Source organism: Hydra vulgaris, chromosome 10, assembly GCF_038396675.1.
Source record: "Hydra vulgaris chromosome 10, alternate assembly HydraT2T_AEP".
NCBI lineage: Eukaryota > Metazoa > Cnidaria > Hydrozoa > Anthoathecata > Hydridae > Hydra > Hydra vulgaris.
Genome location: NC_088929.1, coordinates 15,968,779 through 16,040,867, shown reverse-complemented (window position 1 = coordinate 16,040,867; position 72,089 = coordinate 15,968,779). Strand labels below are relative to the sequence as shown.

Here is a 72,089-nt window from a genome sequence, read left to right as displayed (position 1 = left end):
TGCTGCTGGTCAACTGTTTTGCACTTCACATACAGTTTTAGGTTTTGACAGAGCTATTGAAAAAGTTCTAAACCAAATTGATAATGAAATGAATATGGATAACCTTTTCAAAGGCTTTCTGTTAGAGATATCTATTAACAAAAGTACGGAAACGTTATCCTTAACCTTTAGACCAACATGAGTATATCACAAATAAACTTGCTTGTTTAGTCCGAGATTCTATGAATTTTGATTACATTATAGTTACTTTAGTCGTAGTAGCAGCTTTTGGAATGCAATTCAATTCACCATTTTTCTGTAAAACTAAAGGTAAAGCCACGCATTCTAAATTGCAAATATTCTTTAGCAAGATGTATGCAAGTTAATCTAATGATGTCATAAATGAACAATTCTTTGAATTTAAAGAGCCATGTTTTCAAAGAGTATCAATGAGACTTTTTGAAAACCTCATTAAAGAAGATTATGGCTTAGAAGTTGTTGATGTAGTTCGAAAATACGCATCAAAGAACTTTAATGATTGCATTATTCTTGCAAATATAGTTCGGCAAAGTTTAGCTATAGTCCTTCAACACCAAAGAGGAAAGCATTATGGGTTTGGAGAAAGAAACAATGATCGATTACCTGATAAGTATTACTTTTTAATCAAGTTGTTGGAGTCGATAAAACGTTTACTAATAATATTGAACTTGAGCGTCAGTGTGGAACTCATAGCAATCGACTTCGAAAAAAACCGTTGCTTTCAACAGTTTCTCGTGGAAATGTTCTTAAATATTCAAACCATTTAAGAAATGAAGATTCAAATAATTTAGAACTCTTTCGGAAAATGGGTCCTATTGTTAGAAAAATTGAAAGTATAGAATACAGTTAAAATCAGCGACAGATTCAACTAAGACAAAGTGGCTTAACTAAAGAAGAACAACAAACTTTACATCAGGCGTCCAGGAGAAATTCTAATTTAACTTGTTTAAAACTACAAGGCGGCCCATTTACTAGTGTATCAGATGTCAGTGAATATTTGAAAAAGAGCAAGATCTGATAAAATGCTAAAAACGATTGAAGAATGAAGTAATTTATTTTAGAGATACAAGTAGGTCATTGCCGCGGAAATCAACTCTATTTAAAATCACGATTTTTGATAAAAAATACAAAAAAGCGCCGTTTTATGTCTATAGAAGAATATGCTACTAATTTGAAGTTTCTACTTGGAAAGTTATCACAGCAATCCACAATCACCTACGATGACTTCCACAAAGTTATTTCGCACTTTCAATAGAGGTCAAAACAAATTATTATTAATATTAGAAATCTTGATGATGTGCAATGTGTAATTTTTTGTGTTATTTATAACTAAGCATAATGATTAAATGTTTTATTAATAAAATGAAAAAAAAATTTACCATGGGTTTTACATCGCTTATATATGAAGATAATAATGATTTCATTTAATTTAACAGTAAATTGTTTTGTCAAAATAATCACTTTTATCAAAATGAATTAGAAGGCTAAATATTAATAATGAAGTAAATGCATTGTGAAATTCGAAATCAGCATAAAAAATTAAGAAAAAGTGGTTAAACTACAAAAAATCTAAAAAAAATTAATTTTATACCTCCCTACTTGTAGGATTGATTTTAAAAGTTAATACACGTCCAAAAAGCAGGAAGTGTTTTTCAATAAGTCCAAAAGCGGAGCATTTAGTATTATAAATCTTTGATACGTTTGATACAAATATGAAGAAAAATACGAGGCGTACAATCGAAAACGGTACAAAGTTTTGGAAACTACTTTAGTAGATAATGAGCAGAAAAGAAAGTGACCTTGTTAAAATTGAAAAACAATACATTTTTTTTGATCCATCTAAATAATAATAATAATAATAATAATAATAATAAGGAGATTATAATCTCCTTATAAATAAAATTTATATAAAAATTTTGTTTTGATTTTATGTGTATTGCCTACTTTCATACGAAAGGTACTAATAATTCAGGGACAATATTATTGTGTTTGTTTACTTATATATTAGTTTAAAAATAAGCGATATAAAATTTAAAGTAATATTAAGCTATTATGCGAATAGTCCATGTGTATCATGGCAAAAACAGAGAGGATCATCTACTGCAAAGTGTGTTGCTAAGTTAATATTCCGCTTTCGGTAAAAACCAATATGAACAATTTTTTCAAGCAAGTTATTCTCCTTTAGTCTCAAAGCAAGAAGCTCTGCTTTCTCTTTAGACAGTGATAGGTCTCTAACAGATCAATTTGTGTTAACAGCTTCTTTGGGTTAACAGCTTTGGCTCAAAATTTCTTTACAATTTAAAATCAGATCTTAAATCACTATCCACTTCATCTTTGATAGAATCGATGCCATCATCAGGAGAAATTGAAATGGGCAATTCTTCACAATGCAACACTGGCCTACGTGCGGAATCCATTTTTTGGATATGCAATATTGTGTTTGTTTTTGGAAGAAAACCATGTCATGTTGACACTACAAAAGAAAGAATCTGCATGATGATCTCTCGGCTCCCTCCATATCATTGGTATGGCTAACAGCATTGAAGATTTCTTTTTGTTCATCCAATCAAGTAATCCGTATGAACAAGCATAGCAGATTTGATGTGGCGCCCATGGTTTATTTTGGTCACTTAATTGGCAATTAAAGCAAAGATTGTACATTTTCTTGATGGGTGTAAAAGTTTCTAGGTGTAAAAGTTTGTCGTTGTAGTCTAGTTGTGAAACTGCCACATACATAACAAAGTTTGTAAGGGGAATTCTTACATTCTCGAGTTATGCTGATTGATTCAAACAATAGGTTTGAAACAAAGTAACAACAGCATTACACTTCACACAACACTAGCCACTGACAGAATGAAGTAAGCTATTCTCAGAGGTTTCAGGTAGCAAATATATGTGTTGCTAGACGTGCGATAATTGCTTGAAATTAAAAAATGAGCAGTTAATCTACGAAATATATAAAACAAATCCAAAAATATGTTAAAAAAAGTAGTACTTTGCCGTATAATAATAGTAAATCTGTGTGTTTACATTTATGCTTTTATCATAAAAACTGTAAATGATACTTCAATTATTATTTTAAGACAATAATGAGATGTGTGTTTTAGATTATTTTACTTAAATTATATTAGTATAAAACTTCGCATAAAGTTAAACCATTTAAACTGGTACAAAGACTGGAAAGATTATGACGGTATTTAAACAAAAAGCCGTATAATAATACAATTTCACTTTTACTAAAAACTATACATGATACAAAAAATTCGATTGCAGTTTTGAAATCTGCGTCAAAAATTGTATCCAGGCAACCCAAAATTATCATTGATAAAAAGTTTATTTAGCAGTTTCTCAAAAAAAAAATTCTGTGGATACTTGCTCTCAGATATCATAGATAGGACATAGAAATTTTAGCATTATTGCATTTTTTTAATTTAAAACTTTTGTTTGAGTTTCGAGATTCTTCTATCTTACAAAATCATATATATGTACAAAAATTTAATTCTCATATTAGTTCTTGCTATTTACAATACTCAATACACAAAATAAATGTGAAGATTACTCGCAATTCCAATCTTGATAACTTTGATAACTTTGGGTTGCCTGGATACAACTTTAGACGTTTATTTCAAAACTGCAATCAAATATTTTGTAGTTTTTGATAAAAGTGAAATTATATTATTATAAGGTTTTTTGTTTATTGGTTACATTATAATTGGGTAAAAATACCGTCATAATCTTTCCAGAAATTTTCATTTTACTATTTGATTGCGTTACTCGCTGACCACCACTTTTGTGAGAACCATTCAGAAATTAAACAACACATTTATTGTCCCCACCATCGACACTTTTGATTTCCTCTATTGGTTTATAAAGCATATTTCTAAAATGTTCATTTGAGTTCTGACGGTTCAGAGTACGACTCATCGTGTAGCAGGACTGCCATTATTTAGAGAATCTTGTAAACATGCTAGATCGAAACATGTTATTCATTAGAAGACATACTGGTGATCCATTTAAAACAAAAATTTCACTGTTCTTTTTGATAACTTTAGTTACCGTTTTGGTACCAGTCAATCATTAGTACGTACGGATTTGTACGTATTGTAAATTTTACAAAGTCGTAAAACGAAGAAACACAACAAGAACTTTTATGATACACGAAGAAGTATTTATAAAATGATGAATTAAAATGATAATAACAACAATGAATTGAAAATGGCTGAAATATTGCGTAGACTTTGAACTGAACGTTTAATTCAGTTTTGAGAAAGACTTTTAAAGAACCGGAAAAAAAGAAAATTAAAAATTGCATAAATTACAATAACGCTATTCTAAGAGTCTATTTATTTACACAAGAATATAATATTAAAAATGTTTAACCTCAAAGTAGAACTACTGAATTCTAAAATGTTGAATATACAAAATGAAAATAAAACTTGAAAATTGTATTGTATTGAAGAGTGCATTAACTGTAAAAAACGATGGAATTTATATCCAAAAAGTATAAAAATCTGACAAAGATTGCATATCTCTATTAATCAAAAAGTAAAACATGAAAAAAAAACATATATTTACTTAAAAACTATGGACATTAACAGTTAAATTTATAATTAAAGTATATGGACATTTACATATATTCACTGGAATCAACTTCTTATAACTTACTAAGAAAAACTCAATGATAAGATTATTACAAGCACCCCAAACACCAAACACCATTACCACCCAAATTAGGCTTATTATTAAAAAAAGTTTAGTTTCAAATCTTAGCGGTTCTCTGCGACAATTCTTTGAGTTTCTGTATTCTTTGTTTTTTATTTTTATTGATATACTCATTTGTATTTTTTTTCTTTTTTATATAATATATGAAGATAAACAATAAATGTAAAATAAGTTTAAAAAATTCTGGGTCGACATGCGTTACGTCAAGAGCAACCCAATTCTAATTCTGTTTAACACTTAATTTTATGTGTTTCCATTTTACGGAATACGGATTAATGGAGTTGCACAATTTACCATTCTTTATTGATGCTCAAACCTTCGCAAAATTTTCTGGTTATTTTGCAAATAAAGTTGCAATGTTCGAGTAAATGGAATTCAAAACTTTGAGAGAAGTTTTTAATCCCATTCACTTATCACTTATATTAACTTGTTGTGCATCATTAATGTATCAGAATTTTTGCATTTTCAATTTTTCAATTCACAAATTCATTAAAAGGTCGGAAGTCTCCCACTAGACGTATCTTTTTGCTTTTTTTTATTTTTGCACAACGCACATGAGTGGAGTCGATACTTTTAATGGTCGTGTCGTTTCGTGGTCGGGTCGCGGTCGGGTCGTGGTTTAATAATGTCAGAGTTAATCCATCTGTTATTTTCTTCCCAGTAATTAGTGCTCTTAGCGCATATTCGTATATTCGCATAGCGCATATTCGCATTTACGTATAGTTTCATTAACTGCGCGCTCTTTTGTCCAGTTCCACAACATTGTCCACGTTTTTCCATCAAAATTTGACGTGAAGCCATGGTGTTTTAACTCGTTTATTTGGTTGTTTTTCATTTTCGTTGTAGTAACAGTTTAACATTTTACCGTAGTGCATGCTAAAATTCGAATTGCTTAGTTTTCATCGATAACAAAATAAAAGGCTTCTTAGAATTTTTTATATAGTGAATGCTCATTCATAATCAAATAATACTGTTCTGTTAAAATTGTAAAAAAAAACGTAATAATTTACAAAATGACACATTACGGGAAAGGCGCTGAGTTTTATAAATATATAATCATATTAAAATGTCAATGCAAGATGGTCCTAACATAATTTAAAAAAAAAACTCATGTGATCTATAAGTGTTAAGTTACAATTAAAGGTAAAAAATGTTCAAATTTTATGAAAAATGATTATAAAATTTATTCTCAAATAACGTAGAATGCTTTAAAGAAAATTTTTTGTTATAAAAAGTGAATGGTTTTTTTAAACTAATTTTCATTTAAAGTACATATTTTTTATGAAGAGATATTTTCTGGGACACACAGATAAAGGATTCGGATTGGTTTCCGCTAAAAATTTAGCGATAAAATTTCGAATCTTCTGAATTTAGTATAGCAGAAAACATTGCATATAATTTCAGGAAAAAATTTAAACGTTTCTGACTATGATATAGAAATCATTTTAATTAAAATAATAATGAAATATAGTATATATAAATAATAAAATATAGTATACTACCAGAAGAGAATAAGTTGAACTTACGTCATTTGCATATAACTGGTGGCGTAATGAAGAATCTCCGATGTCAGGATTACGTAAAAACCAGTTCGTGTTCAATTGTCTTGAAACAATTTCTTTTACAATCAAATTTTCTTATTTTTATTTAAGGATATTTAACATTTGCATAAATAGAGCAAGTATTTTATTTTATGTAGTGAGATCTGGATAAATAGGATCTGCATAAATAGAACTTGTTTTTTAAGTTAAATATGAAAACTGTTAGTTTTCCGAAAGAAATTGTGGATCAAAATTATTGTTTATAACTTTACGTTCAAAAAACGTAAAGTTATAAACAATATGCTCTACACTTATCAGCTTAGGAGACGTTGATGTCAAAACAAAACCTCTTCATCTATAGGGTAATTACTTTTTTTAAATGTACGCGGCTTTAAAATAGCTTTTATGATTACATACTTTATAACTTGTATGCTTTAACATTTAAAGGCAAATCTCTTTGAGCAAAATAATTACTGAATTAATTCTACTTATGCAGTAATATATATTAATACTAACAACAATATATTTCAAACTTGTGAACATTTTTTGTGAATAGCAATATAGATATTATAAACAAAGCTTTAAATAACACATTTTTAAGTGTGTTGTTTAAAGTATTACCTAAACATAATTTTTTTAAACACTATTAAAATAATTGTTTAAAATTGTTTTTAGGTAATGCGATCTAACAAGAATAATGTTTGAAATACAATGGACTTTTATCAAATAAGCTTACAAGAAGTGTTGAAATGACTGAATAAATATGTTCTTTTCACCTTTTGTGTTTATGGAGCCCTCCATAAAAAAGATGCTTTTATCCTCATCACCTAAATAAAAAGGAAAAAAATCTTCCACTTTAAAGGTATCACTAAAATATGTTGTCTTATCAATCTTAAAGCGATACAATGAAATATTCTCAGTAAGTGAAGTGCTGCGTTTAACTCATTTATAACAAGAAAATGCTCTATTTAAATTCGATGAAAGCAACAATCTAGGTACTACAACACAAACACAACGCAAATAAATATATGCGATACCTGCTACTCTTGAGAAAGAATTTGAACCCCGATGAAATTAATGTTTCAAAAGAGATTTTAAACTCTTAGAAGCAACGAGAGTGTAATCGAAGCACTTAATGCAAATCCAATAACATATAGATTAAAAATGATGTTGTTTCAATAGCCACTGCAGTTTTAGACCAATTAAAAATCAATCAGTCACAAACTAAGATAATTTCGGCTGCAATTAAGGAAATCTTTCACCTGAAACAATGTTTAGACAATGTTAAACAATGTTTAGACAATGTTAAACAATGTTTAGACAATGTTAAACAATGTTTAGACAATGTTAAACGATGTTTAGTTTTTTTAATTTTAGTTTTATTTATTCATGGTCAACAAAGTTTATAAGTTACTGACAAAGAGCGGTACCAGGCTACTCTGTGATAAAAATAAAGCTTTTAGATTTCAGCTCAAGTTAAGACGCCAGAGCAAAGAAATTTCGTATTTGAAATTGTTCAGGTTTTTTGAGTCCACCGCATTTTAGGTTAAAGCATTCCATGGTTTGACAACACCTGAGGAAGTTATTTTTTTTTTGCGCAGTTTCGTACAAGTTGTGCTTTCAGTTGTTTTGTGTTACCACGCGCTCGAAAACTGTATTTTAAAGTCTCGGTGTTTGGTTAAAACTTAGGGATTGAGAAGTTAACTTTTCTGATTTTATATTGCTCAATAAAGTCTCCTCTTTCTTGTGATTTGATTACCTTGTCAAGTTAAGTCTTGATAGTCTCTGAATATAGGGCAAGTGTTTTAAGTTGGCAATATATTTTGGGGCTCAGTGTAGAACATGCTCGAGTCTGGCTATGTCTTGGGCTTAAAAAGGTGGCCAGGCTTGTACTTTGATTCTAGATGTGGGCGAACATATAAAATATATACAAGGTGCGCTATAATACTGTATTTCGACCTTGAAAAACTTACTTGAGTCTGCCAAGCATTTGGTTGCCAGCTGATATAACCGTGAAAACTTGTTTTTTACCCTTCAGATCGTTAATCATAACAACGCCTAGGTCTCGTCTAAATTTTTTACATACCAGCTGATGCAGTTGACGTGCCAAGTTATTCATAATGTAAATTGAAGTCAACTTTTTTGGTGTTACTGCACCCAGTGTGCATAACTTTGCACTTATCGACATTAAAAGTATGAGACATGAGTGCGACCACTTCACTGCTTTGTCGGCTTGGAGATGTCATAGTTTGATTTGATAACTCTGAATAATTGACAGTCACATGCATTCGAAAGTGGTGTTGTATTTTTGTCTGGAAGTTAATGTTAATAAGGAAAAGGAAAGGTCCAAGAACCGATCCTTGTGGCACACCGCTAGAGGTTGTTTTCCAATCGGATTTATTGTTACCAATCGTTACACGTTGTAGACAGTTGGTTAGCCAGCTTTTGATCCATTTTTGCAAGTTGTCGATTGACTTCGGTGTGGAACTTTGTGGAAAGCTTTTGCAAAGCATGTGAATATGATATTAGTTGATGATTTTTGGGTTGTCTCTGCTATAGCTGACCAGTTCCTCTTTGTAAGCAAGAACTGCTGATTTAACTGCTTTTTTACTGCTTTGCTTGCATGTTTATGCTGTTCGCGTAGAATTGTCTCGTTTGTTTGACTAGCTGCAATAAATAAACCCCAGAGTTCTCTTTTCAATTTGACAGCGCTTGCTCGTGTATGCAAAGTATGAAAAGAGAGAGAGAGTTGTTGAGAAAGTTGCTAACCTATATCTTAGGGTGCGGTGAATTTATTTTAATAGACGGGTTGCAAATGTTTACAATTTAAGCGCATGCGCAGTAGTTGATAGGCAAAAATATAAAATAAACAAGAACTCTATTTTGAACAACTTAATTAAAGTTCATCTAACCCATGTCTTCTGACTTTAATTCTCTTGCTAGCCCTGACGAAGAATTTTATTTTAGAAGTTGATATTGGAAAATAAAGTTTTGTTTCCCAATTCTTATGGTATCGAGCAGAAATTTTGAAGAAATAATGCTAGTTTGTTTCCTGAAGTCAGTTATATATATAAAAATATATTTTAAATGGAAACTGCAGTTGTGTTGTTGGGTATATTTACTTAAGCAATTGTTTAAATTTTTTTAGTAACATAAAATGGGTATATTTACTTGAGCAATTTTTTTTTTTTTAAAAGCATAAAATTATATTATGATTATTTAGGATTATATTAAGATTATATTATATTAGAATTATATTAGTTAGGATAATTTGTAATGAAAGAAACAATCTTCATCATTTCTCTTTCAATAACTTCTAACTCTAATTAGTGGTTGCTTGCAGCCTTGTTGGAAGCGATGATGTTAAAAAAATAAAAAAAATTGTACAAGAAATTTTATTGACTTTGACTTCAACTTTTTTGAAGTTGAAGTCTTTTGCAGGCTTCAACTTTAAAAAGTAGAGCTGCGATATGACTGCAAGCTGTTCCAAATCTATGACATAATTAATTAAAAACTTAAATTTTAATTATATTAATAGTTAATTATTAATTAAATTAAAATTATTAATAAGTAATTATTAATATAATTAAAATTTAAGTGTTTAATTACTAATGTCTTAGATTTTGATCAGCTTGCTATCATATCACAGCTTTACTTTTTAAAGTTGAGGCTAGCATAAGACTTAAAGTCAATAAAACTTCTTGTACAAGTTCGTTTTTTTTTTCAACATCATTGCTTCCAACAAGGCTACAAGCAACCACTAATTATAGTTAGAAGTTATTGAAAGAGAAAAGATGAAAATTGTAGAGCAAAATAACTATTGACAGACAACTTAAAAGATCGCAAGTTATATGAATCAGGAAAGTAAGATGATGGAAGCGAATTCCAAAAAACTGATGTTCGAGGAAAAAAACTAGACAAATAAGAGTTTTTGGAGCACTTAGGAACAGTCGCAGAAAAAGGATGAGACTTAATTGAATGACGAGTAACAAGAGAATGAATTTCAGTAGATGGCACAAGAAACGCTAGCTCTTTAGAGCAGTGCCCATTATAGTATTTGTAGAAATGAGAAAAAGAAGCAACATTAGGACAATATGATAATAGTTGTAAGTTGGCTGCAAGAGCAGGTTCAACTATGTATACAATGCGTTTTCACACTTTGTCTAAAAGAGAAAGGGCATAACTAGAAGATCCGCCCCAGATATGACAACAGTATTCCATACAAGGTCGGATTTGAGATTTATTGAGATAAAGAAAAGACTCTGGAGTAAAAAAGAGTCGAGCTCGATAAAGAGATGCAACCTTAGCAGATGCTAATTTTGCAATGGATTTCATATATGGTTTCGAAGAAAGATCGGAAGTAAGAGTTAACCCTAGAAGATAAAGGGTAGATGACTCATCATCATCATATGAAGTTTATAAGCCCCATACTGTAGCAAAAGTGACATCTTTTTCAAGCTCAAATGCCCCCTCCAAACAGTTAGAGAGTGTTGGCTTCTTATCATCAGCGAACAATGCCACTTTAGATGTGAGAATATCTGATCGCTCAGATATTCTCACATCTAAATCTCGAATCAGATCGCTCTCCAGAATATTTGAAAATACTTGTTGAATAGTTTTGAAAATATAAACGACAGCTCCGGAGAACACTTTTGGAAGACTATAACAGGTATGTTGTCCGAGCCACAAGCAACTAATAGAATCAAGAGATATTGAAGAAAAGTTCTTAGCAAATAATCCAGCTTTGCCTCTAGGTGAGATGACAAAGTCTGAACCATACAAGAGAGGTGGAATAGCAAATTTTCCCTGGAATCATCGAGATGGAATAAAAGATTCCATGCCAGCCTGAATTCAGAAAGTTATGTAAGAAGTACATTTGTCAGCAGGAAGACGAAAAATTTCTAACCAAGGGCCATCATGAAAGAAATCACGAAAAGAGTCCCAGTCAACTTTAAGGTAGTAATAGGTACAATGATAGGGGGATTCAGATGATGAAGAAGAATGAGATAATAGTTTTAGAAAGATCAGAGCACTAACTGGGATCAGAAACAAGACATAAGTCGAGTAGAGAAGGTAAATGATTCGGGTTTTCTGGAAACCGTCTTTGGAAAGTTGACTGTTTGAGTTAGGGATTGAGAAAGGCAAAAGTTATGGGCTTTAACGCCTGCAGAGTCGCTGACACTAGAGCCAAGCCCTTCAGTGTGATGAGCATTAAAGTCACCGACAACAACAATATTAGTTGATAGATAAAGACAGAGGGCTTGGTCAATGTGATCAGAAATAACATCAAAAAGAGTGCAGTCGTGAGATGAAAGAGAGCAATATAGAACAAAGAGAAAGACGATAGAGTGAAGTGGAGCTAATCAAAAGCACATAAAAGAATAGTCTGTGGATTCAAACCTAGTTTCCCGACAAATTGGTGAATTCTTACAAATGTAAATGCCCAGGCCAAGCATGTGACTATTGGAGTTTTTACGAATTAAAGGAAGATAACCATCAACAATAAGATCGCAAGATGAGACAGCTGAACTCAAATTAGTCTCACAAAAAGCAGTTAGGTCTGGTGAAACTGAATGATAGGTTTAGAGAACTTGTTGATGACGATGGTTTTTTGGGTTTTATAGTTTTTGGTCCTTTATTCATTTTTAAATTTGTTAAAGAACTTGGCTCAAAGCATAGACAGTACTCAGTACACTGTTTATTAGCCCAAGCAATTATCTCATTGCTATTAATAAACCCTAAGCCGTAACAAAAAGCTCCAAATGTGGCCTTGACAATGCACACTAAAAGTAAGAACAGGGACACCATCTATGCGCAACATGGCACTAATAATACTTAGATATTTTTCAGCTGTTGATGGAATCAGCCTCTCTGAGAGCTACCACAGAGTTTAGGAAACCTGACTACCAGCTGGCCTCAGAACTATAAAACTGAGTTTTAGAGCTGTACCCTCATTAGGAGATAATAGAATGAGTTGCCTAGTCATAAAAATAGAGACACAAGCAAAACCAATGCATTGAGTCAAGAAGGTCCAGCATTCAACATCCTTAACTGGAAAAAATGCATTAAAAATACATCTGCGCCAGCTAAGTAGATGAAGAAGGGGTCCAAGGCTGGTCAACAGATAGAATCTGTCTATCCCTTAAGTCTTTGCTTAGGAGGCCTTCTACAAGACAGTAGCCGGATGCATTTAACATCTGCCCAAGATGAGTATTTTCATCGAGATAAAATCTCTAAGTTTACAAACTTAAATTTTTGGTTGTCCTAAAAAAAAAAATTTGATCATTCATAATCAACTATACAAGAATTTTGATGAAAATTTTTATTCGTATATATGCAATACGTTGGTATTTCAAAGTCCAAATGTAACGAACTAAAAGAACCTTATGCAAGGAATTTATAGAGCTGCTTTAAGTAATTGATGAAACAGATTTTTTATTTTCAAGTGAAACTGATACAACAAAAGAAACCGCTTAAATCTAAGAATTTTAATAAACAAAGATAAACAATAATTTAAACTTTACAAAATATGTTACCGAAAAATGTACCCAAAAATCTTTTAACAGATTATCAGAAATAACTTGTGCGCAACGTTTTTCGCAGTGTTTGAAAGAGTATATTTGTGGTAGGATTACTGCCTCCCACTTTTATGAAGCACGTCACTTGTTAAAAAAATGATAAAAGTTTTATTAACAAAATCCTGCAGTTAAATCTTTTAATGGAACAATAGCTGCAATGTATAAAACTGAAAATGAAGGTAAAGATAGTAAATATTTTTTCAAATTATGTCAGAACAAAATAAACATTTTAAAATAACTTTGACAGGATTGCATGTTAATGAAAAATTTTCTGAGATTGATGCAAGTTCTGGTGCGTTTGTAGAATGCTATTGTTATTGGAAACGCCTTGTGGAAATTAAATGCCCTACAAATATGTAAATGGTTGTATATATTTAAAGAAAGATAAAAAAATTCCATTGGATTCTAATCATGTAATCAAAATAAAACACCCTTACTCCTACCATATACAATACAAGGTCAAATATTAATATGTGGTTTACCTTATTGTGATTTATTTATATGGTCCCCTAATGAACTTGACTACCACTGCTTGTTACAGAATGAACCGTTTTGAAAACTACAGAAAAGACAATGTAAGTTTAAGATTTATTTTTAGATTGTATATGATAGTATGTGTCAATATATATTTTCCCCACATAAAATATGTATTTATATAATTTTGTTAAGAAAGAAGTATTCAAATACTAATTTTATATTTTAAATAGAAAACTGTTCAGAAATGTTTGATATTTGCTCAGAAAAAACACTTTTGTATGAATTAACTATTGCCCAAATTGATATTATAATATCATTCAATAAGCCGACAAGCATTATCTACTTGTGTTTCAGTGTATTTATCTTGTTTTATTGTTCTGAACCAAAAAATGTTGTTACAAATGGAATTCGTAAAACCTTAATCAATATCCTTTTTTTCCTAACTAAGCAACCAAAAGCAAAACAGGATACAGGCAGTATGTTTCAAAGTTTTGCTTATTTATTTTTGCCTACTAACTACTGCGCATGCGTTAGTTTACGGCAAAAATGTAAACATTTGCAACTGCTCGGTGTAGTTAAGGCAATTTTAAAATATTACAGCGTCTGTATATTTTGTTGACTACGATATATTTCCGTTAAAAGAGCAGGTCTGTGAATTATGAAAAGACAAAAAAAATGATAAACTTTGCGGTATCATAAAATATAAATGTTTATAGCGAAAAAACCCAGACCGAAAACTCCCTTTTTTTAAAAAAAAATCTTAAAATCAGAATCGCTTGTCCAAATTTTAATAAGGTTTATAATAAATACGTTTTTTAAGGGAAATGAAAATTAGAGTTTAACAATATGATCTGTTCTGATCGTTTATTGGCAATTTTTCATAATTACAAGCTTTTTCTTGGTCGCAATTTTAGTATTTTTTGTGAAAGTTGATAGAAATAAATATATATTTACTGAGGATGTAAATAAAATTAAACAAATCGTAAGTCTTGCTAATACTTCTCTCTGTATATATCTTAAACTATTTTTATGTATTTTTACCTTGTAAACACATTTAAAAAGGGTGTTTAATAAAATAATAATAACTTTTGAGTATTTATAATCTGGGATCAGAATTAACTGTTTGAATAACGGGTAAGAGAAAAATACTTTCGCTCGCCAGTTTCTTCAGAGGACATTAACTACCTAACTGAAAACATTATGTCTAGTAGATGCTCTTTTTCTAATCATTGCTTCATTATCTGAAGATAGCAATACATAAATACTATGCACTATACTATACATTCATATTACTATTATTAAAGAAACTTATTGCAGCAGAGTAGAGTATGTGTGATGTGGTAGAAAACTTGATGCGTCTAAACATGTATATTTATAAAAGAACAACTTATTTTTCATTTATGTATTCATTTAATTAGCAATATAGTTTTCTTGCTGTTCGATTTTCAATTTATTTTTTATCATGTGTGTGATAAAATAACATGAGATTATTTACTATTATGTTATCTTGTATTTTAACATGATTATATTTTTACAAAACATTTTCTGAGAATATTCTAATGTTTTCTTTCAATTTCGAGCCTTTACATTAAAAGTTGAAGGAAACATCCGAAATTCCGGATATATCCGGAAAAAGATAATCGCTGCATGACAAGGTGTCATAAGTTGTGAAAAAGTGTCATAAGGGTGAATTCTTCTCTTAAACCTTATTAACTGTGATTGGTACGTTCAATAAAGGAGTAGAACCTTATGCTTGTTGTTGTTGGTCTGGTACAATTCATTTTTATCATCATAATTAGAGATAATGTTAAAGATTAATCTAATTATATGCGTATAATAAAAATTTATCTAATGATTTCTAAAATTCTAATATTAAAAAAACAAACATAAAAACTAAAAGCAAACAAAAATTTATATAAATTTTATAAGAAAAATTCACAATATCTTTACACTAAAATGTATATTTTGTCGTTAAAAAATAAACATAACCATTTTTAAATGGGAGTAATTTTATAAAAAATATGAAAATAAAATCATTAAAACCACCCTTGAACATTTTCTTTTTTTTAAACGATCAAAGAAAAAAACGCGGGTAAAAGGTGACTAATAATCAGGTCTTTTTCGTTCAACTCGAAGATCGGAAGACAAAACACGAATAAGTGGTTCGACACAATTGCTGGGAATAGACATGCCTATAAAAAAATGACAACGACAATGATCCCAAAACAATTATTTAAGTTACTATAAACATTCAGTAACAAAAGTATTTAGGTAACAGTAAATACATAATGTAAACTTACCATCAATAAAATAACTATAAAGTTTTAAAGAGGAACATCCATTTAAAGTATTTATCTAATATTTGTTATATTTCTTGAATTAGAGACAGTTTCACCCTGTCAAAAAACCTAATGGATTTTTTGGAAAAAAAAAAGTAAACGAAAACCGATTTTTTTTAATTTAAAAACTGAACTAAAATTTTGTATTTGACTTTTTTCTATCAATTTAATGGGTGAAAATCTATCACTTTCTTGGTTCCAAATTCTATTGAACTCATAGGATCTTTATTGTTTGGTAATAAAACTCTCCATAGAAATATGACAAAAATTATTAAAAAAAAAAAATTATATCATTAGTAATTTTTTTATTTGTTTATACATATAAAACATACCAACGAGTTTGACACCATTATCAAGTTTTAGCCTGATTATTTGCATTTTTGAGGCAGATCCAGGCTGACACGATAACAAAGTTTCAACTTTAGACCATACGCTCAATACAGAACCACATAAAATATAACAGGTACGTTTTCGCGTGCCAACCTCACAAGGAAGCCCGACTATTTTTCGTTTGCAGTATCCACGTCTTTAAAAAAAAAAGGTTATTTTTACTGTAAATAAACATAACTTTACTATGCATAAAGTAATAAAAACTGCACGTGTTAAAAAAAATAAAATAATGATTCTCTTAGAGTAACATGTGATGGCTAAAAACCTGAAAAAATTAAAAGTCGTACTTTTTAAACGGAATAATTATTTTATTAAATTATTATAGCATTAAGAGTCTATATAATAAAATTATATTTTTTATTCCATGACGGCGGACGGTTTCCGCAATTGTAAATATTGCGGCAGCTAGTCGATATACACGTTCTCTCTTGAACCAAGACTCTGAATGTGTTCATCGAGACTCTTGTGTATATCTCATTGTGTACATCAAATTATAGGTTTTCAATTTGCAGTTTTTCTCGTGCACCACTTAATACTTTTAGATCTAAAGTTTGTACTATTATAATTAAACTTTTAGTTATCACATAATATTAATAACATGTGATAACTTTTTATTGTTTTTATTTTAATGTTATTAACAACATATGATAACTTTTATCACATGTTAACAGCAAGTCTTACAATTCATGGATGTGAAAAAATGTTATCAAGTGTTATGGTTGAAAGATTTGATATTAATTGACCATTTTCTTTGCTACTTGACTAAATTTTTTTTTAACAAGTTTTCGCTGACTTTAAAGCTAAAAATACTTAATTTAATTAATTTACTTACAAATCAATCATTTTAAATATACTTCCATTTCTTAGTTATACATGTAAAAAATATTAAACGCAAAATCAAAATTAAATATTTATTTCAAAGAAATTTTATGATTATATAAATAAAAAATATAATGATCAAAATTATTTGATGTCGGGATAAAAAATTTTCAACAGAATGGGGATAAATGTTTACAAAACAATTTCAATCACCTAAAACAGTGTTATAATAAAAAGAAACTTACAAAAAGGCGTGAGAGCAATTTTTTTCAGAGTATTCATATTGTTCATTCCATATGACTTCAACATCACTTGGTTCTACCTGTGACAAAAAAAATGTTAAATCAAAATATAGAAATGCAAAATTTAATAAGGACAAAATAGTTGTGTTGTTAATAATCTAATTTGATACTATACCTTTTCATATTTGTTCTGTATATCTTCTAAGGATTCAAACTTTTGAGCAAGTCCAATGTTTGGTCTATATATTGCGTAGAGAAGTTTTCCGTGAGGTTTAAGAACAAGTGCTGCTGTATTTTTACCATTTCTAAGCTGATTTTAATTAAAAAAAGTCATAATATTAAAATGCTATTATTAAAAACTATTTTTAAAATTATACAAAATAATTACAAAAAACAATTATACAAATAATTATAAAAAAAAGGAAATTTGTATAACCATTTTATTATTTTTAATCACAGTTTTTAATCACAACTTAATGTTTATTTCATATTGTATTATTAGAAAACTAGCAAGTTGATTTAAAACATTACAAAAACTTAATTTAAAAAACAAAACTCTTATTTCATATGCAAACTGAAACTAAGATTTAAATGAGCAAAAAAAAGAGAAGCATACTTGTTTTGAAATATAAAATCCTTCATTTGGATCATGGGATTTTGCATTCATTTCAACAGCTTTTGAAAATGACAAACCTCTTTCAACACTAACCTGTTTTTAAACATAAAAGAATTTTTTTAATTTATAGAGTATTTATTTAAAAATTTAAACTAATACTTTTGATAAAAATTTTCTTACAGTTCGAAGTTCAGTTGTTACTTCACCACATGTTGAAGGACAAAAAAATGTCTGAACATCAACTTGAGCGACTGCTTCACCTTGAGAACCAATGTCTAAATGAAAAATTGCTCATAAAAATAATTTGATACTAAATAAATAATGTTGCTCTGCAAAGACGCTAAAAATCATAAGTTTTTTTTATATTTGTTTTAAAAGCCATCTTTTTTAATATTCATAAATGAAAAATACAAATCATTTAGTGGCAGAGAGAAATGATGTTTTAAAAAACAACTACTAAAACAAATAAAGTGAACATTTAATTCTAATAATATTATATATAAGCTTATTAGTAGATATATTAAAATATTTTTGATTGTATCTTGATAAAAGATGCGCCAAACATGATTTTTTTCAAATATGGCTGGATAACAGAATATAATAAAATTTAACTCGTTAGATATACCAGATTTATGAAAATATTTGTAAACTTTGATTATAGAATATAATAGAAATATGTTGGGTGATAATAAAAATATGTTGAGGGAGGTGTGGGTGTTAAAAAGAAAGTGGCAGCGTAAGAGTGCCTCACCTCCAACCACTGTGTTTTTAATATACAGTCTACTTGCTTTGTATACTACTCAATACACATGTATAGAGAAACAAGATTTGTGTATATTGTCAAGAATTTAAAGGTTTGAGTGACGGTTGTAACCACAATAATAATAAAAAAGTAGCTTACTTGACTATTATGTTATAGCTACCACAGCCAAAAGGTTATGGCTACCGTAGTCTTAAGGAGGTAAATACAATAAAATAAAACTTAAAAAAAAGCTGTCAATAAGTTGGACAAGTAAGCAACAAATATTTCACCCAAAACATTAAAGAAATTAATTTCAATATTTGTTATCTTTTTAGTAAATCTTATTATAAAAACTTGAATATCATTTGAAATGGCTGAATCAGAGGTTTGTTTAAAGAAGGTTTTAAGATAATTACAGAGAAAAAGATAATGGATTTTTGACTAATCAACCCTTTAAAAAAAAAATAATAAATTTTTTTATGTTAAAAAATATGCTGGATATTCAAAAAGCAAGATAAAGTTTTTAATTTTTTTTTTAGATTTTAATGCAATATATCCATAGCTCAGTCAGATAACACACAGCTGATATCACTATTACTAAAAAAACCTGCAACAGAAAAGTAAGTTCAATAAATCTAAACAGAAAGCCAATAAAACACTTTGGAATAAAAAAATGAAATTTACAAAATGGCAAATTGCGCCACTATGCAAGTTTTATTATTTCTTTCCAAGTTTAATATTTCTTTCTCCTTTCCCTCCCCATGAAAAATCCCTCTTATCAAGTAGAAAAATGCAAGTAAATGTTATATTAAGTATATCTTTAGGAGACGGACCTATGAAATTACAAAATACTTATAAAGATAAAATTCAAGATGCTTACCAACAATTCCTTCATCCCATCTTCCGCTTCTTTTTGCTTCTTTAATAATTTCTGCTAAAGTGTCGGTAAAGTATTGAAACAAATTGTTCTGTAGAGAAACAGACATTCCAAGTATTCGATTTAAGAAACGACTTATATTTGTACAATCTGAATTTTTAAAAATTCTATTTTTAGAAACATCTTTTTTTTTTTTAAATAAAAAAAAGTATTTAAAATTCAAATCCATACCTTTGTCAGCTAAAGTACAAGAACCTGTTCTCTCATCTTTCTGAATAAGTCCAATACCAACCAAACTAATCTTGACATCTAGAAAGTTAGTACTGTGAATTAAAAACTTACATTAAAAGAATGCAAAAGCATTCATTAACTTCTGGCATTCCTTAACATAATGAGCTGATGATAGTAAAATGACATGGGATGTAATTGTAATAAAATAACTTGGTACTACCTGATGGTAGTATAACGACAACGCTCAAATGAAGGATATCACAATTGCTTACCACTACAGATTTTTGCATCTTTAAAACTAGTTTTTTATTAAGATTTGTTTTGAATTTTAAATTTCTTTAATTTTTTTTTAATTTTCTTTTTCATGATTACTCTACGATTATGTAACAATACTTTTTAAATATAAATACACAAAGTTGGTAAAAAAGCTTTTTAATTTCAAATACAAAAGTTTGAATACGAGATTTTGAATTTTTAATAAAATACGAGAAATACGAGTTTGAATTTTTCTTTTTTTTTTATGTGCATAAAACGCAATTCCACCTAAAAAACATAAAAACAGGTAACCTAATTTTTTTTTAAAGAAAATTTAAATTTTCCAAGAATTTTTTTAAGTCAATGTAAACTAATTTATGTTAGTATAGAGGCAAAGGTGGGTGAAAGTCCAATACTCCTGAGAAAGCCTGAAGATATACATAAAAAATATAATGAACAAATAAAGATAAAAACAAAAGATGAGAAATTATGGTAATGTAACAATAAAAGATCAAACAAATAAATCTGTTAAAGATAAAAAAACTAGTAAACAGCTTCTAAAAAAACTTTATTAAAATCTTCTACAAAAGGTAGAACTTTAGAACATTTAAGAATCTAATTAGTAAAAGAAAAATTTATAAAACCTTCAAAAAAGTTGCCATTGTAGCCAGTTGGACTGGGTACTATTGGTTTCTCTTGACCAATTACTGACTTTAAAACAATATCAAGAGCTTGCCGCCCATACTAAAATTATGACAGATAGATTAATTTAATTGAAAATTCTATGAACTCAAACAACTGTTTAAAATTTTTTTTAAAAAACCAACCTTGGTATCAATGTTGTATTTGCTCAAATCTCTTGACTCAGTTGCTCTTCTGTCTCCATGTGTAAGAGCGCCCTTGTTAAAAAGATAGTAGAAATTTAAATCTCTAATTCAAATTATCTCTAATAATAAACTCTTTGCTTGATCAGATAATTTATATATTGCATTTGCAAAGTGATTTTAATAGCGTTTAGTTATATAGAACAGAAAATTTTATTTTACTAAAAATAAAAATATTTTAAAAATGATAAATAGTAAAAATAGAATAACATACTTTAGAATCAATACATATAAAAATACATATTACACACACACACACACACACACACACACACACACACACACACACACACACACACACCTAATATAACGTGTTTAGATAAGCATATGCTTACTAGCTTTACAACGTGGCTTTTTCAGAAAAAGAAGAAAAAAAGGAAGAACAATAAAAAAATTTATTGCTGTTTCATCCCACTGCCTCCATGTAGCAACACTCTTGCTGCAGCAGAATAATGGTCTTAAGGAAGTTTTTACTGCTGCTATCTTAGATTGTTTTACAATCTTAGAGGAAATGCTTTTCTATAAGTCCTTGTATATTATACTGCTTGTTACTTAAGTACTGTAAGTAAGTGTGATGTTCAATAAGTTTCCTCTGAATCAGGGTTCATCAATAGATGAAACTTTTCATAAGGCTATCATTCCTTGAACCTAGGACCATATAGTTTGCTTTTACCTAGGGCCCTATGTGCAAAAAAAATCGCTTGATAACGAGGGAGATGGTTGAACTTTTATTGGTGCAGAACTTTTTTTCTTCTTGCGATTGTTTTGGAATTGTTTTGGAACACAAAATAAATTTGTTGAAAAATAAATAAATTTTTAATCTAGGTACAATAGCAAGTGGCCCTAGGTACAATAGCAAGTGGCTCTAGGTACAATTTTAAAAAGCTTATTGTACCTAGGGCTACTAATTTTTAAACCCTTCTACATGACAGATTTTTTGTCACATTTTCTGTTTTCACGCCTTTATCACCTCCAGTTCAGATGTTTTGTTTTCATCGCTGTTAACTTAAGCTTCCTGGCAGGCATCAAAATCTAAATCTTTTAATTTTCATTATCAGTGCATAAAAGAGTTGCAGTTTTTTCAATTTTGTAGTAGCTAATTTATTTTCTAGGCAAATTTTCTTTGAACTTTTTTCAACATCAGAGCAAAAATAGGCATTCCGTCAGCTTTTCTTTCATTTCAAGTTTAACTTGTCCCCTAACTCAACTTTCTCTCTTATTTGTTGTACACTAGCTTAGGAAAACTTTAACCTTTCAAATATTTTGCAGTTTAAAAAAATATTTAAATACCAACTAGTCTTTATTTTAGATTTTTTTTTTGTGGTAAAAAATTGCCGTTGTAATCGTAATAAAAATGTTTCTATTAATTATGTAAACACTGCACACAAAATTAACAATTAACTGCTTAAAATAAAACTTAACTGCTTAGAATAAAACTGTATTTAAAAGGTATTACATGCAATACTGAAAAGTATTGTATATAACTCGTGCAAAGCATACAATTATTAAACAATTTTAGTGCATCTAATAATTTGGCCAGGGACTGTTTAAAATAATATATATAACAAAAACATAATATATGAAAAGAAAAGATAAACTTTAAGTAACTTTCTTTATTATTATTATTTTTAAAAACAAAATATTTTTACCAAACTCTCTAGTCGTTTTGCAACAATTGAAGCAAATCTTTGTTCACCAGCAAGTTCAGATATCAAAAAAAGATACTCTGGAGCTGAAACCTGGTTAGACCGATGACTTCGACCTGATTAAAAATGAAAAATAATTACTTAGAGGACTTTTTAACACAAACCAAAATTGTAATAAGAGATTATTATTTTTGGCTTATTTAACATAATATTGACTTATTGTTAAAGTAGCAGGAAGCATAATTAAAATGGAGAAGCCCAGAGCTCATAAAATCTTATTACCAAATATATTTGCAAAATTAAAATTTTGAGAAAACACATTTCAAAGTCAAAAATTATTTGTAAGAGGAAAAATTAATATTGCATCATTTTAATGGCATACCAGAAGAATAATCAGGTCTTTGAGTTTTTGTTATAATAATAATTATTTACAACATTCATCATTGGTTTTATGAATGAAAAATAATTGATGGTGCACACTTAGACTTCTTTACCTCTCAATTTAGGGTTCCAAGTTTGAACTACGCAATATTAAGTGGTTAAGGGGCACCGTGCTAAATGGCAGCACCTGTGGAAACAATTGCTTAGATCTCTCTCTTTAACACAAAATAGATTAAAATTTTCAAAATGTATTCATGCATTTAACACATTTCATTTATTTCATGTCACTTGAACCTCTTGAACTCTGGGGTTCCAATTATAAAACAATAAAGTGTGTGATTTATTACCGAATTGTTGAATAGCTTTGTCTGCACTCCAAGGTAATTCTAAAGTAATGTGAACACGTCTTCTTTGATTCTATTGAAAAAAAATATTTTTATAACTACACTATAAACAAAATAATTTCAACAAATTTTGAGTTGCAAAATATACTTTGGCGCCATACTTTTAACATAGACAACACATTATAAAAACAAGATTAAACATCCTTTTAAGTATGTTTTTTCTAAAATAAAATATTTTTCTAAAATACTGAATGAAAACTTTTAAAAATATTTTTACAGAGGAGAAAATAAACAGTGTTCACAAGATTATATATATATATATATATATATATATATATATATATATATATATATATATATATATATATATATATATATATATATATATATATATATATATATATATATATATATATATCTGTGTGTGTATATATATCTCTGTGTGTATATATACCAGGTGTCAGACCAGGTACCTCGCACAAATTTCATTTAAAAAAGTTGGAATAAAAGCTTGTGAAATCGCTAGCGCTGAATTGTTTTCACTAAATGACACTGATTAATTTGCGCTTGTTAAGTTTGCCTAAATATATCAAATTTCTTTTTGATGAATGACTATGCTATGTTTGCGCTCTGGGTCGCAAATTCAGATTATGCAGACTTAAGTGAAAACCCTATGTCTGTAGATATTTTTTCTCCCTCAAAGTTTTTAATATCTGTTAATTTAGTATATTTAATATATTTTATATACAAATATTTGGAATAACTTGCAGTGATGGATGCAGGATTTTTTGGTGTTTGAGATAGCTAACTTCCAGACAAGGAGCAAACTCCAAACATTTGTATATTTATACTTACGTCAAATAATGAGGCTTTGCAAAAAACTGCAATGATTGGAGGCTGGGAACAAAAAGTCTATTAACTTCATCCCAATTCCCCCCACCCCGAACATCAAGGGCAACAAATTGATAAAACATTTGCTCTATTTTTATGACCATATAAAATTTGTAACCCCCTCAAATTGAGGGGGGTATAAACTTTATATATATGGTCCTAATTTTTAAATGCTGAGAGATTATACTATAACTTAGAGATAACTTAAAATTTATTGATGAATATAAGTCTAGTTGAGAATAGTACAAAAAGTATTTTATCAACTTGTTGCCCCTCATGTTTGAAATGGGGATTTTTAGATAAAGTTAAAAGGCTTTTTTTGTGCCCAGCCTCCAATCATCGCAATTTCTTGTAAAGCCTCATTTTTTGACATATGTATAAACATACATATGTTTGGAGTTGGCTCTATGTCTGGAAGTTAGCTATCTCAAACACCAAAAAAATCCTGGATTCGCCACTGATAACTTGCCGTCTGACATTGTTATAGCCAAAAACATCAAGATCTTTAAAAATTAACTCTATCAATTTTGAAAAATTCTCTTGTGAAAAAAATCTCACTATAAAAGGAAGATATTCAAATATCCGCATAAATCAGTTTCCTATTTGCAATATATTCTGACTATTCTGCAAAAATATATTTAAAAAAATATATGAGCCACATCTATATTGAGTAAATAGGGCTTTGTGGTTATTGACTTCAAAACACTTTTGGATTTATATCAAGAAATTGATTTGTTAAAGTTAAACTAAAAGTAATCCTGTTAATAATATTTCGACACAATTTAAAGTATCATATAAACAAATAGTTACAGCACTTAATGTTAAAGTTTAATAAAAGTTTCTTTCAAGATTCCTGGTGCCAGGTACTACAACAAAATGGCCAATTCCTGGTGCCTGGGGAAAAGCCCAATTACCAGGTCCTTAAGTCCAAACCAGGTACCCGGCATATCTCACTCACACACACACACACACACACACACACACACACACACACACACACACACACACACACACACACACACACACACATATATGAAGACCACACGGGTAAACCCCCAGATGTCCACTTTTTGAAAATTTCAACTTTATATATTTTCATGATATATATTTTATTACTAAGCTATTTTAATTTAAAAATTGATAACAAAAAATCTGTGTTTCAATGTTCTATAGTCATTTAAAAAAAGGGCAACTTTGAAACAACCACTGTTGTCCAATGTTTACCGTGTAAAAAACTCAGTTGTCCAAGTTATTTATAACTAAACCAATGATAATAAAAGCGTAAGTCACATGACTAACTTTGATCTTTAAAAAAAATTAGTCGGATGAAGTAAACAACATTAAGTTCACAGAAAAACATATATATATATATTTGTTATTTTTCGAAATGAATATTATTTTTGAACTTTTTATATAATTTTGCTTTATTTGAGTACCAGGTTGACATATTTTTGAAAAACTTTTTTTTTGAAAATATTAGGGACCATTAAATATTCGAGGGTCTTGAGGGACCCCTTAAAATATTTTTTATTCAAAAAAATTTTAAACCTAGTGTTTTTGTATTAGATAGAACACATTTAAGGGGTGAGAGCAGATTATTTTCAAAAATATTGTTTTTTGGGACACTAGGGCGTTCTGTAATTCAATGGAGAAACTTTTTTTTTCAATTTTTTCTGCTCCCTGGCGATTTCCCCATTTCTATTGTTTATATAAACATATTGTTAAATTTTTTTAAGCCTGAATTAACGTTTAAGGTTGCACCGTGCGCTAGATTTAGTAGAATTTATGTATTTTTATGGTTTTTTACCATATAAAAGCCTATACTTAATGTAATTTTTTATACCATACATTTTAAGTTGGTAAACACTAAACAAACATATATATCAACAGAATTAATGGTAAGTTGAATATATATATATTATATTGTTATTAAATTGTATAGTAAATAACAGGATTGTATGTGGCAAAATCGTGTTATAACATAAATTGACATCTCAACTCAATCCCCTCGTGCTACACTCCATTGACAAGTTGACTGTTGTTAAGTGTGGGTGTTTTATTACATTATTCAGGTTTTTGATGTACCCTTTTAAATTATAGTTGGCAGCCTTTTGTTAGCAAATACTTTTACATTGTTGAATCCAAAAATGGGTTTAATGTTACGTTTTTTTCCTTTAGATGGGTTTAGTTTTATCTTAATATAGTTTAAACAACTACCTAATATGAATACAATTTATATGTATAATATAAATATTATAACATAAATGAATAAAACATATACATACCTTAACTATATTGTTAGTATATGATTGGTGGTTTAGACATGGCTGAATCAACAATATCGAAAAGAAGACAACAGCCACAAAATATTTGGTTGATAGGAAATTCTATTGATGCTCTGAGCCAAACAATTATTCCTACTAATGGGGATACTTTGAAATTATTTTTTCACTTTAAGAACTGTGAATTTAGAACTGAGAAATCAATAAAATCAAATTCAATTGTTGCTGATGCAGTATGTGAAGCAGTTCTAGAAGTCTGGCATAAGACCGGTATTGAAACCCAAAGAAAAGATAAAATCAAAGAAAAAATAACTAAATTGCACGATGAACACAGGAACGTTCAATAAAGAAAAGACCAAAAATCAAATGAAACTAAACAAAATAGTTTTGTAGCAATGCTTGAAAACTATTTTTTCATTGCCCACATTAACGCTGAAGAAACCATTCGGAAAGACAGACTACGGAATGATAAACAAAAAGGTGAAGACATTAAGTTTTTCATTGCAATCAAAGATAACAAAAGAGTAAAAGTGGGAACACCAGATAATCAATACGCAAAAACTAAAAATGAAAGATGAACGAACCAAAACAGAGCAAGAGAGGGCAACATTGGTAAAAAAAGGCCTAAAGAATTCAAACATTAAACATTTAAGTTCGTCAGAAAGTGAAGCAAATCAAGGTTGTGATTCATCCTCAAGTGAAGCAAGCATCAGTGAAATACTTGCCAAAAAAATGCAAAGTGATCAAAGAAAAATCTTGAAAAATAATCAAACAACCGATACTGAAAATAAGGTTCAGCTACTATTGCCAAAAAATCCATTCTTGAATCCAAACATTTGCCAAACCGCTGATAGGCTGAACTTGTCCTTGGGACAAAGAACAGCATTTTTGGGAGCTATTGGGAAAGAAGGATGTGCTTCCTGTAGTAGTGTTACACTATCAAAGACAAGTTCCTATAATGCCAGTAAATATAATCGCCAAGACATTGCGAAAAACATCAAATCTGACTTTAACAAGCCGGACTTTCTAACAATTCATTGGGATGGAAAAATTATTGAAGGGGATGGGGAACGATTGGCAGTTTTAGTTCCAGGTGCACCAAATTATGTAGAAGAAAAGTTGCTGGGCATTCCAAAAATTATGAATGGGACAGGATTAGTCCAAGCAGAGACAAGCTTTGATCTCATTAAAGGCTGGGAGTTGAACAAATCTATCATCGGTATGGTATTTGATACCACAGCTTCCAACTCAGGATGGAAAAATGGAGCTTCTGTCATTCTAGAAAAAAAGTTGAACTCTAAGCTGTTTTATTAACCATGTCGCCACCATATCTTTGAGATTATTTTGTCGTCCGTATGGAAACACCTGTTTGGCCCAACGACAGGCCCGACCAATATAGAATTTCTAAAATTAAAGAACTCTTGGGACACAATCCCTCAAAAGAATGACAATTTTAAATTGCTGGACGTAAATGAACATTCGTTGAAATCCACAAAAGAAGATAGGATTAATTTTCTTAAACTGTCCCTCCAAGAACATACATTTATAAGAGATGATTATAGGGAATGCATTTATGTCACGTTGTTACTCCTTGATGAGAAAAATGTGAAATAGGGAGAACAATGGCTTAAGCCAGGAGCTTTCCATCACGCTAGATGGATGGCAAACATTCTATAAGCAGCTAAAATGTATGCATTCAGTGAGTACTTAGGTTATGATAAAAATATGATTCAGAAACTGCATCGCTTTTGCCTATTTACAAGCATATTCTATGTAAAAGTTTAGTTGACATCTTCAAACGCCATAGATGCTCCTATCAACGACCTACAGTTTTGGAAGAACATGCAAATGTTTAAAAAAATTGACCCAGGAGTAGCAGAAGCAGCTTTGATAGCTCAAACAAGACACCTATGGTACCTAAGTGAAGAAGTTGCACCCTTTGCCCTCTTTTCAGGATCTGTGTCTACCCATGAAAAAAAGAAAATTGCTTTAACAATTCTGAAAAAAATAAACGATGAAAATATGGAAACTGGAGTGCCAGTAATGCCACAGATGAATCAATACATGAAAGAGAGCTCTCTAATTGGGAAAGGTTTCAGGCTTCCTTTTGCTCTTTTGAAAGTAAATACAAAGTATCTTTCACTATACCTCGATGAATGGTCAAAAAATTATAAATTTAACTACATATCTGGGATATTAAAGGACCTAAAAGTTGTCAACGATTTAAGTTAGCGGAAAATTCAGTTAAACTAGTTACTGACTTTAATCAAAGTCTAACACGGAATGAAAATCAAAAGCGGCACCTTTTCCAAGTGGTGGAACAGCATAGAAAGAACATACCAAAGTTTGATAAAGCATCAATGTTGATGAAAAAGTAGAACTCTTTTTAATAAATATGTATGTAAATGCATGAATATAACTCTGTTGGACTTATTGGAACATCAGTTACCAACATTTTCTTTTATGATGGAAATACATATTTTTACAATTTATACAGTTTTTATTTTATCATAATTTTTCTTTTTAATTGATTACAAGTAATTACTTGTAATCAATTAAAAGTATTAATTAATGTTCTGCATTATTATCCCAAATTCATGAATAAGATTAAACTTTAATAATTCATGATAACTTTAAAAGGCTGGTGGCAGTGTCAAATCAGCAGATATTGACCTGAAATTTGAACAATGGTTATATTTATCAAGTCAAATGGAAAAATTACCAGGGAGCTCATATTTTCAAAAAAAAATTTTCGGAACACCCTATGGGACACCCTAATATATATATATATATATTAATTTAAAAAAAAAAAAGTAAATAACACTTTACATTGACTCTTCTGTCAGCTTGTAAAGAGATGCCAGAGCTTGCAGCCTCAGAAATCACAGCAATCAACTAAAAACAAATATAACTAATTTAATATACTTCTTGAGTTAAGTAATTATGTGTTTAGGATATAGAAAAAATTGTTTAATATAAATTTCATAAAAATAAATTTTCTCAATGATATTTTTAACTTGTTTGAAACAAAGCATATGACTTTAAAAAAGAGTTGAATTTGTAAAAATCATATCTAATAGAATAATTATCTCTGAAATCATGTCTCTAAAAAAATATCTTAAAATAAAAATTTTGCTTTTATTTATTGAATAAAATATACTTTCTCTCCGTCCATAAAACGTTTCTTTTCAGCAACATTTAACAGTTCTAATGGTACATCGTCTTTACTGCGGGGTTCATAGCCGAAGGTTCCATCAGGTTTAGCAACAATTCTACCTTTTCTGCCTGTCATCTATAACAAAAAAACAAAAACATAAAATTCAAAGATATGACATAACTTAACACAATCCAAAACAAGTTATATATAAATAAAGTGCATAATAAAAATATATTTACATAATTAGAAAAATATTTCAATACATATTACAGAAGTTAAAACAAATTAGGGAAGAGAATACAGATGCAGGTTGTTAAAAAAAACTCATTCTAATAATATCTAAAAACCAAAAATAATACTTTTGGTAATAAAATATAAAAATAAATTTGTTGGTGAAAAGAAAAACTTTTTTTTTTTAATTATTTAATTGTAATGCAATTTTTATGAAATTATGTAAGGAAAGCCTGATCAAAGTTTAGTTACATTTTCTATTTTGTCAAGAGTGGTATCTGAGAACTGAAATGCTTCATAAACTGAGTTGCAACAAAAAAGTTTTATTATAATCGCAAATTAAAAAGGGAAAACCTAAGCTTTCATGTAAATTAGATTATTTAAAAAAATCTCAACGGTGAACACATCATTCATTAAACAAACCAGATTTGTTTCAAGAGAAAAGAAAACCTAAGCGGAAAGCCAAAACTTAGAAACAGAAATTAAGCCAAGGCTTAGAAACAGAAACAAGATACAAAAAATTTTTTTGTTAATAACTCGATAACTAATTTGTTTTGATAATTTAAATTAAACTAAATTTGTTTTCATAATTTAAATTTTCTAAGAATTTTTTAAGACATATACATAATTTGTTTTGGCACATTGGGATCCCTTTAAGAGTACTTTAGTGACAATTAGCCTTAAATAAGATTTAAAAAATTCAAAAAATAAAAATTTGATATTATTTTTAAACCTCAGCTACATGTTCAGGACCTCCTAGTTCATCTATAAGTTCATCTAGAGTGTTAGGAGGCAGATACGGTGCAATAACATCAAGTTGATCAAGTAAATTTTTCTTCATCTGTTGACAATGTTGAACTTGATCCAAATGAGATGACACTTGTTTTACATTATTTAAACGCAGAGATAAACCTGAAGGTGTTGCTGTCTTAGCGCGATTACTTTTCATATTTTTTGTAACATCTAAAAAATTTATAATAAAAATATTACATTAAAAATTGTTCAGAAAAAATATTTATAAAATCTTTTAAAGTAAAAATAACAAATCACCAAGACTATTTTCATTTGAATTTGCCCATGAATATTTGTGACCAACATTTAGCCCAGCAGCAGCAAGAGCACTCATACTTGGATCAACAGAGCATTTAATTGTAAGTTTTTTAATTGATTTTTTAGATTTTTTTTCACTGGAGTCTTTCATCCAAGCATCTGGAATTAAATAAATATTACAAAATATTATAAGCTATTATGTTTATATTTAATATTATATCCTTAATTAAGTGTGATTAATGTAAGTCTTCTGAAAAAAGGACCTTCATCATTTTCCAACACAGAAAAAAAAAATTAATGAACAAATTAAATAAACAAAAAAAATACAAATATATGTAAAAAATATGTAAGAAACAGCCTCCTTTCTAAAATCAGATAAGTGTAAAAAAATTGTCCCAATGTAATAAAATTTTACCATATAAATAAATTTTTTTTTTAATATTTAAAATTATAAAAGGGCTGATAGCTTGAAAATAATTTTTATTTTTTATTTTCAAGCAATGAAAACTACTTTTTCAATTTCATTGTTGCTAAAAATGACAATGAAATTTGTCATTTCTTAACTAAGAAAAAACACTAAGAAATGAATGAAAACACTAAGATTTGACAAGTATTGAAGTTAAACAAAAGATCAGAAAGAGCAAACTATACATCACTTTTTTTGTTTTTGTTTTGTTAATTTACCTCCCACCCCCAAAGCCTGGGCTCTGGGCTTTGGGGGTGGGAGGTAAATTAACAAAACAAAAACAAAAGGCCACTACAGACGAGGAGGCTACTTAATTGTGGTTATAGCCTTAATGGTTTTATTTGAGATAACTCACCCCAAATCAATAAATAAAAAAAATGAAAACAGAGTAGCAACAATGTTTTTAGGAAATGATCATATGGAGAAAAAACATCCCGCCTAACTGAGATACTCGGATAGGCGGAATGAATTTCAGCTCGTGTTCATATGGAAAAAACACACCTCGCTAAAGCCGGTTTTTAAGGTCACATGATTTTGTTTAAAAATATTTACAAAAATCATTCACATCAATTTTTAAATTAAAAATTAAAAAAGAAAGTTTAATAAAAACTATTTTTGATTTACAAAAAAATTATTTGATAACTTTTAACTTTTATTATATGCATATTAAAAGTTTGAAAATATTGCGTGTTTTACAAAATAAATACCATATAAATACCATAAATAATTTATAATTAACTAATGAAAAAAACAGCCTTAAAAAACTTAAAAAAAGATAAATGTTAATGTTTTATAAACATACATGGTCAAAGGATTTAAATTTAAAAATCAAGCAAATACTATTTAAATTTTGTAACAATGCTTGTGTTCATAAATTTTATTGTGTTCATTGTGTCCCACCATACCTAACTGAGATCTGGGTAGTTCATAGCAGGGTTTGTGGCAGTTTTAAAAATCCGTTTTCCCTGATTGTTCCTTGATTTTCACCCAATTTCAAGTACTTTTCCTCTGATTTCGGTTGGTAAAAAGTATATAATTTTCTATGTTAATGTTGAAGGATATAATAATTTTGCAACTGAATCCATGTTTTCCTAATATTTTTATCAGAATTTTTAAAGAAATTAGATACTTTGTAATTAATTGATAGCAATCTGTTAAAGGAAGAATTTTAAGTAACAAAAACTAGTTTAATAAAGAAACAAAGCTATAAAAGTCAAATAAATATAAAAAATAAATATAAAAAATACATTTAAAAAATAACAATTTGAATCTACCATATAATTTTCTATGCAATTTATTGATAATTAAACCCTGTTCTTTTTTTTTATTCTTCTATTAGAAACATAAAATTAAATTTTTTTTTAAAAGATATTTTGATCAAAGTAATGCATTTTAACAAAATATAAATTTTATGAGATCTATTCAATATAAAGTTATTTATGTAACTTTTTCTTTTGATCTAAGATACCAAGTGCTAGATCTTGTTTCTTAATTTTTTCGTTTTTCTTATTTGCTTTTTGTTTCATGTGGTTGAAGATTATTTGATAGCATGAGATCTTTAGCTAATTGTCTTGCAGTTATTGATTTTTCATTCAAATTTTGTTCAAGCACTGCAGGATTTATACTAAAATCTCTCTCAACTGAAGCTTGTCCATGACTCAGTGTCAAAATTATTTTGACAGTTGATGCCAACTTGTTATATTTATTTAGGTTGCACTTTCACAAAATAGAAGTCATCTAAACTAACTCTATCTCTATTGAATTCATGAAAATTGTTTTGATAAACCCTTAATTCTCTAAAGAAATTTGTAAATTGACTTATAGCTTTTTCAGAAAAGACTGGTGAAAGATACTTTAAGCTAATCAAGTGGGTCAATAAAAATTTGTACTTCTTCTCAGCGTTTTCTGGAGCCATTGTTATCAATGCATTAGGGTTCAAAACCTGAGAATTGCATATAACGATAGACCCTAATGGAGTTTGCTCCATGAACTTTTCAATTAATCAAAAATACATGTTAGTGCCAATCTTTATGGAAACTTTGAATATCAGTAAATGTTATTATATCTTTCTTCTGTAAAGAAGCCTATCTTGTTTCAGCTGCAAATCCTAGTTTGATTTGATTTCCCTTAAGGAGATAATCTTTTTAATGAAAATCAATTTCTGGTATAGACCAATTATCGATAACTTTGTGTTTCACAAACAAGCTCAGTATGGTCCGCAACAGTCTTTTTAAGTATACATGAATGGAACCATTGGCTTGTCAGTTTGGTACGCCAATAAATGCGGCTCTAATATGCTGGCAACAAAGCTGAAATCTTCAAATTTTAAAAGAATAAATTTGTCTTCAACAGCTTTTTTGACAATTAAAAAGCTTTTTGATTTGGGTTGCTTTGAGGATGGTAACTTTTCCCCAAACTCAGTTAACTTGCATATATTAGGCCAGATTTCAATGCCACAATCTGCAACAGATTTGTTTTCAACCCACCTTGTTGTACAAAAGAAAAGAGGGTATTTTGTTGCATTCGTGACTGTTTCATAATCTTGACGCCTAGCCAGGCTGTCATGATAAATTTGCCAACACCTTTTTAGAGTTTCGTTAATATTTTATGAAGAATTTGCCAATACCCTTTTAGAGTTTTATTAATATTCCATGTGGTTGATTTGATAGCTGTTTTAAAGGCACCATGAATTATATGCAAGGAGCAACTTCCAATATTTATAAACTGTGACATCTCATTGTTTTTTCTATTTTTATTTAGATCATCTAGAAATTTTTAATTTGTAGAGGGTCCATATATGGAAACTTGAAACTTTTAACTTAAATCAAATCTTGATAAGTTTTTGTTAAAATGAGGAATAAGGTCAGAAACTGTAGAATGACCAAAAAAAGATGATGTCCAATATCTTATTTTAACTTTGTCATTGACATCCCAATATCAAATGTGTGGGTCCATCTAACATGTTTGAGTTATGTTGTTTAAACTCTCATCAAAAGATACAATGCAAAAATCTAATTTTGTGATTTCTTTTTTTAAAAGTGTCTTGAAGTATGGCGCTAGTTCATGGGTAACAATGTATGATACTTTTGAGAAACTCACAGTGTATCTTTTGCTACCTTGCTGTCAGGAAACATCTTTTCAAAAGAGTTATTTAAATTTGCACATGAATTATTAGAGTAGTAGAATTATGTAGATTTCAGTGCTCATATGATCTCATCATTAGTTGACAAAGATGATTTAATTAAGGAATCAGTAGTTGTTTGTTTTTTGGTGGCTCAGCTCGCAACTCTTTTCCATTAACAAAGAAACAGCTAAAAGGCTTTGCAGCAGATTGATGCTTTTTACCTAAAAAATCTTTACAAATATGGTGTTGTAATCAATCTTCTTGAAAATAGGTCTTTTCTGAAGTCATATCTTATATTATTATATTTAATGAAATATTTATCTAAACATATTTTATAAAAGTTATAAAAACCACTGCAGTGAGCAACTTTCAATAAAAATAAAAACTCAAAATTTGTATATTGCAAAATAACTTCAAGCTATATATAAAACTAAAACACATTCCCTGAGTTTTCCCTGATTTTACCAGGTATTCCTTGATTTTTCAGAATTTAAAAACTTTTTATTAAAAAAAAATGTAAAAGGATGGTTTTGAGTAACTCTAAAATATCATCCTGCTAACCATTGTTATATTAAGAAAAAAACAGTATCAAATATAAGAATATTATCTTTCTATTAAAGAATCCCTTTAAAACTGTTCCTGTGACACATACATGTGAAAATTTGTGTTTCAATTCTAGTTAAAATTAAAAGAGTAGTCTCATAATAGTTCACTAAAAAAGATAAATTGGTAGAAAATATATTTCATTTCAAGAACCTTTGGGTATTCTTGATTCTGTTTTATTATGAAAGTTAAGTTGGATTAATGTCAGTTACTTAAAATATCAGCCTTAAAACCTCATAGTTCAGCAATTTTTACTGAATATTTAAAACTAAATTAATATAATTTTAAACTTTAAAAGGCTATTAAAATATACTTACAAATGAGTAGAATATTTTTTTCTAGTAGTTTATTTAAAAACCTTCGTAAATTACTGATACTTTTTAGTGATAGATAATCATCAACAACAATTAGTAAATAATTTTAATGCCTTATTTACATCATAAACTAATACCCTCATCCGATTCAGACAAGCTTCCTGAAGAAAAGTCTTCTTCCTCACTTTCCTTTGAACTATCAGACAATATAAGATCACTGTTCTCATTTTTCGATTCATTTTCGCTATCACTTGAGTCACCTAAATTAAAATTAAAATAATTTTTAATACATGCACATTTTATAATGATTATATCATTTTAAAATTTTTATTTGTAAAAAAAAAAAACATAAATATATAGTAAAGAACTTGCTTGATGACATAAATTCTACACCATCTTGATATCGTCGTCTTTTCTGTTTGTGAGATTTCTTCCAATCTAGATAAAATTGTATTGGACAATTATTAGTTTCTGTAAGCTTTATCTAACAGCATATTTTTTGTTGATTATATTACATTAAATTACAAGTAATTTAATTGGTAGTTTCAATTACTCTGAGTCAATAACTATTGAGATGTTATTTTGCAAAAACATTTTATGCATGTGTTGCAGAACTTAACAAATAAAATTAGAGAAATATTCTAATTATTTTATTTTCTTCAACATAAAAATCAACAGAAAATCTTTAAATTTCAATAAAACATTTCAGACTAATAAAATTTTAGTCAGATAAAGAGGGTTTGACAGCATTATAATAAATAAAACTTATCTTTAGCTGCAACTTAAATTAAAAGTAAGTGATAATGACATATTGCCAATTTTTAAAAAGACAGTCTGCAAAATAAAATTAAAAAAAAAAAAATCATAAACAAAGATATAGTTCATTATGTCTAAAAAATTGGATTGGACTTGCTGACAACCAGTTGTTGTGGTCTCTGTAAACCCATGTATTGCAAAGTTAGTGCATTGTTTTTATCTTTAGGCTTTATTTTAAAATTATTACAACTTGTAGTGTACTTTTGGAAAAGCAAAATCATAAAAATATCAAACTTATTTCTATACAAAATAAAATTAAACTTATCTAAACAAATATAGACCTGTCTTATTGACATCTGTAATGTAGAAATGATTTAACTAAACATAACTATCTTTTTAGAGTAAAAAACTATGAATTTTTAAAATTATCCTTCATAAACAGCGAGCTCAGCAGTTTTCTATAAATAGTCAAGTTGAAGCTAAAGGTGGCTAGATTTGTTTTATGACTAATTGTTCTGTATTCAGGGTCCCAAAATACTCATGCAAGATTTTCCTAATAAGACCTAATTTCGCTTTTTTTTTTCCATGATAAATAAATGTTAAAAGTCAATTTTATTTAAACTTTACAATTATTTCAAAATAAATTTTATTTCTTGTTTAAAATTAATTAATTTAAAATGTTTGATTAAAATAAGACAGTAAACAACTTTATTTGGTTCAACAATTTAATTTACACATTACTGATCTCAAATAAATTTGTCTTTCTTAAAAATATTAACATAAGTTAACTGTATTAAAGTTCAAGCAATAGTTAGTTTATGCTGTTTATTAACAGGTGAAAAGCTATAATTTTTGATTTCTGTACAAAAGTAAAAGTAAAAAATAATTATATTTGAAGTAAAGTTATGAATAGGTTAATTTATAAATTTAAGAAATGCACAGCACTGCAGCAATGAAATTTTAAATTATTATCCTATAAAATGAAACTTCCTTGTTTGTTTTACAAATAAATAAAAATGGGGAAAAAAAGTACCACGCTTTCTTTTACAATCAGTGTTATTGAGATTAGCTTTAGAATTCACTGTTGTAGGAAAGTGTTTTTCAACTAATGTACTAAAGACACCTCTAAATAAAAATAAAAAAAAAATAAAAGTTAGCAACACACAAATACATTTTCAATTAATATGAATCAAAAAGTACTTACTTTGTCGTTGAAATAAAATCATTTAATTCTCCACCCATTTCATCGAGTTGGTCAAGAGTACGTGCCTCTCCTGTGGATTGAAGTCCAAAGAGTATACATTTTCCTTTTTCAATTGCTTCTTTAGCAATTTCAACTGCAGATTTTACTTTAGCTGCAATACACAAATATTTAAAGAATCGCTGATGGGCAGACCAATACTGACCCCACATAGTCTTTTTTCCCTTGCTATCTAATCCAACAATGTCAGCAGCTGTTTCAAACTTATCTCTAGCATCAAGCCATAACTTAACTGAAGCATCATACATTTCAATGAAAGAAGCACAAAGTTTTACTTCTTTTATGTCAAAGGTTACTCCAGAAAAGCTTAACTGCCTCGCAATATACATGCCCCTCAGCTTCATATCCATGGCAACCATTTCCATTGCCCCAACACCCCTTGAACAAAATTTATTAACTTTAATAACTATTATTATTCAATATACATTGACTACATTGATTACATAAGATCAAAAAACATATACAAATAAATTTGTACTCAAAGAAGTATTCTTGTAGAAAGTGTCAAGTTCACAATGAATATACATGTTAGACAGAAATTAGACAATCAATTTTTAAAATTTTGTAATAGACTGAAAATTTATTCATTTTAATTTAAAAAAACAATTAGTTTTTAGAAAGTACTAATAATTCTTTTTTTAATTTTTATGCTAGTAATACAGTATTAAACTTTTAACTTATTATCTAAAAAATAATCAAAATAAACCAGATACTGATATTTAATAATATAAACCCAACTGATAATTAACTTAACAACCAAACCCAAACCAAAAAACAATATTGATCATTTTTTATTTTATATAAACAAAATATAACAAAATTTTGAGCAACATTCTTAAAAATACTTGAGTTCTTGTTGAAATAAAATTATTTCTATTTTACAAATAACTTATAATAAATAAACCCAACTAGATTGATATTGCACACTGTATTATGAAAACTTATTCAGATATTCTAATTGCTATTTGGTGCAACCTTTTTCCTTCTTATTTTAACAATCAGGAAGTGTTATTATCAAATGAGCTTTGTTTTTATTTTTAAATTATAATTTACCCAAATCAAAACCTGCTAAATGTGTTAACTTTTTGTCAGTCAATGTATGAAAACATATTTAAATGTAGGGGAAAAAAAGGCAAAATGAAAAAAAAGAACAACTATAGATAATACAGAAAATAATTAAAAAAACAACAGATAATATAGAAAATAAAATATAAGAAAAACAACAGATAATATAGAAAATAAAAAATATAAGAAAAACAACAGATAATATAGAAAATAAAAAATATAAGAAAAACAACAGAAAATATAGAAAATAAAAAATATAAAAAAAACAACAGATAATATAGAAAATAATGAAGCAAAATCATAAGTAGAACTGTGACTAAAAAAATTAAGATTGCATACAATGATTGAGTTAAAAGCTAGCTATAGTTTTTTTATATAAACTTTATTATTAAGAGTAGGGTTGCAAAATATACGATCACCTAAAGGAGGACATAGAAAAGCTAAAAGGAAGATAAAGGAGGACATACTTCATTTTATTAATACCAAATAAAGGAAGGTCTTTAAGATTTTGGGGGTAATGACTTTTGTTATGTTGGGGCGTGAGACTCCGACCCACTAGCCATGGTACTGACGTTGGATGAGAATAAACAACAAAGTATAATATCCGTTAATGTTAAATAAGAAAATATTATATGAAATCCCAACGTTGCTTCAGCTGCCTGGGTTTTTTGCAACACCTTTGAGTTTTAGGTTGAAAAAGGATTTATTCGATGATGCTGACACTTTGAAAAAAAAAGTTACAAACTCTTTTTTTATAGATACATCACTACAGCTACATAACTATATGCAAATTCAAAAAATTTTTAATAAAACAACAAAAAAATTAAAACTTTACTCAATAATTACGTGTACAAAAATTTGCTTTTAAAATTAAGCAGTAAATAGTGATGCATATTTTCCGGTAAAATTTACTGGCAAATTTCCAGGTAAATTTTAAATCGAAGAAGGTAAATTTTCCTTTAAAGATTTTTTTTTTTTCAAAGAATAATAAGTAAAAAAAAAATTTAAAATTTAAAAGGCAGTAAACTTTAAAAATTTTAGGTAAATTTAACAAAAAATTTTGCGGTAAATTTTACTTTTGCAACACTAGCAGTGAGTTTATCACTTTCATGAATTATCTTTTTTTTATATTGTACAAATCCTTGATTTTATTTTATTTTTCAAGACAGTTTCTTTTTTATTTGATTCTTTCAAAAGAACAAAACTACTTTGCTTTTCTGCATTTATGGCTAGCATATCAGACTGTTCTATCAAAGTAGTTTTTTGACTATGCAAGATTCTGCACTTTGCTCTAACTACCTTTTTTTCATCATCCAAAATTTTTCATTTTAAAATCCTACTGTTATTCTTTTTGTTCTCTTCGTGATTGCTCTTTATATCGACTACTAGCTTGTTTTACATTTTGGAGCAACTCTTTATTAATTTTGATACTATCAGGGGATTCTTCAAAGGAAGACAAATGATCTTCAATAAGACGTAAGGCAATAAGGAATTTTTCTTTAAGATTTTTGACAAGAAGTTGTTTATTAATACTAAAGCCATGCTCAATAGAAGATTGACCATGTGAAAGCACAAAAACTATTTTAAAAACGCCCCAAATGCCTTCATAAGCTTTATTTGCACCAATAAGTTCAGAGAAAAAATGATCAAGACTATCGCTTTTACTATCGAAATCTCGAAACGATTTTCGATTTGAGTCTACTATTTCTAAAAACTTATAACATTGATTTTTTGCTAGTTTGGCAGACTTTGGTGACAAATGGCCATTATTAACTAACTTTTGCAACAGAATTGAAAAATTATTGATACAAGTATACTTTTTATTCGGATTTGAAATGAAAATTGGGTTAATATGATGACGTTTGTAGAATCTTTGATTTATCTATATCAGAAATACAGTTTAGGAATGTTTGCATAACATCGTGTACTGTCGAACTCTGAATTACGATGAGTTTTAACTATACTTGTACTGTCATCCCAAAATCTAATTAAAAGGTCCATTTGACCCTTCTGAAAAACTTGGTTCATGGATTCATCAAATGAAACAGCATAAGGTGTATTAGATAGGGAAGGGAAGTAAGTCATTTTTAAAAACGGGAGCTAATCCAAATGTTGCAATATAACTGGCCTTGGTGGGTCCACATTGAAACAACTAAGCAATATCACTATCTGGAAACACTTTACTAAATAATTTACCAGAATTAGTTGAAGAATTCATTGAATATTTAGAATACACAATTTTAAGGACCCAACAAACTTCAGCTTTATGTGTAGATGTATTTATTAGCATTTTATTTATTGTTTTTTGGTGTTCTGCTTTATTTGAGCATTTTGATATATAATCATTAATTTGAAGTGTTAGGAGCTGTTGGCATCAATGACTTGACATTGTTAGCAGAAGGAGATCTCTCTATGTGCGCTTTACCTTTCATGTATAAAGTTAAAGTAGCTTCTCCCATGTTAGCAATATTAATATCTTTAGCACAATAACTGCAAATCACAACAGCTTCTGTTTTTTTACATAGCCAATGTTTATATTTTTCATCAACAAGCTATTTTACTTGAAGAATACATTTATTTTTAGGCATTTTTTAACTATATTATCTGAAAACAAAACAAAAAAAACGTTAATATTTTAGGAACCAAAAAGAATTTAGAATCTCTAATATTTCATACTTAAAAATTACTCAAAACTATACAACAATGCAATAATTAAATACTAATTGAAAAAATATATATAAACTGTCTATATATTTATGATTTATGGAAACCTCTATGATGATATCTTTCAATTAACATTTTTAAAACAAATTAACTATGCCTTATTGTTGATGTGTATGTTTTTTTGAGAATCTTTAAAGTATAAATTTCAAAAACAATATAAGAATCAGATTTTCCATAAAAATTATAGATTAGAGCAATTATATTACTATAATTTACTATAATTAGTATTGTAGTTGTATTGTTGTTGTATTATTTTTCTTTACTTAAAAACAAACAACAATATATTGTCCCATTTTCTGAGTTAAAAACGTTTTTGTTGAAAAAGAATAAATCAATACTTTTTTAAAGTTTTTTAATTCTTTTGTTTTTATACAACAACAAAAAAACTAAAAAAATTATACAGTTTTGTTCTCAAAATTATATAATCTCAAAACATTAAGTTTTAAATGGAATGAAATTATGTTCCACCTTTTATTGTTTTGATTTGTAGGACAAATGAATGAAGTAAGACAAAATAAACATTGCAATGCAATTGGAAAAGCAATATGTGCAGAGTTATTTATTAGTAGAACTTGACATTTTCATTAAAGAATAAAATGTCAAAAAAATAATAAAAATTATCCAGTTTTAAAAATAGCTGTTTAAATATGGAAATATATATATATATATATATATATATATATATATATATATATATATATATATATATATATATATATATATATAAAGCATGTGAAAAAATTCAAAACTAAAAATATTGAAAAAGCCAGACATTTTAAATATTTTCAGCTTCGCCTGCTTGACAGAGGACAAAAGATAAAAAAGGGGGACATGTCCTCCTTTTGCCGGATGTCTGGCAAACCTAGTTAAAAGTGAGTTTTAAAGTTAATGTTGTCAATTGTCATTTTTAAAAGTATTGGAATTTCATCCAATTTTGTATTATTATAGTTTATCTGAGATTTGTTCAAGAGGAATATTTTCTCATTGATAAGAAAGCACAATTCTTTTATATCAAGAAGCATTTGTCTCCATGAAACCCTACACTAGTGAAAAAAATTTTAAATCTTTTTTAAAAAGAGCAAAACGAACCTTTTTTCAACAGACTGAATGAAATCGGTAAACTCTTTAAAAGCAGTTCCTTTTCCCCACAACCCAAGTCTATTCATATAAGCCATGTTTTTTGGTTCAGATGCACCTAACAAATTAACAAAACATCTATATAACATTTATAATAGCAAAATAAAAGCTTTGTCCATCTTTGGTCCATATAAATACTTTTTATAATAAGTTGAAAGAATTTCATAAATAATGTCAAAATACTAAAGCTAAATACAAAAGAAGTATTTTATAAAACAGTGTATAACAAGAATATAAAAAACAATTCTGAGCCGGAACCAGCTTTTTTTGGTCTTTGAGATAGCTAACTTCTAGACATAGAGCAAACTCCAAACATTTTTATGCTTATACTTATGTCAAATAAGGATGCTTTGAAAAAGTTGCAATGATTGGAGGCTGGGAACAAAAAAGCCCTAAATTTTGTGCCCCCCCCTGCCCCAAAAATGAGAGCAACAAGTTGATGAAATATGTTTTGTACTGTTTTTAACTAGACTAATATTCATCAATAAATTTTAAATTTCATAGTAAAATACTTTAGCTTTCAAAAATTATGACCATATAAAGTTTAAACCCCCCTCAATTTGAGGGGGTTATAAATTTTATATGGTCATTATTTTTGAATGCTGAAAGATAATACTATTAAACTTAAAATTTATCGATGAATATAAGTCTAGTTGAGAACAGTACAAAAAATATTTCATAAACTTGTTGCTCTCACGTTTGGGGCAGGAGGGGGGGCACAAAATTTAGGGCTTTTTTGTTCCCAGCCTCCAATCATTGCAACTTTTTCAAAGCATCCTTATTTGACATAAGTATAAACATATAAATGTTTGGAGTTTGCTCCATGTCTGGAAGTTAGCTATCTCAAAGACCAAAAAAAGCTGGTTCCGGCTCTGCAACTATTTTGCTTCAAAATGGATTGCAAGTGAAACAATATTGATCACAACTGGATGCTCATAGTTGTTCAAGTATGAAGATAATTATTCCATAGTATCTTTTCATAAATTATTTTAAAATTTCTTATTTTATTTTTCATATATAGAACATAAACATATTCATCTCATACTTTGAACATAATTTCATTATTTTTTTTTTACAATAAATAAACAAAAAAAAACATAATTTGCCTTTTTGCAGATTTCAAACAAATAAACCATTTTACTTAAAGTTAAAGTTATGAACTTTAAAAGGATCATTAAAATTAATTTCTTTTTTTTTTCAAATGTTTTAATATATTGAAACATTGTTATGTTTTATTAAATACTTGATTTTATATTTAAATTTGGAATTATGTTTAGGTTGACAATATACTGTTAAATATTTAATCCACAATTTGAGGCACAAAAGATATATTTTAAAAACATTTAAAAAATTTTACCTAATATGTTTTAAAACTGTTTGTTTACTTTTAAAAAATGAATACAATTTTTTGGAAATTAATTTTTATCCAATATTTATTTAGGGCCATGAAGTTCATTTTGTTTGCGTAAGTTACTTAGAAACAATGTTTATAAACACGGATTACTAGTGGTTAACAGTAGTTTATTTAATACATATATCAAGTCAAATGAATTTTTTAAAACTCTTAACATTTTTTTAAATATTTGAAACATTTTCTTGCTAAATTTACTCTGAAAAAAGAAACAGTTTTTTTAAGTTTATCTAATTTTTATATTTTTAGCTTTTAAAGGGATTTGTTCGTTAAACAATATACATACATTATGCGGTAGTGGTGTAGTGGTAAAGCGCTCGCTTCATAAGCGAGAGGTTCTGAGTTCGATCCTCACCACGTCCCTGGTAGTACCGCGCTTAACTTGTTTCTCTGCGCAGCGGCCTTGTTCGTCGAGGTTCGTGTTTCGGATTTATAGAGTTGAGAGAGGGTTATAACCACTATTAAGTAGCCTCCTCATCTGTAGTGGCCTTCTTGGCCTTGAGGAGGTAAATAACAAACAAAACAAAAACAAAACAAAAAACAAAAAAAAAAAAATTACATTAATTTCATTCTAAATTTTTAAATTTTGCTAAAAAAATTGTTTTTAAAATTGTTAAGTACTAAATTAAATAATATAAGCACATTTATTAATTTAAACATTTAATTTACAGTTACTTTTGTAAGCATAAAGTTTTCTTGTAGTTAGTTAAGAAAAAAAAAAAAATTTTAATTACTTTACAGTTTTTATTGCTCTTGAAAATAAAGTCAAAAAAAAAATTAAAAAACTTAATTTTTCACACCCATTACCTGTAGCAGAACAATATACAACTCTTGCTTTTGGTAACATATCTTGCAACTTCATCACCGTAATACCTGTCTTTGTTGGTTTTGAAGAACCAGCAGGCATTAAGTTTTTAGCCTTGTGACACTCATCTAAAATTATCTATCAACACCAAACACTAAGAATTACTTTTAATAACTTGTAAATAAAAAAGGTAACAAAAACATTTTTTATCAAATTTGAACTTTAAATTAGTAACACATATATACACTCATCTACAAAATAATTATGAGCTAGAACTAATCTTAGATATTCAATTATTTTTAATCAGTCTTAAGCAGTTATTAATTTTTCAAACTTGACATTTACTATTATTTTACATTTTACATAGAAATGTTTTACAGGTCACTTGATGTTGAATTTAAACAGCAAAGACATTGACAAAATAAATTACTCAAAATTGGTATTTTTCAACTACATCCAAAAATCTACATGCTAGAATTAAAGTTTTTTAACTTTATTAATTTTATTAATTTTTTTACTTTATTTAAATTTTAAAATGCTTAATAAAGCATATCTTTGATGTGAAAAAGACTCAAACAAATTTTATGGCTAATTTGGAAAACAACAAATTTTTAAATTGTATAACTTATAATGAGAAAGATACCGGTCCATCAAAATCTTCACCGCACCAGTGAAGAAGCTGATCAAGCCGACTTTTAAAACGGGAGTTACCACTTGTTTCACCTATCAATGCTGAGTATGTAGAAAAGATGCAACCCTTTTTGAACTTTCCATTAACTTTAGATGTTATTTTTTCGTCATATTTAAACTAAAACAAAAAACAGATATGTAAATCTAAAGCCAGTCAATAACCAACAAGAATATTAGAAAAACCTAATTTAATTTTAATTTTTTTACATTTATTTAAAATAAGCTAATCAATTACTGAAGTAAAAAACAAAAAAAATTTTAAAAAAATCCAAATTTTTAAAAGATTTAAACTGTAGACAGCAAAAGAACTCCAATGAAAAAGAAGATGGGAAAAAAATGTTTTTGAGCATGAAGAATCAACTATAGCAATAGGATGCAATTTGGACGAATGATGAAACACACAATATTGGATTTGATTAGTGGAACAAGAGATAATATTTTGGTTGAATAGCGAACATGGTAGCATTTATAGAAAAAAGATTTTTATTGACAACTTTTATGACAATGGGACAGAAGCTAAACATTGGTAGCTAATGTAGACCAAACTACATTTACAATGTGCTTTTGGATTTTGTCTAAAAAAAGGTTTATAAACAAAGTGATGTGCTAAAATTTTTTAAAAAAAGTCTTGTTATTTTTTAAACCCTTTGGCTTTCAACAGTTTCAGTCTTACACAACTTTAAAATATTTTTTATAACTCCTATTTTGTTTAAATTTTTTTTTTCAACTTGTATTTCTGAAAAACCTTTTGGATTTCCAAAAAACATTTACAATAATATCTGGAAAATAATAATCTTTGAATATATAACACTTTTTTATTTACTTGTTATAGTTTGCAAACTAAACAAAAATTAAAAACAAACTAAAATTACCTTGTTTAATGGTAGAACTTTTGCTCGGCAGCCAATATCTCTAAGATCTCTCATTGCATCAAAGCGTAAGTCGTTTGAAACACTGAGCCTGAAAAATGCAATTTATTATTATTTACTAATATATGATTTAGTTTTTTTACTTTAATGAATAGAGTAAAACCGACCAAAGGCATTTAACTTTTTTGAATTTTATTCAATCAGTATATTTTTTGAGATCAAAAATATTAAATAAAAGATTATCTGAAAATTATGTTACAGATTATTTAATTTCTTAGTTTGAATTAATTATAAAAATGCTTTTGAATTAAAATTTATAATGCTGTCTAACCTGTAATTTTATTAGAATTTAACTATACTATAAAAGAATGATTGCAAAAATTGTATGCTTAATTTTATTAATTTGTCATATATTCCTTATTATATATTTTATTAGAAAACTTTGATCAAGTTTTTCTTTACAGAGCAACAATAAAAAAAAAAACTAAACAAGAATACATTTACAAAAATAGACTTAAAAAATTAAAAGAAATACAACAAGGTGGACAGCTAATTTTCGTTTTAACTGACATCCTGATAAAAAACAATGAAACCCTAACTTTTCTATGTAAAATTTATAAAAAAAAATCTTTAAAAAAAGTAGCTATAAAAATTTACAAATATACACAAATAAGTCCCTGGTTGTATTGCACTAAACCTGGGCAGACCTGTACATGGAGCACCCTAAACTTGGTAAAGTTTATAAGCTCTCAGGACATTTAAGTTTTTGTGTTAAGTTAAGTCATTGTGCGCCATAATGGTTACATTATTAAAAGTAAAAACAATAAGTTTATGTAAATGAAATTTAATGAAAATTTAACTTTTTAGAGAAAAATCTAAAATCTAAAAATACAAGCACAAAATATCAACATATATATTCAAATCTTATTCACTATCTCCAAAAATTGAATTAAATTTTAAAATTACTTTTAAAAAATTGAAAAGGTAACTTTAAAAAGTTGAAACTTTCAAAAAATATTAAATTACAAAGTGACTAAATATGTTAATTACTAATTAGTTAATATAACGTAAACTCCTAAAAAAATAATACTGAATACCTTACAATTATAGTTATGAGGCCTTGTTAAGAAGCGTTATTCTATATGAATAATACACACAAATGGCCTGAATGGCTTAACATGTGAAAATGAATTCTCACCTACGCGTTAAGCCATTTACGTTATTCCAAAACTTTTATTAATTAGATATTAAACATTTAAAAATTCATTTAAACAGTCTTTTAAAATAGTTTATGCAGAAAACATTAAGCAGTAATTAATTGTAGTAAAAAAACAGTTTCACCGCAATTGTGAAATAATTTTTAAATTTAGCATCAAATGACCTTTAATACAAATTTAATGTCAATGAGATAAAAAAACAATTAAATGTTTTTTTTCTTTCCATTTTTAAAAAATTTTTAATTTAATTTAATTTTATTATATTTAAATTAAATTTATTATTAAATATTAATAAATTTAAATTTATTTTATTAAATTTAAATAAAAAATTTTTTTAATTTAAAATGTTTTGTTTTACTATTTTTTTAACTTTTAAAATTTCCAAACATGTTAAAGAAAATTTTTTTTATCCAATTTAATTTTAGTTACTTTTTAATGTTCGTATTACGTTCTACTATTTTATTTATTTATAATTTTATCTTTTTATTCATTTTTTTTTTTCAACTGATTTATTATCATTTATTATTTAGTTTCAAATTAATAAATTTTATTCATTCTGTTACAAAAGTGCTTACATACAAGAGCCTAATGTTTATAACTGTATACTGAATATAAATGGATCACCGGATAAACCATAATCAAGCCTGTAGGTAAAATTAATTTAGAGAACTTTTTTCATAAACTTTATATGTAACAAATTTATGAAAAGCTGATTTTTTTAAATTTTGAAATTGCTAATTAGCTAAAGTTTTTTTTATTATCATCAAGATTGAACACTGATTAGAAATGAATAACTAGTTTATGAGTAGTAGGGGAAGATTTTGTTAAAGCCAAAATATTAAAAAAAAAATTGATAGTTTTAATTTTTTTTACCATTAAGAAACTCTCCCTTAATCAATCGCCACCCCCTTTTTTTTCTTTTTTTTTTAAAAAAAAAAAACAAATTGTGAAAAAGCAAACTTAAGACAATGTTGCGTTTTAAATGTTTTAAGAATAAAACGGAAAAAGTTGATATAAATGAGTATAAGTATTTTAAAATAAGGATACTTTTTTTTTTCAAACAACATTTAAATTTCATTGATAATTTTTTTTTAACAATATTTTTTAAATTTAAAGATACTTTATAAATATTTTATATAGATAAAGACTTTGAATGATTTTTAATGTGATTTTAAATTAAATTTAATTACAATGCGGTACTTTAAAATATGCAACTGACACAATTTAACTTTAAATGATATAAATATGGATATTGGGCAAAATTGCATTTACTTGCATTATGTTTTACTTTTATGCAACAAAACCTCATAACAAGGCCTGAGTTATCATATGTTAATAAACCTACTACTTCTCTGCTACTTATTATATTATAAATTGTTATATTTATATTCCTCAAATGTGCAATGTTATGACCAACATATTTTTGTTTAAAAAATAAAGACTCATCTATCTCTACAATGTGCCCTAGACCTCCTAATTGATTCACAGCAGCAACATCCATAGTTTTAAATAAACAAATGTGATATTAGGGGTGACATTCTTTTTTGTTGTAGAAAATCAAATCTTTTTTCTTTAATGCTTTTAATGAATTTGGCTGAAGGTGTCATCTTACTTTTTTAAAAGTTGTTTGAGAATGGACTCTAAAAGCATGGCACAGTGGGACAAAATCAAGTTTTTTGTGCCAAAATTATTTGCGTAGTTTTTTTTATTAAAATAGCTATATTTATATATAAAATGCATAAATAAAGTAATAAACATGTAATTATACAATATAAAAAAAAAAATTAAAAAAATTAATTGTTTTGGTGAAAAATACAAAATATTTTTAATGGACAAGACAACTTTTATCACTGTAAACATTAAAAATATTACTTTTCGATGCATGCATTTGTCATAAAATAACTCTTTTAGATTTATATTTACAAAACTTATATATTATAACAGTAATGAAAGATTTTGTAGGTATTCTTTGTGTACAAAACATATTTTTTACATGTTCAGTATTTCTCATCAACTGACCATTAACCGAAGACCAATCTTTTGTTATAATTTTTTTTATTGCAAAAAGTTGCAAAATATTTATGATGCATGGCTATTTACATACATTTAGCGTGAGATTTACATAGTCAAATGTTTGGAGGATATTGGAGGATAGTTTATCTGATACCAAATAGTAAAGGTTAGTAGCAAAAAAAATATCGAAAACTGTCTGTTTTCGATGCATAAAAACTAATGATTACATTTACGTTAAATTACGTTAAATTTTAAAAGCCTGAGCAAAAAAAACATTCTTAATTAAAATAATATAGTTTAAAATGAAAGTCAATAAAGTTAATTTAAAACAATAGTAGCTTAAGAAAGTTGATAAATAAAAAATGCAAAATAGCGTTTTGGAACACATGTCAAATTAACGTGTAAATAACCGCATAAAATTACGCTTAAATTAATACTTGATGTTTTTTTAACTAGGTATTTCCTCTAATGAACATGTCTTCACCATTATGAAAAATTTTCACCGTGCATTGATTTTTTGGTATTTTGGCAAACTCTGTCCCACTGTGCGTGGCTTGAAAACTTTTTAAAGGGATCCCAAACCTCCAAGACATGTTGTATTCATATTAAAGAGAATGATAAAAAAAAAATTTTAGGGTTAAACTTTTTTGATTAAAACAAAAAAATAAATCCATACCAAGAAAAACTAACTTTTTTATTTGAGTCAAAGCTCGCCTTCTACGTTTTGTTGTTGGCCAAAAAGTTTTCATAATATACACTGCAATCTACAGACTTGATCATTTATTCAATTGTATTTTATTCCTAAGAGTGTTAGTACATGACATCATTGATTTTTTGTTTGTTTAAAAAATTATGTTAAAAGATTATGTCGAAGCTCGCCTTCTTTGTTTTGTTGTAGGCCAAAAAGTCTTCATAATATATGCTGCAATCTACAGACTTGATTATTTATTCAATCATTTTATTCCTAAAAGTTTTAGTACAAGACATTATTGATTTTTTTGTTTGTTTAAAAGATCAATTATACCAATACACAAACAAAAAAATCAATGACGTCATGTACTAAAATTCTTAGGAATATAATGCGCTTGAATAAATTATAAAGTATGTAGATTGCGGTGCATATTATGAAGACTTCTTGGCCTACACAAACAAAAAAATCAATGACGTCATGTACTAAAATTCTTAGGAATATAATGCGCTTGAATAAATTATAAATTATGTATATTGCGGTGCATATTATGAAGACTTCTTGGCCTACAAAAAAAACGGAGATGAGCTTCAATTAAAATAAAAAAGTTAGTTTTTCTTAGTACACATTTATTCTTTTGTTTTAATCAAAAAAATTCAATCCAAACATTTTTTTAACCATTCTCTTTAATATGAACACAACATGTTTCAGAGGTTTGGGATGTCCTTTAAATGTTATATGTTAATTCCTTAAGATTAGCCAATTATAAAACAGCAAAGTTATCATTTTGCACTTTACAGAGTTTGCTTACAAACTTCTGGGGTGCGCTATGTAAACCTGTTTCTCCAAGCATTGGCCTAGTTTGTGAAGGCTCATGCTTTTGAGTTAAAGGATTAAAAGAGTTGTAACAAAAGAGTCCTCTAATGTAGTAGTCCCTGCAAACTTAGGGAGGCAAAAAAATAATTCTCATAGAAAAGATTTGTCTAAATACTAAAGAATGTCTAAATAGTTATGTTAACTAACTTTCTTAATAACAAAACTAATTATAATACCAATATATTCAAACAATTATAATAACAATATATTCAAGAAACTATTTATTTTGCACTCATAGTTGTTAAAAACACATCAAAACTCTGAATTTTCCATGGCTTTAACAAAATTTATTAAATTCTGGCCTCTTGACAAACATTTTGATTTTTTTACCACTTTGTTGAAAAAGGTCACAAAAATTTTTCCTGATAAATCTCTCCCAGCCACCCTATGTAATAAAGATGGCATTTGATTTTTATGAAAATCCCAGAAATTAAATACTACATTTTAGATACTAACAGCAAGGGGTAAAAATAAAAACAATTTTTTTATTTGTGGTATATTACTTTTAGTTTTAATTATGAAACTATCATTATATTCAGTTAAAAATTTAACCAAAATACTGATTTTTATTAAAAACTCTGCATTTTTCCTTGCAATGTTTTAAAATAATGACACATCATATCTAAAAATAATATTAGCCTGAATTTCCAGAATTCCAAAAAATCTCAGGAAATGTCATCTTTCTAAGGTAAAACTTTTTTTTAAATTACAGAAAATTTGTTTTTCAATAAATTAAATGTTGAAAAAATATTAATTTTTATCAAAAAAAAAAAAAAAATACCAAATTGATCTTTTACGACCATGAAGATAGTTTTCATAGATAATACCTAAAAACATTAGATTAAAGGTCAAAATTATAAACATTAACAGAAATTTTACAAACTTTTTTAATTTACAAAGAGTTAAAAAAATTACCATTTTTTTGTAAATATTTAAAAAATGGGTTCTAAACTTTATTTTAAATTACATATAACGCTTTTTTATTATCTCATAGTCAGGTTGCTTTGTTTACATTCTATGGCACATGGGTTAAAAACAACAGACAAATCATAGTTGAATTATCTTATCAATATTGAGTATTTTTAAATGAAACACTTAGATATTTTAATTAATAGTACCATCAGCTATCATTTTTCTAAAAAAAGGCTACTGTTACGATACTGTTTTTTAACTAGTTATTGATAAACACTTATGCAATCAAATACATAGTTGCGATTTCATTGCATCAGTACTTTCATTCCGGAAGAAAAAAATGACACACCCTAATCGCCAATGATATGTTCAAATTTATTTTATTGTTTCCTTTTTTTGTTATAAATATATTGATCCTATGCAATGAGCAATGTTTATGCAGACTTAACGAGAGATAGACATAGCAACAAAAAATATATATTTTCAACAATCTATATATTTAGCTGTCAATGTAGTATAGGGGTAGTATAGATAAATTACAAGCTTTTCCTCTATGCCTAATGTTCAAATAACTGACAATTATTTTAGATTCTATGCAGACATTTACTCATTCAATCAACAACCAAAAAAAAATTTTTTATTCATCTAAATATTTTCACCCAAAAAATAATACATGTTATTGTACTTTGCTGTCATTTATCTAACCGCCAAAATTTATTAATTAAACTGCCAATAAATGGAAATTTTTTTCTAAATATCTTAATTAAATCTTTTGATTTTATTATCTGAATTTAAATTTTTACAGTATTATCTGGAAAAGCAATAAGGTACTATAAAACTTTCTCTTAAATGCAAAAGTTAGTTTGTCCCATAGTTGCTAGATTATAAGAATTAATGAGAATAATAGAACTCTAAAGAAAAAAACTAAATTTACAACAAAACAAAATTATGACTCGACAAATTTGATTCTTACCAGCAACAGTTCTTCCTTTTCCAACACCAGCACCATCTCCTGTATTAAACAAATAATTCAAATTAACATTCTAATACAGATTAATTTCTCCACAAAAAAAAAAGTTCATATAAAATAATCTTGCCATAATGCTTGATAGTTATTTGTACAGCATTTTACACTAAGATTTTTTTTTTAATATCTTTAATTTTTAACAAAGCTGCCAGCAACTACTATTAGAGTTGGAAGTTACTGGAAAAAAAAAGGTGAAGTTTATAAAGCAAAATAATGATTAACAGACAACTTAAAAGATTGCAAATTATATGAATCAGGAAAACAAGATGAAGGGAGTCAATTCTAAAGAAATGATGTTTGAGGAAAAAATCTAGATGAAAAAGAATTTGTGGAGCACTTAGGAACAGTCATGAGACTTAATTGAACAACGAGTAACATGAGAATGACTTTTAGTAGATGGCACAAGAGATGCTAGCTCTTTAGAGCAGTGTCCATAATAGTATTTATAGAAAAGAGAAAGAGAAGCAACATTATGACCAATAGTTGAAGGTTGGCTGCATGAGCAGGTCCAACTATGTTTACAATGCATTTTTGCACCTTGTCTAAAAGAGAAAAGGTATCATTCAAAGAATCATTCCAGATATAGCAGCAGTATTCGATAAAAGAACAGATTAGTGATTTATAGAGATAAAAAATAGAATCTGGATTAAAAAATGGCGAGCACAATAGAGACCAAACCTTAGACTTGATATATCGTTTCCAAGAAAGATCGGAAGTAAGACTTAATCCTAGAAGACAAAGAGTAGATGACTCATCGGATACATTACTGCTCAAAATTATAAGATCTAGATTATTGAGATAACGACTAGCTGAAAAAAAATTTTATTTGAATTTTATCTTCACCAGCCACTGAGAACTTTGATGAACCCCTGAAGTTACAGGAAATGAAGTAGAGTGCTATTCATCGAATACAACTTTTATACTACGATTGGTAAGGAAGGATTCAATAACCTCAAAGATATTACCTGATATACCATAAGAAGAAAGCTTATGGAAAAGACCAGCATGCCAAACTGTATCAAATACTTTAGAAATGTCAATTGAGATAACCTCTCTTTAACCTCGCCTTAACCTCTCCACATCTATCTAATGCACAATAAAACCTATCATTATTATCGTTAATAAATCAGCAGTAGAACAAAAAGATCAAAATCCATATTGGTGATCAGAAAGTAGGTTATTAGTTTCAAGATAAAAAATTAAGTGCTTGTTAATTAAAGACTCAAAATCCTTGCTTATAATAGTAAGAAGACTAATAGGACAGTAGTTAGACGAGTCAGGTCGCTCTCCAGAATTTTTGAAAATAGGGATAACAGATGCCACTTTCTAGCAGGCTGGAAAACAAGACTCTGATAAGCACTTGTTAAATATTTTTAAAAGTATAGACAATTTTTTAATTTCTTTGTCTATTAATATGCAGTTGTTGTTTCTTAACAAATATACTTAAAATATTTTTTTTGTTATACCTCAATAAAAATTTTTTGTTCAATTTAGTAGTTTTTCCACAGTCTTAAGCTAGAATATAACACAACATTCGAAATATAAAAATGTTACATTGTACTATTTATCGAGATATAAACAAAAATATTTCAGCTGAATTATTATGAATTTGACTTATAATTCTGCTTAGTTTTTTGTTGTTTTTTTTGCTATATAAATCTGATTTAATAAACAAAATTTTTGAAGGTAGAAGTTTTTTTAAATGATTAGCAAATAAATAGTAAACAACATACATATGAGTTTAAATATTTTCTTATTTAATTTGTCTTGTATTTATAAAACTTCTGTGCTGCTTTTGTTTGGTGGTTACAGTAAAACATTTGTGCCACATTTTAGTTTATAAAGAACTAACTTTACTTAAAAAATACATTCACAGTATCTTGTTTTCAAAGAAAATCATTTAATGCGATAATAAATGTTTTTATTACACATTTAATGTGTAATAAAAACATTTATTTGTATGAAAAAACATTTATTTGTATGATTTTTATGATTTTATTATACATTTTATAAATTTTCATATATGCCAATGCCCTTTTTATGTGAGGAGAGAGTGCAGTATGAAAAAGAAAAAAATTTTAATCAATAAAGAGCAAAAATAAATGTGAAAAAATTACATAGTGCATAGTTCCTTTTAAATTAAGCTCTGAAATAAGATTTCTAAAAAAAGATGATAATCATACCAATCAAAAAACCTGCTCGCTTGCCATTAGGTAGTAGCTGCTCATGTTGTTGTGATGCATATACAACAGATTCAAGCTGAAGAGCTGACAATTTACGTTCCAAAACAACATCTTGAGGCAATAAAAGATTGTACCAGACATCTGGTGGTGGAACACTTGCCATTGAACTAATTTAAAAATACATTGAAAAAAAAAAAAGTTATGTTTTATTTAAAATCAAGACTAAATAACTGAGAAATACTGAGTTAATATACGTTACTATTGTTAAAATTTTTTACTAATAGCTCTTTTAAGTATTACACAATATTAAACATAATGAAAACTTTGTATAAACTTGCCTAGTTTCAACAACAGGATCTGGATGTCTAAAACCAACTTTGACTTTACTAGGCATATATTCAGCAAAAGTATCTGTGTGTGCTAATTCATTTTCATCTTCATCATCTTCTTCATATTCATTTGATGGAGATAACTTTGAGAAAAATTAATATCAATGAATAAACTTTTTTTTAAAGCAGTTAATTGAAATTAAATATTCTTTAATAAAATCTACTATAAGGGAACGCACCCTTAGTATTTCAATAAAATTTTATTCAAATCTTTATTACACACTTATTAAAATTGAACTCATCTAGTATGTAAATAATACTTGCTATTTATTAATGCAAGTTACATAAAAAAAAAAAAAGCACAAAAAGGTAACTATAGGATTTTTCATTTATATAAAAAATCCTATAGTATAAAGCAAGTTACTTTTTTATTAGGAAAATAAGGAGAAAAAAGGTGTCTTTGCACCTTATTGCAACCTTTTTATATAATATTTTATATAAAAAGTATTGAAGTGTTAATGTAAAAATATTACGAAACAATTAAAAAAATAAAGAATATTTAGACCATAAAAGAACTACTTACAGTTGATGAGTTCTTTAGAACCGAAGAAATAGACCTAGAAAAAAAATTAACTTTACAAAAAAACTTAAAAATATATACATATTTATAAAGAGATTTAAAATACAACTTGCCCCATGACCTCCTATCTTGCAGTTTTTGCTTTTTTAAGCAATAAGGAGAAGTTAATTCTGACTTTAAAATACTACCTGCCCCGGGGCAAAAGTTGTTTTTAAGCTAGAGATAAATTCTGAATGAAAATACTCATTTTGTTAACTGCTATCAACTGATGATTTGGCAGATGTTAACTGCTATACTTTTGTATAAAGATTTTTAGGCAAAGACTTTAGATTAAGCAGAAACTTTGTTGACCAGCCTTCCACCCTTTCTTTATCTAATAGGTTGGCATAGATGTAAACCTGTGTTACATTGATTAGCAAAAATGATTGTGCACTTGCTGTTTCTAACGGTAAATATTTCAACTTTTCTACTAATAATACTCTTAAGAGAACTAAAAAAAGGTATTGTCTGACGCTGAAATTCATTATACTCAAATTACTAATTTATTTATTTTATCTCTCTTATCTATTTTAGATAAATATAAAAAAAGTAAACTTTTAAATCTGAAAAGCCATACTCCTAAATTTAGGGCAATTATATAAAAAATATACTTTTGACCCGACCCCTTGAGCCAAAAATATAGGAAAATGATGATCCAAAAAAAAAAAAGTCATTTTAGGGGACTTGAGTAGGGGCAATTTTTTTTTTAATTTCTACTCAGTATACAAAGTATATAAAAGAACAAATGCAAAAATCTAATTTTATAACAGAGAAAAACCTTTCATAATCAAATAAAAATCTTTTGAAGCATGATTGAGTATTTCAACCTCTTGTTCTACTGCTGACAGAAAGATTTGGTAGAGTTGAGAGTCAGCCTTGAATTTATTGCTTCTTGAGCTCAATCATGTAAAAATCAGGTGAGAAAAAACATCAACCAGGACAGACAAGGATCGTGGTTTTTTTCTAATACTTGTATTAATTTTATAAATTTCCTTAATACCGTGTTTTACAATGTTCTCAGGTTTATAACAGCCAGAGCTAGGCATATCAAATGACAGAACTGTTGATTGGTTCTAAGGGGGTTCTAAGTCAAATGTGTCATTTTAGAAAAAATAACTATTAATAAACTCAATCATATCCTCTCAATCCTGTATAAACTTAATTATTCTTTTAAATATTCTTAACAATAACTTAAATATTAAAATTATTCAAAAATTGAATTGAATATTAAGACAATGGATTACAAAAAATGTATCATAAAAATTTAATTACTTCGGACTTGAAGGGAGCTGAATCGTATCTGCATTTATATTATGAGATATTGCACTTTTCATTATAAACTGTTTTTCTCTTGCTGTCAAATTTGGAGATGCTAAAACTTTTTGAATTGATTGTCTTTTTTTTTCTATGTCAGAAGGGCTTTTTGGATTACCAAATGTCAAAGGTTTACCTGATGATCCAGGTGGTGATTTTTTATTCTGAAACTTTTTAACCGTTTTATTAGGTGTATTCATAACAACACTTCTAGGGGATAGTGTGTCATAAGCTGGAAAATTGTTTGAAATTATTTGTTTTCCCTCTTTTGTTTTAAAAGAGTTTTTTATTGTATTATGATTCTGAAAAAATTCAGAGTTATTAACACTAGGAAGAGTTACAATAGTTTTTGATGAAACCAATTTAGGAAATTGCACACTTAAAGTTGAATTTTTTTGAGATTTTTGAGTTTGAAACATAGATGACATATTTATGGGATGAAACAAAACAGATGTATTTTCAGTGGCAGGCGAAGGAACGGATTCTTCATCCTCTTCATCTGATTTAAAAAAATAATCAAGCATTTCTTTTTCTCCAACATCTCCAGTTATTGCTTCTCTCTCATTGGTACTATTTATAACATGCTTAATACCATTACTATTAGTATTTGCATTTACATTTGAGTTTTGCTTTATATCATTTACTGAGTCTGTTAACATACATAAAAATTCCGTTAGATCGTCGCCAATATCGTAACCTACATTTGTTGGGGGTATAATCGATTTAACATGAGAAGGAATATTAACAACAGGGAAGATTTCTGCCCCATTTACGTTAAAACCGCCATTATCACCATCTTGGTTTTCTAAAAATGATGAATTTAAACCACTTTGTCCGAGAGCTGCAGACAATATATCATCCATTTTGATATTTAAAGAAACTATTTTAGAGCTTATCCACTATCTAGGTGAAAAACAATTACTTTAATTTTTACATAGCTCTCAATTTCTTCAACGGTTGCCAACCACGCGTAATATTTCATTTTATACCTATGTACAACGTTTGCTCGCAATCCGACGCATGCGTATTAATAGTATATTATGCATAGTCAGCATTTTTACTATAAATAGACTGGTTTCTCTCTCGAATTAAATTAAATTTAAAACACGTTTTAAATTTAATATAAAACGCGCAACAAATAGATTAATAATCCAACAGTAAACAGCAATTTTAATAGATCTAAATTTACTATCGTATATTTGCTAATTTAAATCATATATAATTTAAATTAGCACATATACCAAAGGTGCAAGATGGTTTCTATAGAAAACTACCTTAACAAATTCTAAACCTGACAAATTGGAAACAACTTAATACATACATTTTAAAATATACTTTTGTGGTGACAATAGTTTTTTAAGTCATAAATGACCAAATTCTTCTGTGTTTTGAATGTGAAAAATAATTTTTAAATATGTTTTTTCTTACGAAAGCCCGAGTAAAAAAATACTTTAATTTGCGACGTTTTGCGAAAACATAACATTTTTTTTTTAAATAATAAAAAAAATGTCATGTTTTTGTCATTTATGACTTAAAAAACTATTGTCACCACAAAAGTATATTTTAAAATGAAAATAATTCAAAAAGGTGTCATGTTTTCACTGGACATAACAAATCGAGGTATTTCCTTTTCTTGTGTTTTCGAAAGATAAAACTAATCACCAGCAAATCAATTCAATTAAATCAGTTTATGCTAAAAAGTCGAGATGCCACGAATAGTGATTTTGCCGAATACCGAATATTCGGGTTGGCTCTTCGCCGAATAGCCGAATATTCGGTATCACTTAGAAAATTTTACGGGTGACAGTTTCCAACCTGAATATGTAAAGTAAACAATCGTAGTCATGATACTTGAATTTGTAAATAAACGAATTGAATGTACTAAATGTAACTCATTTATTTACCAATTCGATAATTTATTTTAACTTACCAACCTCAAATATTTTTATTAAAAACCGTATAAATACATTAATAATTAATTATCCTAAAAACTATTTAAATCGAAAAGTCATTTTAGTGAACATAAAAAACTTCGTATTCGATTGTCGTTTTGCTTTCGAAAAACTACTATAAGTAACTAAAGTTGTGTTATTTCAAATTTTTGTTTATAAAAGGTTTTAAAAATGGCATCTTTTAATAAAAAATCACGTATTTAGCAATATTATGAAATTTGTAAGGAAGACAATAAACTAGCGGTTTGTTTGCTGAGTAAAAGCAAAATCTCGTGAGGTGGAGAAGGATGGAAAGCAAGTAAAACTATTACGTATATTATAACTAATTAAAATGTTTTAATAAAAGAAGTTATTTACGTTGGTAATTTTTTTATTCCTTTTTTTTTTTTTTTTTTTTTTTTGCTCAGTAGGTATTTTATTTACTCTAAATTAAGTTTAAGTACTCTTTTTTGTTTCCAGCAACAACTTCTCTGAAAAACCACCTTCAAAATAAGCATTTTGAGCAGTGCGCTAAGTTAACTGAAATTCCGCCGGCAAGAGGAAGCAAAAGTGACGGTTCAATAACCTTTACTGACTCTAATATACCAGCTATAACAGGTATGTTAAAAAGAAACAGTTAAATCTTAAAGAGACAGCTGAAAAGAAAATTGTGTTGGGATATTAATGATCCAAAATCAATAAAATATCATTATTTAATTGGAGAAATGATTGCTTTAGACGAAGAATCATTATCACTTGTTGAACGAGTTGGCTTTAACAAGCTTATAGAAAAGGCAGTACTGCAATACAAAAAACCTTGTCGCACCAACATGAATGAGAAAATTATCCCGATACATTTAATAGGATTTGCACTAAAATTGAAGCTTGTACTTTACAAGCAACAGCAGTATCCGTGACATCTGATATGTGTACAACAATTAAAATTTCTTAAGTTTTACTGCGCATTGAATGTCTCCAGATTTTATTTTGAACATGGTATTTTAGCAATGAAGCCGTTTTCTGGTTCACATACTGGTACCAATATCGCAAAAGAACTCAATACTATTGCATAAAGATGGAGCATTTCAGATAGCGAGATCCATTTTCTTGTCCATGACAGTGGAGCCAATATGATAAAAGTGTACGAGAAGTGTTTTATTCATTTACTAAAACTGGCTGTCAATGTATCGCTAAATTCTTAAAAAGAAATGTCACAGAGGGTAGCTACTGCAAGACAAATCCTAACGCATTTTAACCACTCTAGTATAGCATAAGAAAAACTAAAACGCATTCGTCAAGAATTTAAACTGCGAGACAACCAATTAATGCAAGACGTAAACACGCTGGAATTCAACATACTACTTATTGGAGCAATTATTAGAGCAAAAGCGAATTGTCTCGTTGTTTATAACTGATCATGATTCATTAAACAATTTAACACCTACTTAATGGGAGTTAATGGAGCAATGTATCAAACTTCTCAAACCGTTCGAAGAAATCACAAAAAAAACTAGCTTGGGTATTTCTTGCATTTCTGAGGTAATTCCAGATGTTGTCACGTTTTTAAAATACCTGGGAAAGGAAGAAAAAGAACAGAGAACACCGAATTTATTAACAGTGAGATCTTTGCTTCAATCTGAACTTAATGCGCGGTTCAACTTCAATAAAAATGACAAATATCTGATAGCAACTTTTCTTGATCCGCGCTTCAAAACTAATTTCTTGGGTAATGTAAAAACACAAAGAGCAAAACAAAAAACTCTTTTGAAGCTCAGAAAAAAAGTTTTGAAACGTTTAGTAGCACCGATGATGACTCATCTACACTTCAGAAGAAAAAAAATGTAAATGAAAATGATAAAATAATTGAGATACACAATAATTTCTGGAACTATTTTGAGGAGGTTGCAACAGAAAACACGCGCACAGATAAAGATGTCGAACAGAAAAGTTCAACAGAAAAAACGAAATTGATTTGTTCGTGAAAACTGTTTACCTAGATCGGAAAGCAGACCCTTACAAGTGGTGGCCAGCTAATGCAAAACAATATCCAAGCCTAGCAGAATTTTCTAAGATTTACTTATCATCTCAAGGTAGTAGTGTATCTAGTAAATGTAAAAGCAAATGTAAAAGCAAGTCAAATGTAAAAGCAAGTCAAAGTGGCGGCCCGCAAGATCTTTAATGACGGCCCCCAACATTTTTTGTCATTTTATTACATATGGCGGCCCGCTGACATGCATTTCAAAAATGTTTTATTAAAAACAACGATAAAAAAAATCACAAATAGTTTTCTGAACTCCTTTATTAAAAAGGACACTAATTTTCTAACTTTTTATTAAAATTGAAACTCTGAAATTAAAACCATAAAAAATTATTAGAAAACTATGACGATATATCTTAATTTTAACAATTGATATGAGAAAATAGGGTGGGTGAATATAAAAAAGCAATTGCTTTTACTCAGCGTTTTTGGAGTAATTGTTCAACTTTACGTGAATAAAGATTTAAGCAAAATATCTCAAATTTTTATTTTGTAAGCTGAGCAATTTACTCCAAAAACGCTGAGTAATTGCTCAGCTTTACGTGAACAAAGTTTGATGAAATTTGTTAAAATTTTTATTATCGTAAAGCTGAACAATTACTTCAAAACCGCTGAATAAAAGCAATTTTTCTTTATTCAACTGGCCTAAAAGATCAGTCGTTATCTTGTTGTTGCTGTTTAACATTGAGCTTTTTTTGTTTTTTGTTATTGTCACTAAAATCGAAATGTCTCATTCGAAATTAATTGCAAGCAGAAAACGTAAAAAGAATTTTTCAATAAAAATGGGAAGTGCTATACTTTTTTAAAAGTATTTATGAAAGTATTATTTGTCTGATTTGTCAACAAAAAATTAATGTACCGAAAGAATTCGATATCAAGAGACATTATAAAACTCACCAGAAAAAATTTGAAATTTATCAAAAAGATAAAAGGGCAAATAAATTAAATGAACTAAAAGCCAAACTAAAAAAGCGACAAAATATTTTTTATTCCGTGAACAAACGAAATGAACTCGTAGTCAAAACAAGTTATAATCTGGCACATTTAATTGCATTTGAATCCAGACCTTTCACTGAAGGTGAATTTAATAAAAACTGCTTAATTGAAACTGCAAAGATTCTTTGGGCTCTAATTTACATCTCTACCCCCCCCCTCCCTTATTTTTATTTTTGATTATGATAGAGAATTTTATCCTGATTACGAATCGTTTAAAAACATAGACCTGAAAACCAAAGGAAATTTCTCTAATTTGATGTTGAAGTGTCAAAAAAATATACCAAAAACGCTAATATTCGCCATCTTTTTTTATAACACTTTAAAATTTCACTCAAATGCTAGACGACCGACTAATATTGAGTTTGATAGCCTAAATTTATTGGAAATTGGTCGCAGGTTTAAAAATAATAATAACGAGTGCATCCGGTGGTGCAGGGAGTTTGGTTTACTTGCTATCAATATGATCTGTCCTCGATGTAACATCCAGTGCAACGAACAAAATAGTCATAATGTCGAAGGAAAGATTTGGAGATGCATGCTAAAACAATGCAAAAAGAAAATAAGTATTCGTGTTGGAAGTTTTTTTGAAAGATATCAACTGAAACTTTGGCAAATAATAGGTATTACCTATATTTGGACTCGTAGCGCCGGAAAAAGTTGTGACCTTTGAGTAGAAGCATTCAAAAGGATTTAGAAATTGGTAGCAATAAAACTGTAGTTGATTGGAATCAATTTTGTAGAGACATTGCTGTTACTTATTTCCTTAACAAACATGTGCAATTAGGAGGGCCAGATTCAATAGTGGAAATAGATGAACCACTTTTTTCAAGAAGGAAATACAACTTAGGTAGAATTGTAGAAAATCAATGGATTTTTGGTGCGTATGATATAGCGACTAAAGAAGGGTTAATCATTCCTGTAGTGCACCGCGATGCAGCAACTTTAATACCCATCATTAGGTAATGGAATCATCCTGGAACTGAAATATGGAGCGATATGTAAGCAGCATACCGAGGTTTAGAAGCACAAAGTTTTCGACATGGTACAGTAAACCATACTTTAGATTTTGTTGATCCCGCAACAAATGTTGCAACAAACAGGGTTGAGGCAATGTGGCAAAGAAGCAAAGCCAAATTTAAAGCTATGTTTGGGCCCACAAATCGAGAAATGATTCCCGATTATTTGTCAGAATTTATGTGGGTGCAACGTTTTAAAGAACACTCTTATTTTCACTTTTGGAACCAAGTTGTAGATGAATATCCCGTTTGATTATTATTTTTGTATATAATAACATTTGTTAATATATACAAAAAATCTAAAATCATTAACATATTTAAAAAAGTATGTATATAATCTGAAAATAAAAAAAAACTTATTGAAATTCAAAGTTTTTTCAAGAAAAAAATAAAAAGAAAATACACAACAAATTTCTTCATAAAATTTTTTAGCAAAATAAAAATTGAGCACTAAAGTTTTTTTAATGATTTATTTCATGATTACCGCCTTAATTATTAACTTTGCCGTGTTCAAAAAAGATGGCGAATATTCGCGTTTTTAGTATATTTTTTTGACACTTCAAGGTCAAATTAGAGAACTTTCTTTTGGTTTTCAGGTCTATGTTTTTAAACGATTCTTAATCAGGATAAAATTCTCTATTATTATCAAAAGTAAAAATGGGGGGGGTAGAGATGTAAATTAGCGCCCATTGCTTGCATTAACAATGTTGCAATATTCATAGCATGTGTCACATAAATCTTTCTTTGGTTTTTGAAATTCTATGTTGAACTCGTGATTAAAGATGTAACGATACATATGTTTTTTTACTGGTGTATAGTCATTTTTCATCACAATATATTTTAAAAAGATCATACAGTTTACATATATCGAGTGATCCTTCCATATATTATTTATGTGTCTTTTTCCTGCAATAAATTCCTTTTACCAAAGCATATTTATAAAATTCCTTTTACCAAAGCAAAATTTAACGATTTTCTAGTACAGATGGATAGTTGCAATGGTTCCAACGAATTATATTCAAAACTATCTTTTCAAGAATTTGAAAGAGCATTCAAATCTTTTAAAAAAACAAAGCGAGCGGAGCAGATGACATAAACGGTAATATAGTTATAGAATGTTTTGAACAATTAAAAGATATTCTTTTTAAAGTATATGGAGCGTCTATCCTTCAAGGAGTATTTCCTAACCGATTAAAAATTGCAAAAGTTACCCCTGTTTTAAAAGAGGGAGATCAAAAAAATGTTAGTAATTATCGTCCTATTTCCGTCCTCTGCACATTTTCAAAAATACTAAAACGCATTATGTACAATAGACTATACAATTATTTTCTTTCTAATAATTTGTTATACGTCAGCCAATTTGGTTTTAAAATAAACAATTTGTACGTGAAATTTCAAATTCTTTTGAAAAATCTAAATATACTTTAGGTGTTTTCATCGACCTATCGAAAGCATTCGATACTGTCGATCATCAAATTTTGATACAAAAACTAAAACACTAGGGAGTAAATTACAAAGTCATAAAATGGTTCAGAAGTTATTTATCAAACCGTAAACAGTTTGTTTTTAGTAATAATAATTATTCCAATGAGTTTCTAAATATTTCATGTGGCGTTTCCCAAGGCTCCATTTTGGGACCACTGTTGTTCTTGATTTATATAAACGACCTAAATAAAGCCTCAAATTTAATGAGTATCATGTTTACTGATAATACCAACTTATTTCTTTCCAATAATGATATTTACAAACTCTTCTCTAGCATGAACGAGCAACTTAAAAATATATCCAAGTGGTTCAAATGCAATAAACTAACTCTAAACAGTAACAAAACAAAATGGATTCTGTTCCATCCTGTCTCAAAAAAAGCTTATTTACCCCCAAATTTGCCCAAAATTATTATTGATGATACTGAGATAAAAAGACTCTATGTCACAAAGTTTTTGGGTGTTTTCCTTGATGAAAACATCACATGGAAAGCACATATTGACTATATTAGCACAAAAATTTCCTAAAGCATTGGAATTTTATATAATTCCAGAACATAATTAAGTAAAAAAAGTTTAACCCAACTCTACTACTCATTTATAAATAGTTATTTAAATTATGCAAATATTGTATGGGGAAGCACAGAAAAAAGTAAGTTACAATGTCTTTACCGCCGTCAGAAGCATGCGATCCGTTTAATTAATTTTGCGGATCGGTACACTCATTCTAAACTTTTTTTTATTGAAATGAAAATTCTCAATATATATGAGCCTAATGTTTTTAATGAGTTTAATGTCTTATGATAATGAGTTTAATGTCTTAAATAATGAGTTTAATGTCTTATGCTTTATGTATTTGTGGAAAAATGACTTATCCTTATCTGTATTTAAAGATCTCTTTTGTGAAAAACCAATAAATAAGTATACACTTAGAAATAATTTTCTCATATGACCTTTTTGTCTAACCAAGTTTAATAAGTTTTGTATTGCTTATCGCGCATCGTATCTTTTGGAATAAGATTGTTTTGTCAAATTTTGATATATTTCACACTTATCCCACTTTCAAATATAAACTGAATAATTTCATTTCATCTATTGATGACGTAGTCAAATACTTTTAATTGATACTTTGTAATCTTTGTTTAGAACTTTTATTTTATTGTAAAATACGCTTTATGAAACGTTTTAATTTTTGTTTTTATCTTATATATAAATGATATAGATTCTATATATAGTAACGTCAGATTTATTTACACGAAATTTTATTTTATTTTATTTATATAGCACCGTCAGATTTATTTACACTGATTACTGAAATTTTTTTTTTTATTCATTTTTGTTTTGCTGTAAAATGTCTAAAGCTATAAAAGGTTCTGATGATTAGATCGTTATGATCTTCTTTCAGATGCCTTGTTTGTTTTTTTGTAAAATACGACAAATGTAAACGAGCAAAGGAAAAAAAAAAATAATGAGTCTCAATTCTTAGGAAAAGGTTTATATGGTCTCGTACAACTTTTTTAGAATCTTGTGGTAAGCTTTTTTTTTCTGTGTCTTCCAAATTTTGATTGCATTGGCGTTCCAGTAGCATTTATTAAATTTGTGAAAGTAAAAAATTCTTTGGCTACTAATATTCAATGTTGAAAGGTAGTAGGATTTACAAACTCTATATTGTGTTTTAGAAACAAAGAAGCTATAATAATAAGACATTTTTCTTCTCGAACTTTCACCAGCAGCTGTTCGACAGCGTTTTTTCTCCAGATTTTTAATACTTTTTGAATAGAAATGTTTTTTTACTGTCATCATCTAAGGTCCAAAAATTATAAAATATAACTTGACGCTCGATCTCAGTTATATTAGTGGAGCATTTGAATTTACAATTTCTTCAACTTTTTAGCTTTACGATTGATCTTTCTGGCACTTGCTTACCTTACGAGTTTGTATAAGTTTTACCCGACTGACGTTGCATCTTCCTTATACTTTGTTTCCAATTACTCGTGTCAGCTTTACGTTTCCTAGATACTCCACCATGGCGTGACCTACGAGAAGATGTAATACCTAGCGGCTCTAAAGATTAAAAAACTCCATTACCTTTTTTATTTGATTATTCAGAATGCATAAATGATAAATCATTTTGTTTTTTATGCATCCTGGATAATCAAAATAAAAAATTGGCAAAATTATAATGTTAATTAAGCAAAAAAAAACAACCTTCGTTTTGATTTAGAGCATGTTCCATTTCTTGGTCAATATTTATAGTTGCCATTTTGAGAATAACACAAACAACATAATTAATTTAAATAAAACATAAAGTAAAACATTAAATAAAAATAAAACATAAAAAAATTCGTTCAAAATGTAATTGTAAATATATGATTGGCTGATCGGAGATAGAATGAGATTACATTTTCAAATTTGCTTAGGAGATAGAACAGTGCAATGTGGCATGCAACATCGTATTAAAAGTTTTATATGTTTTCAATATAAATAAAATAGAAAATGTAATGCAAAACTATTCAAAAATTATAAAAACTCAATTTTTTCAAAAAGTGGAGATAGAACAAGGTCGCTAACGTCGCTTAGTCTTAAACTCTTTAATGAGCCTTGTTGTCAGACCACAACAAAGTATTAGAACCAACCATTAGTTTTCGAAATTTGTAATGTTCCGTGATTTTTACATGATATTTTATTGTAATTTTGAAATGTTTAAAAATAATATTTTTAAATTTTCTAAATTCAATAAAATAATAATAAAGGTTTTCACATTAATAAATTATTATGTTTAAAGTAGAAAGCTGTTTAAAGTAGAATGCTCTTGTTTTACAAAGTTTCACCAATAAAATTTAAATAATAATTAGAAACGACAGGAGCAAATAGAAGACAGAAGTCTTGTCATTAAGTCTCTACAGTAAACGTATTTTAAAAAATTTCTCATTACATACATTTAGAAGTACTCATTATATAAAACAAGTTAATAAATAATTACAATAAGTAATTGATTGTAAACTAATAAGTGGCAACAATAGAATAAATAGATAAAGTAAGAAATATTACAAGATTTTTTATTATATTTTATAAACTTAAAAATGAAAAAATATGTTTGTGTCTGTTAATTCAAGTAAATACTGTTTAACTATATTTTAAAACAATTTATTAAGTAAGTTAAAGTTTTGAATAGAGCACCTCGTTGAGTATTTATGATTAATTTTTAGAAATCAGTTTTTAAAGGATTTTGGAAGCATGTCATTTTGATATTTAAACATGAATAACAAGTTTTGGAAAAGTTTTAACTCATAGACATGAAGAGCTTTAATTTCCCAGTTAGTTACGTCTTGGAGTGGGCGTATTTATGCACATTACTTTATAACTGGCTTGTTTTTGTTTAATATATATATACTTTTAAGCTGAAGGGCAAATACTTGCCCGAGTAATATTTCAATAGCTTATATAGCTATAAATATTTATAAATATTTATAAATATTTCAATAGTTATGGATAAAAGAGTAGTATAAATCGATTTTTTACTTTTTTACGATTTTTTACGACATTTTTTACTTAGTTTTTTCTTTGGTGTTTTGTTTTATGTATAATGCTTATAGTTTTAGAAATTTTGTTTTCAATTAGCGTAATATGATTTTTCCAATTATTATTTTCATCAAATATTATTCCTAGTATTTCAAGTGAGGCAACTCTGTTTACTATATTGTTATTTATAGTTAGCTGAGGAAGTTTCAGAGACATCGGATTTAGATTGGTAGTGAAATAAAACATACTTAGTTTTACTGATATTCAAAGAGAGTTTGTTTGATTTGAACCAGTCATTAAGATTTTCCAGCTCACTAAAGAAAGTACAGTAAAGAAAATTCTTTTTATATTGGAATGGGTATAAAAAAGATTAGTGTCATCAGCAAAAAGAACAAAATTAAGCATGTTTGAGGGTAGGTAGATATTATTAACATAAATCAGAAACAGAAAGAGTCAAAGAATAGAGCCTTGAGGAACTCCACAGCTTATTGTTTCTAACTTTGTACATATCAAATTATAAGATACTTCTTGTTTTCTATTTCTAAGATAACTTGATAAAATGCTAATTTCGGAAACGAAACTGTTTGCTGAATAAGATATTATGTTTTTCAAGATAACTGTATATTCTGTTACACATAATACGTTCAAGCAACAAAAAACAAGAAAGAATAGATATAGGTCTGTAGTTAGACGGTATGGAACCGTCGCCATTTTTGTATACCGGGACTACTCTTGCTATTTTTAATTAACAAGACAAAATACCGATTGTTATTGAAGATAAAAAAAGAAGTAATTTAATAACATTAATAGCAGCTTTTAGAACAGTAACAATAATGTGGCAAAACATGGCACATTTATTTTAAGTGCAGTAAAAGATGCCTGAAGATCATTTACAGACAGTTCTGACTTATCCAATACATAGTGAGTTTTTTAAAAACAGGATTGGAATGTTTTATTTCTAGAAGATATATCTGTTGCTAAATTTTAAAATTTTTTAAAGTTTTTAATCAAATACTTCTTAACTTATGTTTAGCTTTAATCTAATTGGAATAGCAGTGTTTTTTTGTTATTGTTTTTTTCCCTGTAACATTTTAAATTACTTCCCATGTCATTCTACTATTTCCTATTGAATGTTCAAAGAGGTTAAAATAATAACTTTTTTGTATTTGCTTTTTTAATCTTTCAAAACAACTTTGTATATTTTTTGTATTTAATTTCATTGTTATAAGTTTTTATTTTTAAAAATTTTTTATACGACCTTTGTTTTTTTCCTAGATGATTTTCTAAGATTATTTGTCATCCACGGGTTATTAAGATTATTTGTCATCCACGGGTTATTAAGATTATTTGTCATCCACAGGTTATCAAGGGTTATTAAAATTTTTGGAATAAGTAGTTCATTTTAATTTTTGGATTTTTCGTATTGTTTACAAAATAACCGTAAAAATAAGTTGTATGCATGATTAGCATCATTGTGCGGCCGTGGCGCAGTGGTTAGAGCTCTTGCTTTGTAAGCAGGAGATCCAGGTTCAAAACGAGCTCTGGACAAATTTTCGCGTCACGGTAAGGAAGGAGGCGTAAACTTCCTGGCTAAATGCACTTCCGCGGTGCTCTGTGACAAGACCATTAGGACTTCTTGGGGCACCTAAAAAATATAAAAAAAAATCATCATTGTTAAAATATTCCAATCAAATTTTTGGTAATAGTTCCGAAAATTTTATAATCGATTGGTTATTTATTTGTTTTTCGTATGTTGCAAAGGAATTTTTAGATTCAGGAATTAAAGAGTAAGTCATTAGAAAATTTGGAAAATGATCGCTAATGTGCCACTTTTGATTTGACAAGTCATGCAACTATCAGTCAATATTTTTTTTAACATCTTCACTTCCAACAAGGCTGCAAGCAACCACTATTAGAGGTGGAACTTACTAGAAGAGATAAGTTGAAGTTTAAAAACAAGATAAACAAGATAAAGATTAAAGACAACTTGAAAGATTGCAAGTTGTATGAATCAGGAAAACAAGATGAAGGGAACGAATTCCAAAGAACTGATGTTTGAAGAAAAAAACTAGATAAATAAGAATTTTTAGAGCTCTTAGGAACAGACACAGTAAAAGAATAAGACTTAATTAAAAGACGAGTAACACTAGAATGAATTTGATTAGATGGCACAAATGATGCTAGCTTTTTAGAATAGAGCCCATTATAATATTTATAAAAAGTAGAAAGAGAAGCAACATTACGACGATGTGATATTGGTTTAAGGTTGGCTGCAAGAGCAGGTTCAACTACGTTTACAATACATTTTTGCACCTTGTCTAAAAGAGAAAGAGCATCATTCAAAGATCCGCTCCAGATACGGCAACAGTATTCCATATAATGTCGGATTTGGGATTTGTAGAGATAAAGAATTGTTAGAAATCGGCAAGCACGATAAAGAGATGCAACCTTAGAAGATGCTTATTTTGCAATGGAATTGATATATTCCAAGAAAGATCGGAAGTCAGAGTTAATCCTAGTAGACGATGGGTAGATGATTCAACGAGTACATTATCGTTTATAAAAATAGAAAGATTTAGATTGTTGCGATAACAATTAGCTGAAAAAAAAACTGAGTTTTATTTGAGTTAAAGTTCACTAACCACTGAGAGCACCATGCTGTAGTAGAAGCAAGATGTCTCCTCTAAACAATCAGAGAGTACTAAATGTCTCCTCTAAACAATCAGAGAGTCTAAACAATCAGAGGGCGGCTTCTTATCAAGACAAAAATAAATGGTAGTATTATCAGTGAACAATGCCACCTTACATGTGAGAATTTTTGGAAGATCATTAATGTAAATTTAAAAAAATATGGGGCCAAGGTTAAAACTTTGAGGAGCCCCTGAAGTTACAGGAAATAAAGAAAAGTGCTGTTCATTGAGAATAACTTTTGTTCTACAATTGGTATTGAAAATTGAAAGAGTATTACGTGTTACGCGCGTTTGTTTGTTAATTACAGGTATTAGGTTGTTCTGAAGCAGGGGCCGATCCAGACCATCTCGTAAGAGAGGGTGATTTTATGTTTTTTTGATTTAGTGGATTCAGACTATATAGTAAGGGGGTGATTTTTTGATTATAGGTATTGTGGGCAGGCAAGAGCAAAAATTTGTATATAATTTCATATTATTTTTAAGTAGTCTGCCAATTTGACCTAATTTACATCTTTCATTTTCAGACAACATCGTGAGTTAAGTATGTAAAATAAAAAAAGTTATTTTCAAAATTTCGAAGAAGGGTGGAGAGGGGGAGGCAATTGCCCCTTCCCCCTCCCCATCGCTTTCCTCCCGCTATGGATCCGACCTTGTTCTAAAGAAGAGTTTTTCCAAACAGTTTAGGGCAGGAATTGTTATTTATTTTTTGAATATCTATGTTAAAATCACCAATTAAGTAAATGTGCTTTTTAAAAGATTTTTGGCTATAAATTTTTTAGTATTTTTCAAATGCTTTAAAATTATCATTATTACGATTATTGGTCTGTAAAGAGAAGTTATAAAAATATTTTTTGATTGATAATTTCAATTGTTAATGATACGCAATCAGCGTCATTGACACTGAGGCTTAGTGATTTTCTAAAAGTAAAAGAGTTAAGAAAAAAATACGCATGCTCTCACCTATGCTATTTTTCCTATGTTAGTGAATTGAATTATAATCTGGTAGAAAAAAATAAGAATTTAAGTCATCGCCATATTGACACCAAGTATCCGTTAGACAGATTACACTGAAATTGTAGCTTAAGTTTCTTAAAATTATTTTAAGGGATTAAAAAGTTTTACTCATAATCCTGATGTTGAAATTTATTAATAAAAAATTGGATAATGAAGAGTTTAAATAACTTGAAGCATCACTTATATTGAAATTAACGGTATCTATTGAAAAGTTATTAAAATAGTTCACTTCAGGGTAAAAGTCATTTGTTAAAAGTAGCGTATTTTCCGAGTAGATATATC

The 72,089-nt window shown here is 28.1% G+C and overlaps 1 protein-coding gene across 1 annotated transcript; it reads right to left on the bottom strand.

The window, feature by feature from the left end:
* Window positions 1-15,230: 15,230 nt before the first annotated feature.
* On the bottom strand, window positions 15,231-58,145 carry LOC100198211 (protein strawberry notch homolog 1). The gene is made up of 30 exons (XM_065807359.1): window positions 57,075-58,145; window positions 55,767-55,800; window positions 55,193-55,326; window positions 54,855-55,021; window positions 52,618-52,656; window positions 51,514-51,559; window positions 45,942-46,029; window positions 45,023-45,187; window positions 44,382-44,517; window positions 42,116-42,221; window positions 37,181-37,615; window positions 37,010-37,101; window positions 35,593-35,658; window positions 35,358-35,480; window positions 30,714-30,872; window positions 30,397-30,626; window positions 29,436-29,567; window positions 29,105-29,170; window positions 23,106-23,175; window positions 22,381-22,493; window positions 20,675-20,746; window positions 20,492-20,591; window positions 19,593-19,670; window positions 19,365-19,511; window positions 17,923-18,017; window positions 17,743-17,835; window positions 17,302-17,436; window positions 17,130-17,206; window positions 16,008-16,201; window positions 15,231-15,528 (listed from the first exon to the last, which is right to left on the bottom strand). Exons 1-30 carry the CDS (start codon window positions 57,977-57,979, stop codon window positions 15,440-15,442), a joined length of 4,386 nt encoding a protein of 1,461 aa, XP_065663431.1. The 5' UTR covers window positions 57,980-58,145; the 3' UTR covers window positions 15,231-15,439.
* Between the last annotated feature and the right edge of the window lie 13,944 nt (window positions 58,146-72,089).

Excerpts from the sequence above, each read along its gene's own strand:
- LOC100198211 (XM_065807359.1), bottom strand. The coding sequence starts at position 57,979 with ATGGATGATATATTGTCTGCAGCTCTCGGACAAAGTGGTTTAAATTCA. Across the intron at positions 52,657-54,854 it reads GCGAGCAGGTTTTTTGATTG|GAGATGGTGCTGGTGTTGGA; the intron begins GTATGATTATCA and ends TGTTTAATACAG. Across the intron at positions 29,568-30,396 it reads GTCCTGAACATGTAGCTGAG|ATGACAGGCAGAAAAGGTAG; the intron begins GTTTAAAAATAA and ends TTTTTGTTATAG.